Source organism: Bos taurus, chromosome 9 (genome assembly GCF_002263795.3).
Source record: "Bos taurus isolate L1 Dominette 01449 registration number 42190680 breed Hereford chromosome 9, ARS-UCD2.0, whole genome shotgun sequence".
Classification (NCBI taxonomy): domain Eukaryota; kingdom Metazoa; phylum Chordata; class Mammalia; order Artiodactyla; family Bovidae; genus Bos; species Bos taurus.
In genome coordinates this window covers 3,800-75,888 of record NC_037336.1, presented here as the reverse complement: position 1 = coordinate 75,888, position 72,089 = coordinate 3,800, and the positions used below count along the sequence as shown (strand labels likewise).

At 46.7% G+C, this 72,089-nt stretch overlaps 2 protein-coding genes and 1 non-coding gene across 3 annotated transcripts; 1 reads left to right on the top strand and 2 right to left on the bottom strand.

Annotated features, from left to right (window-relative positions):
* The first annotated feature begins 27,298 nt into the window (after positions 1-27,298).
* On the top strand, positions 27,299-27,415 carry LOC112448158 (5S ribosomal RNA). The gene has a single exon (XR_003036550.1). It is a non-coding gene; the product is annotated as a 5S ribosomal RNA (ribosomal RNA).
* A 6,545-nt stretch (positions 27,416-33,960) lies between these two features.
* On the bottom strand, positions 33,961-53,469 carry LOC100336757 (liprin-alpha-2-like). Its single transcript, XM_059890024.1, is given in 10 exon segments — positions 33,961-35,400; positions 36,870-37,042; positions 37,888-38,039; positions 38,672-38,752; positions 43,618-43,840; positions 45,629-45,701; positions 45,704-45,851; positions 50,961-51,040; positions 51,548-51,639; positions 53,096-53,469. Coding segments are annotated over 10 exon segments (1,560 nt in total). The 3' UTR covers positions 33,961-35,236.
* A 6,024-nt stretch (positions 53,470-59,493) lies between these two features.
* LOC132342128 (liprin-alpha-1-like) lies at positions 59,494-62,079 on the bottom strand. The gene is made up of 2 exons (XM_059890034.1): positions 61,434-62,079; positions 59,494-59,715 (listed from the first exon to the last, which is right to left on the bottom strand). Exons 1-2 carry the CDS (start codon positions 61,548-61,550, stop codon positions 59,494-59,496), a joined length of 339 nt encoding a protein of 112 aa, XP_059746017.1. The 5' UTR covers positions 61,551-62,079.
* Between the last annotated feature and the right edge of the window lie 10,010 nt (positions 62,080-72,089).

Below are 72,089 nucleotides of genomic sequence, written 5' to 3'. Positions count from 1 at the left end.
ACATAATATGACTTTCTACATTTCACTAACAGAGTTCTGTGATTTTTCTTTCCTTTCACTCATTTTTAAAAGGGATAAAATATTTTGTTTTCCTTCTTTGAAGAACATAATGAAATATTTTCAATGTGAGATTCACTCTGGACTTCTTTCATCACTGTTCCTCTGCTCAAGAAACACACATATACTCAGATCTATGGGTGCATCTGAGCTCCATAAGGTAGGTCTCTGCTTTTTGATACCAGGCCCCCAGCCCTCCAACCCCTGCTCTGAGGCTCTTAGGGCTTCAGCACTGCCAGAAGATCAGTCCTGTCTGAGACACTGTTCACGGCTGCTGAACTGATGCTCAGGAGTCTGTCCTCTGGCTGAGATTCAACTCAGGATCCAGTCATTGGCCTCTGGTCACTGTGTTTGGGACTTGCCTTGGAGCCATCTACCGACCTGGATACATGGGTTGAGATCTTTAAATAGAAATCCTAGTGTTCACTGTATCCCTCCTCAGCCTGATTTGTCCCTAGAGAGATATTCATCTATTCTTCCTTGAGTATAGATGTCCTGTTCTTTTCTATCTCAAGGGTCTTATTAGTTGACTCAGAACAGTAAAAATAATAATACAAAAGAACAGAGAAATATGTGCCTGTGACTCTGGGCCAAGAGTTCCTTACATTCCTGATGTTTCCATGTTTCTTAGTGAAAGGTTGTTGCTGAATGAAAACCTGGCTGGGGTTCTTGGCCTCAGGAGGAGAAGAATTCAATCCGGGGCCAGAGATGAGGCTTGATCGCTCAGAGCTTTGTGTAATAAAGTTTTATTAAAGTATAAAGGAGATAGAGAAAGCTTCTGACATAGGCATCAGAAGGGGGCAGAAAGAGTGCCCCCTGCTAGTCTTCAGCTGGATGTTATATAGTCACCAGCAGTCTGTTAATGAAAGAAAGGAATGTCTTAAAACTCAGAATGGCACCAGGCCCCTCACCCATAAGATGCATTTTGGGATAATCTTGGCACCAAATGGTTCATCCTGGGCCATAAAATGATTAACTTGAATCTTGTAGAAAGACAGATTACCATACAAATAGTTTCATTTACATAGATTAGGGGAACAATATCTGAGTATAAAATGCTGGTTTGTCAAGTAGGTTCTGAGCCAAGAGGTGGAACTGACCTGAAGACAAAGTTTAGGGTAAATGTACAGTACATTAGCATAGCTTAAGACAAACATTTCCATAAGGGAAATGCATTGGTTATCTCAAGGTTTGAGAATAGCTAACTTCAGGTGAAACCAAATGTCATTATGGCAACACAGTGTTTTAAGAGAAACCTCCTTTTAAATTTGTATAGAGAAGGAAAAATTTATCGCTAGTTTGTTTCCTCTTGCTGCTTAAGAGAGATAAAAATGTCTGACACTTGCAGGCTATTTCTTCCGTTTGGAGACTCCTGGCCTTCCTACTTGTTACCCTCTCATTAGGAGGTGGAAAGGATGACTTATTCTTGAGGTAGAGAATGATCAGGAAAAAGAGCCCCAGTCCACACAGAAAGGTGATTCGGGTAATGACTACCCAGGCAGTGAAACTGGAGTTCAGCCAAATATAAAAAGTGCTTTTCAGAGAAAAGAGCAGATTCTCCATCATCTGAATCATACTGCTGCCCTCAGGCAACTGAGCACAGGATGTGGACTTGGGGACTAAAGTATTCGGCCCACCTCATAGAGCTGTGGTCTGGTCACAAAGGGCTCTTGGGGGTAAGAGGGAGTAGCAGAGGAGGAGGCTGGACTATAGCCCCTCCTTAACCATCCAACTCCTCAGCTTCATGCATCTCCCTTCCTCTGAGCCTTCCCATCTGACCTTCAGTTCAGTTCAGTTGAGTTCAGTTGCTCAGTCATGTCCGACTCTTTGCGACCCCATGAATTGCAGCACGGCAGACCTCCCTGTCCGTCACCAACCCCTGGAGTTTACTCAAACTCACGTCCATCGAATCAGTGATTCCACCAGCCATCTCATCCTCTGTCGTCCCCTTCTCCTCCTGCCCCCAATCCCTCCCAGCATCAGAGTCTTTTCCAATGAGTCAACTCTTCGTATGACATGGCCAAAATACTGGAGTTTCAGCTTTAGAACCATTCCTTCCAAAGAAATGCCAGGGCTGATCTCCTTCAGAATGGACTGGTTGCATCTCCTTGCAGTCCAAGGGACTCTCAAGAGTCTTCTCCAACACCACATTTCAAAAGCATCAATTCTTCAGCACTCAGCTTTCTTCACACTCCAACTCTCACATCCATACATGACTACTGGAAAAACCATAGCCTTGACTAGACAGACTTTTGTTGGCAAAGTAATGTCTCTGTTTTTGAATATGCTATCTAGGTTGGTCATAACTTTCCTTCCAAGGAGTAAGTGTCTTTTAATATCATGGCTGCAATCACCATCTGCAGTGATTTTGGAGCCCCCCAAAATAAAGTCTGACATTGTTTCCATGGTTTCCCTATCTATTTACCATGAAGTGATGAGACCAGATGCCATGGTCTTAGGTTTCTGAATGTTGAGCTTTAAGCCAACTTTTTCACTCTCCTCTTTCAATCATTCTACCTTATCATCTGTTATATAGAGACATTAGTCAAGTGTCGATTCATTCCACCTAGAACTCAAGAGAATTCCTGATTACTTTAATATAACTGCTTGAGCTTCATCAATACTTTTAAAAATCTGGAGTTCTAACTTTGGTTAATCGTATGTATTTTTACTCTTATGATACTAAATTTAAAAAAATCAGTTAATCTTTACTATATTCAAATACAGGGAATTAAAAATTAGATTAAAAATGATTTGAAATTTACAAGGCCACAAAATATAAAGCAAATTGAAATAGTTAAGCCTTCAGGGTAAATTTTTCATAAGTTGCCAGCATCTTTCATAAGTTGCAGCAAAGTGTTAAGTCAATGAGCTTGAGGTCCCTCAAGCCCTTCACATTCCAGAGTGACCATTGACCTTTCGATCCTTGAAGATAACTTTTGAGTCCTGGGAATAGCCTGCTTGATAAGATCATATTTGTATAAATGAGACCTTGGTCTTGCCAAATAGTTTATGGAAATGATGTGACTTACAGGGTACACTTGTTTTAAGTTGACATGGAGGCCTGGCAAGGCTGTATCAGTCTGATCTCAGGGAGGAGTACTAATGACTAAGTAACTAAGGTCAAGTATATGGGCTCTTCATCCCTATGTGACCTCAGTTTAGTTCAGTTCAGTCACTTAGTCATGTCCGACTCTTTGTGACCCCAAGAATCGCAGCACGCCAGGCCTCCCTGTCCATCACCAACTCCTGGAGTTCACTCAAACTAACATCCATCGAGTTGGTGATGCCATCCAGCCATCTCATCCTCTGCTGTCCCCTTCTCCTCCTGCCTCCAATCCCTCCCAGCATCAGGGTCTTTTCCAGTGAGTCAACTCTTCGCATGAGATGGCCAAAGTATTGGAGTTTCAGCGTTAGCATCAGTCCTTCCAATGAACACCCAGGGCTGATCTCCTTCAGAATGGACTGGTTGGATCTTCTTGAAGTCCAAGGGACTCTCAAGAGTCTTCTCCAACACCACAGTTCAAAAGCATCAATTCTTTGGCGCTCAGCTTTCTTCACAGTCCAACTTTCACATCCATACATGTGGAAAAACCACTGGAAAAACCATAGCCTTGACTAGATGGACCTTTGTTGACAAAGTAATGTCTCTGCTTTTGAATATGCTGTCTAGGTTGGTCATAACTTTCCTTCCAAGGTGTAAGCATCTTTTAATTTCATGGCTGCAATCACGATCTGCAGTGATTTTGGAGCCCCAAAAAATAAGTCAGCCACTGTTTCCACCCCCCAATAAAAACCCTGGACATTCAAGGCTTGATGATGGTTGACACTACTCTGCACATGCTGTCACACTGTTTGCTGAGAGAACTAAGCACTGTCTGTAGAGCCCCACTAGGCCAGACAACTGGAAGATTGCATATGGCTCCCTGTATCTTTTTTTTTTTTTTTGGCTAGCTCTGATCTATATTCTTTTGCTGGTTTTAATCTGTATCCTGCTGATATAAACCATAGTAAGTGCAAGAATTGTGAGTTCCAGGTGGAATGAACTGAAACTTGACTAATGTCTCTGCCTAACAGGATGAGTGCAGAAGGCGATGGCACCCCACTCCAGTACTCTTGCCTGGAAAATCCTATGGACAGAGGAGCCTGATAGGCTGAAGAGTTGGACATGACTGAGCGACTTCACTTTCACTTTTCACTTTCATGCATTGGAGAAGGAAATGGCAACCCACTCCAGTGTTCTTGCCTGGAGAATCCCAGGGATGGGGGAGCCTGGTGGGCTGCCACCTATGGGGTCGCACAGAGTTGGACATGACTAAAGTGACTTAGAAGCAGTAGCAGCAGCAGCAACAGGATGAGAGGGCAGGATGGGAGGTCAGAGAAGGGAGATGAATGGAACTGCAGGGCTGAATGGCTGAGGAGGGGCCATGTTTCAGCCTCCTCTTCTACTACTCCCTCCTCACCCTCAGGAGTCAAATGTGACCAGACCACAGCTCTAAGATGTTGGTCTAGTACTTTAGTTCCCAAGTACATATGCTGTTTGCAGTTGCCTAAGGGCAGCAGTCTGATGCAGGCAATGGAGAATCCTCTCTTTTATCTGAGAAGCACTTTTGATATTTGGCTGAACTCCAGTTCCATTTCCTGGGCGATTGATACCATTCTCGCCTTTCTGTGTGGACTAGAGTTCATTTTCCTGGTTCTTCCCTACCTCGAGAATAACCCATCCTTTCCTCCTCCTAGGAAATGTGGAAGCATCAGGAAGGGAAGGAAACCTTGGCAGAGATCCACAAGTATGAGATCCTCATTTCTTTTCTATTATTATTTCTACTTTTCTGAATCATCTAGAGAGATCCCTGAGAAGGGAAAGAATAGGACATCTATTCTCATGAAAGAATAAAATGTCACCCTCAGGGGACAACCAGGCTGGGCAGAGTGACCATTTCTCTCCAAAGATCTCAGGTATCAGTTGTCCACGTCTGTTTGAGGGCTCCAGGGTATGTCCCAAACACAGTGACCAGGGCCCGAGGACTGGATACTGAGTTCAATCTCAAATACAGCACAGGCGTGCGAGCACTGCTTCACCAGCCATGAAAAGGTATCTTGGACGAGGACTGATCTGAGGACAGTGCTGAGGTCTTGAGCGTCTTGGAGTGGGGCCCTGGACTTGGGAAACAGAGACCCACCTGACAGAAGGCACTGTTCTGCCGCTGTTCTGACAATGTGTGCATTTTTGAGCAGAGGAACAATGGCAAAATATCCAGGTGAATCTCACTTCAGAATCCTTATGTTCTTCAAAAAATGAAAACAGAAAATCTTTTTATCCACCTTAAAAATGCGTGAAAAGAAAGAAAAACCACAGAGCTCTGTTAGTGAAATGCAGACAATCATATTATGTATGGACACTGAGTGTCTGATGCTAGTTCTTGAGAGGGGAGCCTGAAACTTGGGTCTCAAGCCCTCATATGTTTGGGTGGGTCTCAGCATCAAGTGGAGCCAAAGGGGGAGGCGGGAGTAGGGATGGAAATGGAGCTTTGAAAGGCACGTTTTGAAAGGCCATTCAGCAACGTGTGTCCCTGGTGTTAGCCCCATCTCTCCAGCCCTGAGGGCCCAGGACCACCGGCTCAGAAGAGGCAGTGGCAGGGCCCGTCCCTTGGGAAACAGAAACCTCAGGGAAGCTCCTGGAAGAAGAGCAGAACCCAGATACTACCCAGATTCCAAAGGTGTGGCCCAGCAGGTGCCTGTGGGCTGCACTGAGCCAATAGCACCTGGATTGGGAGGTGGGACTCCAGGTCCAACTGTGGACACATTTTTTGTTTTAATTAATTTATTTTAACAGGAGGATAATTAGTTTTGCACATCATTTAACTTCTCTCATATTCGTCTATGTGGTGACTGCTGTCTATTCTTCCCCACAGAGGGGTTGGTGAGGGCATCAAGGGGTAATGGATATGAAAGCACTTTGTTAATGTAAACCCTATCATAAGCTTCACCATCACTGAAGGGATCATGTGGCCTTGGACCCTGATACTTGGATTCCAATCTCCCAGTTGTGTCCCCTTAAAGGGACACAGCAATCAGCCTCCTATAGTACCCCTATGCCCTGGCTTCTTCACCATGACCTAGTCTGCTGATTTCCAGCTTGCAGAGGTTGCCTGGAAGCACTGGAAGAGGTCTGGGACCTATCACTTCTGCAAAGGCAGAGACTCTTCCTCTTCTCTCCTTGGTGGTTCTTCTTCCCAGAGCCTATGGTGTGACCCTAGGGCTGTAGGTAGGCTGGGGTTGAGCTGGGAAAGGGAGTCCTGGGGGTGGGTTATGGCTAAAATCCTGGGGTGAGGAACAGCAGGAGCATTGTAAAGTCAGTATGGGGGGGGGGGCGGGGCGTGCAGGGCTGTGGGCTGTAGATGCCCACCCTGGCCAACCTGCCTATCTCTCCTGGCCCAGTAGCTCCTGGCTGCAGCTTGCTCCTCAAGTCTCCTGCAGACACCTGGGAAGGTTCCCTGACAAGGGTGACTTTCATCAGGTCTTCTCTCAAGATACTCCTGGGAGGCATGCAAAGCAACACCTACTGGAGCCCAACAGCAGGCTCCAGGGAAGAGCCTGCTCCCACCATGTCTCCTTGGCCCAAACAACCTCTGCCTTGAGCCTCCACCTTTTCTCCAGGCTCAGTTCCCTCCTTCATTTCCACTCACTCAAATTCATCCTTGAGTGCCTCTCAACATCAGAGCCTTTCCTTCCCCTGGACAGTCTTTCACCAAGGCCACTTGCTGTTTCCCCTTCCCCACCATGTCATCTTGATGAAGGGACCTGCCCTCCACCTCTGACACCATCCTCCACCTCACCACCATCAGGATCCATGCTGAGTCTCACTTAGGCTAACTCCATGGCACTCCCACTAGGCACCATCCCACAAAGGTCATCTCCATGCTCCCCTTGGAGCTTGTCCATTCAAGCTTGTCTCAGGGCTTGTCCATTCAAGCTGTCCTCTTTAAAACTTGTCTTGTTGGTAGGGGACTGCCAGAGCATGGAGCTTCTACACATTGACACATTTGGAGTCCCAGCAAGAACACCTTCACTGCCACCCACCAGAAACAGACACCCCAGAAACAGACAGGTAGAGGCTGGTAGCTTCTCTTGTCAACCTGTATGTCCAGAAGCTGCTAGAGATATGAATTACCAAGAGAGTGGAACTGAAGATTTGGAAGGAGAAATAAAAAGAGGAGGAGGCAGGCTACCATCTGACTTCACTGGGGATGAGAATTAAGTCACTGAGTTACAAGCAGGACACCTTGGGTCACCAAAACTTCTGGAACATAAAAGACAAACCAGAACAGCTGCTTGGTCCCCAAAAGACCTGATATCCTGACACTTTGGGGAACCATCTACAGAAGACATGCAGGCACCTCTTCTGGGGTCTCCCCTTTCTGCAAATGAGTCTCTGGTGGCTACTGACACAGTACCTGGGTCCCCTCTAGAGTAACACCCTATCTTATTCAATAAATGCTCTAAGGCTGAACAATTCCAAATTCAAGCTAAATTAACTTCACAGCTGTCATTGGTCCAGCCGTTACCCACGCTGTAGCCCAGGCTCAGCCTCAGTCCTTGACTCCAACTATGTCCCAGTTGCAACTATCACCTCTGGGTCACATGGAGACCCAGGCCAGACCCCTACCCTTAACTCTAACCATGCCCCAGATTCAATCACCACATTTGGGCTGACATGAAGACTCAGGCTAGACGACAACTCTTGACTCCAACCATGCCTCAGTGTCAACCACCACCTCAGGTTCAAGTGGAGACTCAGATCCAATCAAAACACTTGACTCCAACCATGACTCACTTTCAACAACCACCTCCAGCTTATGTGGACACATATGCTCAACCACAACCCTTGACACCAACCACAGCTCACTTTCACTGACCACTACCTCAGGCTCACGTGGGGACCCAGACTGACCCAGTCGCTGACTCCAATAAAACCTTAGTCTCAACCACAACCTCGAGCTCACATGGGAACCCAGGTCCAACCCCAACCCTTGACTCCAACCATATCTCACTCACGGCCACAAACTCGGGCTGACATAAAGACTCAGGCCAACTCCTATCCTTGACTCCACTCAAGCCTCACTCACAACAACAACTTCAGGCTCACATAGAGAACCCAGCCCAACTGCAACTTTTGACTCTAACCAAGCCTCACTCTCAACCACAATTTGGGGCTCATATGACAATCCAGGCCTGACTCCAACTCTTGACTCTAACCATGCCCCAAGATCAAGGACCACTTTGGGCTCAGTTAGAGACCACTGCCCATCTCACACTGTATTTCCCAATCCAACCATCTCCCTATCAACTGTAGACTAGGTACTATGAAGTCTTGCCCTATAATCCAAAATAAGCCACAATCTTTGATCCCCAATGCAATTCAAATCCTGGAATATCATTTTTTAAAAAAAGCAACTAAAAAGTGGGAGAACTTTATCCTCTTTGGTTAAAAAATCTCAGCAAGTCTTTAGCCAGGTCACCCCCAATCTTCCCCAGGGGGAACAGGTCTTCTCAGGCCCAAACCTCTGTTTCCATCACTCCTAGGTATTTGATCAGCCCTGAGGTTTGGGAGAAACTGGAGTATCATCTTTCTGAAAGGTTCATGCAACAAGAGAGAGCCCTGCCCTGCAAAATCCAAGAGTCTCAGAAAGTGATGCAGATTCAGGGCGATTCCCTAAGGCCTTGTCAGGCACGGGAAAAGAAGGGGCCCTCAAGTCCCTCTGGAGGTCTAAGCAAAAGCAATCCAGATGCACAAAAGATGAGGTCCTGGTACCCAGCAAGGATCCCACAAGGGAAGCACCTGTGCCAGGATGTAAAGCAGAGCATGGGGAGGATCCTAAAAGATCTGTACATGATCTCAGCCAACCCTCCAGTGAAGGTTTCAAGTGCAAAACCTAAGTTAGAAAGAGTTGAGCCCAGGCAGGAAGCATCCAGAAGTCCTGGTGGTCCTTATAAGCAGGAAGGGACAGCAGATGTATGAGTGACGGATACCTGTCAGTGTCTGTTATTCAAGGCTTACTGCCAACCACTTCTTAGACCTTCCTGGAGAGTCAAATGCTCCTTCGGGTACAGAAAATGCAGGTTCCTCTCAGGATAGGAAAGCCTCCATGATACTTCCCATGAAGTCTCTTGTCCTCAGTCCTTATATTCAATAGGAGCTGGAAGTGCATATGACAAGGTTTTGCATCAGGCACAGATGGGTCCTACTACCCAAGGTCCTCAAGATCACATTTAGCTTGAATTTGAAAAGTACTCACTGTATATTCCTTCCAAGGTCCACCTTGAAGGCCACTCTGGGGACCACCCAAAAGCCCAGTTACCAGAGGGCTTGTGAAAACATTCTCATCCTCATCCAGGAGAGAAATTGATAACAATGTAGGCAGTGCCCACCCTGGACAGTCCCCTCCCTGCCCCCTAATGTGTGACTGAGGAAACCCCGGGGGGCTCTGGAAGGAACCTCAACTGGCAAGCATCCGGAGGCCCTCAGAGGCCCCTCTGACTGGACAGGAAGACAAGCCACCTTCTTAGGCCCCCACATAGAACAGAATTTGGCACAATGAGTCTGTTGTGGAGGCTGACAAAGGCAGCCTGGAGCCCAGTCCAAATCCAGCATTGTTCATGAATGAGCCACAGGAGGAATCTGGAGGACAGGCCTCCCCAGAAACTTGCTCTAGTGAGAGAGTCATGGACCTCGATGAATATTCCCAATCTTCTGGAGAACAAGAGGCAATGGGCAGAGACACTACTTGGAAAGGTACTTTTGAACCTGGTCTCTTAATCAAACACCAAATAATTAATGTAGATATGAGGAAATCATGGTATCCAAGGCCCCATAAAAATCCCTCCTCAAACACAAAATCTGTTGCCACAAATCCAGAAGATGTATCCTTTGATGAACAGTTTCAAAAGCTTAAGTTCCAAGGGTTCACAGACTGGCAGAAACAGGCTCAGGGCAGGCCACTTGCCTGCTCCTTCAAGACTATGCCACTGAGAGGCTTCTCAAAGACTGCCATTTGGATATAATCATTGCCATAAACACCTTGGCTTCTCAGGGGTCTCTGTGCTGTTTTGAGACCTTGTCCAGTGGAGACACGTCTGATTCCCTCACATGTGATGTTACATCGAGTGGGGGGAGCAGCCAGGGACAGCAGGAGGCCCTGATAAGGCAGCCTCAACATCAGAGTCAGCACAGGAAGTTCATTTCCACTGATGTGAGAGAGACTAATAGGAATCCGAAACTGCGACAGCATAGAAAGTGATTGGCAGTACGGAAGTCCTACCAGGCCTGCAGGATGAGCCACCCTGGCCAGAAAAAGGAATCAGCAGAGTCCCTACAAAGCAAGTCTCACAAGATAATCCTGAAGAAGGGACACATTTCTTCAGAAAACCACTTCAGAGAAAGGATTAAGCACTTTCTGCAGTGGATTTTCTCCAATAAATCAAAAGACCAGAATAGCCCCTGCAAAAAGTCAAGCCTGCACCAGACACTGCCCAGAGCCAGGGAACAGTCCAAAGAAGTCTGATTATGGACATTAAGACTGTTGAGGATCAGGCTGTCATGACAGCTGTTGGACAGATCTTAGAGGAGAAGATGGAGCTTCACCATGGACCTCAGCTTCAGAGTTTCATTGATACAAAGGAGAACTCCAGGACCCATAGGTCCATACTTACTGCTACCATAAGTTTCTCTCCAACAAAGAGCAAAAGAGAGTGATGGAAAAACAGGGGGGACAAATTGGGGACAAACAGTGTGCTACCCCCATGGGCCACAGCTGCCCTACAAAGAGTAAGTGGACTAGTCCCAGGGACTGTATGTGGACCTTCCCTCCCAGGGAGTCAGGTCCCCTTCCAGGCAGAGCCTGTCAGCATGGATCAAGAGTGACAAGTGTCCCAGGCCATCCCCTCCACTGTCCAAGACACTGTCTTCTTCAGAAATACACCTCTTGTGGTCAATCAAAACATGCTTGTCACAGCTTTCCTGAAAGGAAAACTCTTCTCCAAAAAAAATGCATACCATGCATATGAAAACATTGTTCTCTCATGTTAGAACATCCTCTGTGTTCTAAAAGCTTCTTCCTACCACACAGTTAGTTTCCTGAAATATTTTTTTTTTCTGCCCTGCTGGCTGGAAGAAAATGGATCAGGGTCCACTCTTCCCAGGTACCTGCTTTGACTTCCATATGGGACAAGGTCATGGAAGGAAAGTGAACCCCAGCATGGATACTCATCCATACCCTAATTCCCTCCCTGCACCTCAGTGTCCGCAATACCAGCATTACAGAAACAAGCAACAGCATTCAGGATATGTCACATGAACTAAACCTAAAGATCTCCTTCTTCTCAGGATTTAGCTCTGTCATCTCCACTTCTCTCTCTACCTTGAAATTTGTGAGGCTGTAGGGGAGGAGTTTGCAGAAGCTGAAATTCCGCTCAGGCTCAGAAAGTGTCAGAGACAATTCACATGTCAGAACAAGGAGGGGACTTTGGGGCAGTGCTGGCCCGGAGTCCAGGGTGAGAGAACGTCCCCGTGTAATGGTGGGATTAGATGGCTCTGTCCTGGAATGGCTCTGTCCTCTTCTGGATGGAGCTGTAGTGAGATGGACCAGGCCTGTCACCCTTCCTCTGTGTTTCTCATGTGCTGGAGCAGTGGCGAGGATGAGGACCACACACTCTCAGCTCTAAGGGTGTGTGGTGTGGAGCATGGAGGCCTCCAAAGGCCAGTCCACCTCCACCCTGGAGAAGAGGACAGCCTGCTCATAGTACCCGCCTCTGCCAGGGTACGGACACGGACACGGACCCTGGGCACGGACATGTCTTTGTGTGCAGTCCCCTCACTGTCTGGGAGTGGGACACTGTGCCCCTAATTTTGGATGCAGGGAAAGGTGGCAGGGGGCAGAGTCACTTCATCCCATCAGTGAAACATGAAACTGAGTTGAGCTTCCGACTGCTAGAAGAATCCTAAGTCTTCACAAAAGAGCAGAGAGCACGTCTAAAGGCTTTGGGAACATCAGAGCCATATCTCCTCATAGTGGGACTCCTCAGTCTCTCCAGTTCTCTGACCTTAACTCCCTCTCAGGGACACAACTTCCCCACTGTTAGGGAAATTAAATAAATAGTCTTTTCCAGGCTTCAGAGACAGGGCAGAGCAGACCTCTGACCTAGCTTCTAACTTGACTGCTTCTAACTGGACACTGCTCTAACACTGAGCACCCTGATTGCCTATTGTGAGTGCAAGGCTGGTGGCACCATATGTAAGATAGGGGACGAGTCTTGAAATTGCTGAGCCCTGGGGGGAACACTTTTTGCATTTCTTTTTCTTGGGGATGGTCTTGAGGATGACAGAATGGCTTCTGTGGAGGCCTTACAAACAGCTGAGAAAAGAAGGGAAGGGAAGGCTCAGAGAGAAGGAACGACACACCCATCTGAATGCAGAGTTCCAGAGAAGAGCAAGGAGAGAGAAGAAAGCCTTCCTCAGCGATCAGTGCAAAGAGATAGAGGAAAATAATAGAATGGGAAAGACTAGAGATCTCTTCAAGAAAACTAGAGATACCAAGGGAACATTTCCTGCAAAGACAGGCACAACAAAGGACAGAAATGGTATGGACCAAACAGAAGCAGAAGATATTAAGAAGAGATGGCAAGAATACATGGAAGAACTATACAAAAAAGATCTTCATGACCCAGATAATCACAATGGTGTGATCACTCACTAGAGCCACACATCCTGGAGCGTGAAGTCAAGTAGGCCTTAGGAAGCATCACTATGAACAAAGCTAGTGGAGGTGATGAGATTTAGCTGCACTATTTCAAGTCCTAAAAGATGATGCTGGGAAAGTGCTGCACTCAATAGGCCAGCAAATTTAGAAAACAGCAGTGGCCACAGGACTGGAAAAGGTCAGTTTTCATTCCAATCGCAAATAAGGCAAGGCCAAAGAGTGTTCAAACTACTGCACAAATGCACTCATGTCACATGCTAACAAAGTAATGCTCAAAATTCTCCATGTGTGTTTTCAATAGTTTGTGAACTGTGAACTTCCATATGTACAAGCTGGATTTAGAAAAGGCAGAGGAACCAGAGATCAAATTGCCAACATCCTTTGGATCATGGAAAAAGTGATAGAGTTCCAGAGAAACACCTACTTCTGCTTCATTGACTGACTATGCTAAGGCCCTTGACTATGTGGACCACAACAAACTCTGGAAAATTTTGAAAGAGATGGGAATGCCAGACCACCTTACCTGCCTCCTGAGAAATCTGTATGCAGGTCAAGAAGCAACAGTTAGAACTGAACATGGATCAACGGACCTGTTCCAAATTGGAAAAGGAGTAGGTGAAGGCTGTATATTGTCATCGTGCTTATTTAACTTACATGCAGAGAACATCATGTGACATGCTGGGCTGGACAAAGCACAAGCTGGAATCAAGATTGCTGGGAGAAATATCAATGACCTTATATATGCAGATGACACCACCCTTATGGCAGAAAGTGAAGAGGAGCTGAAGAGCCTCTTGATGAAAGTGAAAGAGGAGAATGAAAAAGCTAGCTTAAAACTCAACATTCAAAAAATTAAGATTATGGCCTCAGAACCCATCACTTCATGGCGAATAGAAGGGGAAACAATGGCAACAATGGCTGACTTTATTTCTTAGGCTCCAAAATCTCTGCAGCTGGTGACTACAGTCATGATACTGAGATGCTTGCTCCTTGGAAGAAAAGCTATGACAAACCTAGACATCATATTAAAAAGCTGAGACATTACTTTGCCAACAAAGGGCCATCTAGTCAAAGCTATGGTTTTTCCAGTAGTCATGTATGGACGTGAGAGTTGGACCATAAAGAAAGCTGAGTGACATAGAATTGATGCTTTTGGTAGCTTGATAGGGATTGCATTGAATCTATAAATTGCTTTGGGTAGTATACTCATTTTCACTATATTGATTCTTCCAATCCATGAACATGGTATATTTCTCCATCTATTAGTGTCCTCTTTGATTTCTTTCACCAGTGTTTTATAGTTTTCTATATACAGGTCTTTAGTTTCTTTAGGTAGATATATTCCTAAATATTTTATTCTTTCCATTGCAATGGTGAATGGAATTGTTTCCTTAATTTCTCTTTCTGTTTTCTCATTATTAGTGTATAGGAATGCAAGGGATTTCTGTGTGTTGATTTTATATCCTGCAACTTTACTATAGTCATTGATTAGTTCTAGTAATTTTCTGGTGGAGTCTTTAGGGTTTTCTATGTAGAGGATCATGTCATCTGCAAATAGTGAGAGTTTTACTTCTTCTTTTCCAATTTGGATTCCTTTTATTTCTTTTTCTGCTCTGATTGCTGTGGCCAAAACTTCCAAAACTATGTTGAATAGTAATGGTGAAAGTGGGCACCCTTGTTTTGTTCCTGACTTTAGAGGAAATGCTTTCAATTTTTCACCACTGAGGATAATGTTTGCTGTGGGTTTGTCATATATAGCTTTTATTATGTTGAGGTATGTTCCTTCTATTCCTGCTTTCTGGAGAGTTTTTATCATAAATGGGTGTTGAATTTTGTCAAAGGCTTTCTCTGCATCTATTGAGATAATCATATGGTTTTTATTTTTCAATTTGTTAATGTGGTGTATTACATTGATTGATTTGCGGATATTGAAGAATCCTTTCAAGCTACCAACAGTATTCTTCACAGAGCTAGAACAAATAATTTCACAATTTGTATGGAAATACAAAAAACCTCGAATAGCCAAAGCGATCCTGAGAAAGAAGAATGGAACTGGAGGAATCAACCTACCTGACTTCAGGCTCTACTACAAAGCCACAGTTATCAAGACAGTATGGTACTGGCACAAAGAGAGAAATATAGATCAATGGAACAAAATAGAAAGCCCAGAGATAAATCCACGCACATATGGACACCTTATCTTTGACAAAGGAGGCAAGAATATACAATGGATTAAAGACAATCTCTTTAACAAGTGGTGCTGGGAAAACTGGTCAACCACTTGTAAAAGAATGAAACTAGAACACTTTCTAACACCATACACCAAAATAAACTCAAAATGGATTAAAGATCTAAACATAAGACCAGAAACTATAAAACTCCTAGAGGAGAACATAGGCAAAACACTCTCCGACATACATCACAGCAGGATCCTCTGTGACCCACCTCCCAGAATATTGGAAATAAAAGCAAAAATAAACAAATGGGACCTAATTAAACTTAAAAGCTTCTGCACATCAAAGGAAACTATTAGCAAGGTGAAAAGACAGCCTTCAGAATGGGAGAAAATAATAGCAAATGAAGCAACTGACAAACAACTAATCTCAAAAATATACAAGCAACTCCTACAGCTCAACTCCAGAAAAATAAATGACCCAATCAAAAAATGGGCCAAAGAACTAAATAGACATTTCTCCAAAGAAGACATACAGATGGCTAACAAACACATGAAAAGATGCTCAGCATCACTCATTATCAGAGAAATGCAAATCAAAACCACTATGAGGTACCATTTTCACACCAGTCAGAATGGCTGCGATCCAAAAGTCTACAAATAATAAATGCTGGAGAGGGTGTGGAGAAAAGGGAACCCTCTTACACTGTTGGTGGGAATGCAAACTAGTACAGCCACTATGGAGAACAGTGTGGAGATTCCTTAAAAAACTGGAAATAGAACTGCCTTATGATCCAGCAATCCCACTGCTGGGCATTCACACTGAGGAAACCAGAAGGGAAAGAGACATGTGTACCCCAATGTTCATCGCAGCACTGTTTATAATAGCCAGGACATGGAAGCAACCTAGATGTCCATCAGCAGATGAATGGATAAGAAAGCTGTGGTACATATACACAATGGAGTATTACTCAGCCATTAAAAAGAATACATTTGAATCAGTTCTAATGAGGTGGATGAAACTGGAGCCTATTATACAGAGTGAAGTAAGCCAGAAGGAAAAACACCAATATAGTATACTAACACATATATATGGAATTTAGAAAGAGGGTAACAATAACCCTGTGTACGAGACAGCAAAAGAGACACTGATGTATAGAACAGTCTTATGGACTCTGTGGGAGAGGGAGAGGGTGGGAAGATTTGGGAGAATGGCATTGAAACATGTAAAATATCATGTATGAAACGAGATGCCAGTCCAGGTTCGATGCACGACACTGGATGCTTGGGGCTAGTGCACTGGGACGACCGAAAGGGATGGTATGGGGAGGGAGGAGGGAGGAGGGTTCAGGATGGGGAACACATGTATACCTGTGGTGGATTCATTTTGATATTGGCAAAACTAATACAATTATGTAAAGTTTAAGAATAAAACAAAATTAAAAATTAAAAAAAAAAAAAAAAAACAGAATTGATGCTTTTGAACTGCGGTGTTGCAGAAGACTCTTGAGAGTCCCTTGGACTGCAAGAATATCCATCCAGTCCATCCTGAAGGAGATCAGTGCTGAATGTTCATTGGAACGACTGACATTGAAGCTGAAACTCCAATACTTTGGCCACCTGATGTGAGGAACTGACTCATTGGAAAAGACCCTCGTACTGGGAAAGATTAAAGGCAGGAGGAGAAGCAGGCAACAGAGGATGAGGTGGTTGGATAGCATCACCAGCTCTATGGACATGAGTTTGAGTAAGCTATGGGAGTTGGTGATGGACAGGGAACCCTGGAGTGCTGCAGTCCATGGGGTCCCAAAGAGTCAGACAAGACTGAGCAACTGAACTGAACTGGAGGGTCCCTGGCCAACAAAGTCCCAGGTTTAACAACATTCCAATTTTGCATGTCAAACAAACAGCATTAAATGAAACCAGGGCTGCAGTTTGTTCACAGATTGATGATGGTATCAGTTTGAGTTCTTGGATTATAAACTGGAATCCCAAATTGTAACATTTGAAATCTCACTCATGGAGTGCATGCATTGCCTGGAAACTTCTTCCAACTGGGACTCCAGATATGTGATGTCATGCGACTTCCCAGTACTATTTATGTCTGAGTGTTGGTCAAAACCCATCCAATTTGTTAATAAATTCTTTGAATCTGAGACAAAAGTGAAAACTTTCTGCAAAACACCCACCTTCATCCTTGTCAGTTCACTGATTCCCAGAGGTCCTATGTATCCCTGGGATGTTAGGCTTCCACACATCTAAGCTGGTTGAAGGGCTTCCCTCGTGCCTTACTCGTAAGGAATCCACCTACAATGTGGATTGATCCCTGGGTCCCTGAGTTCGATCCCTTGGTGAGGAAGATACCCAGAAGGAGGAAATGGCAACCCACTCCAGTATTCTTGCCTGGGAAAACCCATGGACAGAGGAGCCTGGCAGGCTATAGTCCATGAGGTCGTAAAGAGTCAGATACGACTGAGCGCACACACACAGGTTAGTTGAGACCTAGTAATACAGATGATACTGTATCACTGTGATACAGATGGCTACTCCATAGTGCCCATGGCATCCTGGGGCAGCTGTGTTTAGGCACACATGACTTTGTAGACTTACACCACCTGGACCCACTATGGAGTTGTCCTTGCCCATCAGCTGTCCCACAGAAGAGCCAGCACCACCTGGCGATGTCCCACCAAACTGCAGGGGCTTTTCCTGAGAGAGCACTTGGTTATTTGACCTCTTACCCAGGAAGCACCATGACTTTTGACTGCTGCCTGTTACACCAACAAGACACCTCTGAGAGTTCTCCTCTGCATGGCCATCTGTCCACCAGACCCACCCCTCTAGGGGCCCAGATGCTAGGACCCACCACACAAATGCTGAAGGAGTGCCCACCAGCCTGAGGTACAGACATCCCTCTATCCATCTGCATGATTTCTGCTGGGAATCCCCAATATTGATGGGAATCCTTTGACCCACCTGATAGGAACAATGCAATGATTCAGAATGATGAGGGTCCATTTGCCGAGGTCCAGCCCCGGCTGACCCAGGGTATTTGGAGGAGAGACGGTGTTGGCGATTTATTTAAATATTTATTAGAGATATAAAGAGTAATGGAATGAGAATAGCTCAGTAGGAAAATTCAGTGGAGAAAAGAGGCTGAGTAGCTTGGTTTAGGCGGAAAATCAGTATAACCTGTGACACCAGGTTAGCTCTGACCACGGAGGCTGCAGGCGCCCTCTCGAATAGCGGAAGGTGCCCCACCTTAGACACCTTCTCGAGTGGGTCTTAGAAGCCCAGGCAAATAAAGGTCGCAGAGGACCTCCGCGCTCCAGATGGAGACTCAGCCAGAATGTGAAAAGAACGAATGACATGGGGAAACCAAGCTTCAGTGAGCAAGGCCCATAGCTTTATTTTCAACAGGGGCTTTTATACCCTAAGTTACACATAGAGGATAATAGGGGATGTGAAATCATGCAAAGTCAGCAGTCTTTGATCCTTATCAAAAACCAGGGTTTCTTTCCTGCAAATTTATCGGATACAAATGGTTTAAGTGATTTACATCATCTTCTGGCCAGAAGGCCTATTAACATTTTATAACTCTTGACAAAGGTTTGTCAACCGTAAGACTTATTTTCTCTAAGAGTAATTATTTTAAGGTTTGGCGCCATCCTCCGAAGGTGTTAGATAAAGTTGCATTCCTATAGGGCAGAGGTGCAGTGGGTTTACAACAGGAAAGAATTTATTACCTTAAGGGTCTAAAGTTGCTAACACCAAGGCCACTACTTATTTTTTCTACATACCAACTATATTAATTAATACACATTCAAGCATACAATACAGGGGATGTGGAAACTTGGCAGCAAGCATTGGCTCATCAATGAAATCTTTTACTAGTTTTATTCTGACAGTTTCTAACTCTCTGAGAGGCTCTAAGCTATTTGAATATCTTAAGCTTCCTGTGCCTCTGGAGACTGGGAGACGGTAAACAATCATATGCATAGCTGTAGGAGTCTGGGTAAACTTGTCAGGCCAGTTAGAGAGCTATCTGAGGGGTTTGGATTTAAACACTCCTAATGCCCAGGAACTTTAATAATTGGAGCTGTAAGTTAACTCTTTGTCAGAGAGAATGAGATGGTGGGGGGGGGGGACAGCCCCCAGTAAAGTCAGAGGTAAGAGCACAAAGCAGTAAAGTAGGCAGACTCTGGTTTTTTGGGGGTAGATCCAGGGGGACTCTTGAGGCTCGATCCCGCCTTTGCGTATGCCAAGCCTCCTTCCTCATGACCTTTGCCATGAGTAGAGTGCCTCTCGCCAGCTCCCAGCATCCATTCACACATACAAGGGCCCAAAACCCCAGAAGCCCGATACACAATCACATAAGAGGGTCCTACAATGTTCCCACTGGTGCCCAAACATTCTTGCTGACACATATATACTTCTAAACACAACATCAATATGTGATGATAAATGCTTAATAAAAAGTTCTTTGAGAAAGGCAGGAGGACTGTATTTGTGATATCTACATAAATGTTCCCACCATGATCAATTTCAAGCTACCTACTTGACATCACTGAACACAGAGCTGGGAGGAGATACGTACCATTGACTATCTGATGCTAGTATGAACCAGTTCCAGAGCATTCCAAATCTTTTCATATGAGCATGTGCATACAATCTACTTACACCCAGAGTAGGACCCTCAACTCCCACCACAGATATATAAGCAGAAGGACACTATATATATATATATATATACACACACACACACACATACATATATGTGTGCATGTTTGTGTTCATATACATCTATTCTGAACACACATATACATTCCTACCCTCATCTTGAATAAATATACACACAGAGCAACTTTTACTACCTAAAATTTTACAGACAAAGCCCTATTCACCCTGAAGATGTCCACGCCACTCTTACAACTATATATATAACACACACAACATGGGCCTAAACACAAATGTGCAACTAATATACCACTGAGATGTACACACTGAATACACACACACACAGGCTCAGCAAGTACACAACTGCCTCATGTATAACTCCAAAAAGACCCACATGCAATCCCACAGCCCTAAAATACATATACTCCAGATTTCTGAACATACACGTAACCTACACAGTCTACTGAATCCTCACATCCACCAGAATACCCACCTAATAACTCCAGGAACTCCAATCACACACAGACACAAACCACCTACACTTATCAAATACAGCTGAACCTCGAACAACTTGGGGTATAGGGTGCCAACCCTCCATTCAGTGCTTCTGTATGCATGGATCATGTATTAGTACTGTCAGTCAGTTCATTCGCTCAGTTGTGTCCAAATCTTTGCAACCCCATGGACTGCAGCATGCCAGGCCTCCCTGTCCATCACCAACTCCCAGAGCTACCTCAAATACATGTCCATCGAGTTGGTGATGCCATCCAACCATCTCATCCTCTGTCATCCCCTTCTCCTCCTGCCTTCAATCTTTCCCAGCATCAGGGTCTTTTTCAATGAGTCAGTTCCTCACATCAGGTGGCCAAAGTATTGGAGTTTCAGCTTCAGCATCAGACCTTCCAATGAATACTCAAGACTGATTTCCTTTAGGATGGACTGGTCTGATCTCCTTGCAGTCCAAGGGGCTCTCAAGAGTCTTCTCCAATACCACAATTAAAAAGCATCAATTCTTTGGGCATCAGCTTTGTTTATGGTCCAACTCTCACATCCATACATGACTACTGGAAAAAAACCATAGCTATGCCTAGACGGACCTTTGTCGGCAAAGAAATGTCTTGCTTTTTAATGTGTTGTTTAGATTGGTCATAGCTTTTCTTCCAAGGAGGACGCGTCTCTTAATCTCATGACTGCAGTCACCATCTGCAGTGATTTTGGAGCCCAATAAGATAAAATCTGTCACTGTTTCCATTGTTTTCCCATCTATTTCCCATGAAGTGATGGGACCGGATGCCATGATCTTAGTTTTTTGAATGTTGAGCTTTAAGCCAGCTTTTTCACTCTCCTCTTTCACTTTCATCAAAAGACTCTTCAGTTCCTCTTCACTTTCTGCCCTAAGGGTGGTGTCCTCTTCATATCTGAGGTTATTGATATTTCTCCTGGCAATCTTGATTCCAGCTTGTGCTTCATCCAGTACTATAGTATTTACTAAAAATAGACAGAAAAAACAAAACCACTAGGAGTGGACTGTGTGGTTCAAACCCATGATGTTACAGAGCCAACTGTACTTATATGTCCAACTCACTAATACTGAGAATACATATACAAGCAACATCACTAAAATGTTTAGGCATTACATTTTGAGACATATACAAAGAGGACTCTAAGCCTTCTGATATATTCACAAATCACAAATACACACATCTACACACCACCCATGTGTATACACCCCAAATGCTCAGACACACACAAAACACAAAAACACCAACAATCTCTGCATCTTACTAATATACATACACAGTTATCACACATCTATGGACACATATGTGCAAACATTCCCAACCCCTGAATGTAGAGACTGCCCCAAACACTATACACTATGCTACCTCTCCAGAATACAACCTTCCCACTGATCCCAAAAAATGTCAACAAAAGATACTATATACATATATCTACCCTCAGACTAATATACAAACGGACCACTGCTTACTTCAAACCCATGTATAAACATCCTAGGAGTCTCCAAAGAAATGCACTTAGAATATACCTAACACTTCCATACCTTATGAACAAACTGATAACTCAGGCACATGGTGATGGACATACAAATTACAATACACAAGAAGACACAGAGAAATACCTACAGCAAATCATTTAGGAAATACCTTCCATATGCCAGATTATCCTTCGCTAATAGGAGCCAGGTCCTATGTCTGCAAAGACCAACAAATAATCATATCACATATTCCTAATACATATAAATGCAATTCTGCATCTCCTCTGTAGAAATATAGAACTGCACTTCACCATCAGATACACATATACTCACTTCTCAAAATATGTAAGCCTAAGTGGCCCCTAGTAAAAATACAAATGCATAGCAGCCACAAATATTCCTGCAAATGGCCATGCCCCTTGAATACACACACAAACTATTATACACACAACAATCCACAAGCCCCAAATACAATCACAATTACCCACTACACTACAAATATGCAAACATAGAGCAGTATATAACCTTTGTTCCAAATACACATATAATACCACACTATCAGCATATACATAACCCCACATTCCCAAATTCTCAGACAGATTAATTCTTCCATCATGAAGAATACAGAATCACACAAATAAAACACACCTACACAAGTCCCATGCAATAGCCACAGACTTGCCCCCTACACAGCAAAACACACAGAGACAGCTCTGGAAAATACACACATGCACAAACCTCAAATCCATACAACATACACAATACACAAATGATATCCTGAATACACAAATGATCATCCTACATTCCCCAAATACACAAAAGACTGTATACCCAAAATAATATACCCCAGTAGTTTTCCTAACATTGCCCTTTATGCATACAGAAATTCACCATTACACCCATACAAATTTCCAAATTCATGGGTGAAAAAAACACATGTGAAAATATTCCCCAAACACCAATTTACAATTACCTAACCATCCGCACCTTGAGTATGCCTGTATGAAATCTAAACTTCCTTCAAATACAACATTCGCCTTTACACATCCTCACAAAAACACAACCTGCCCTTAAATACAAATATCCACAAACAAAACCAACCTACACGTTGGGCTACATGTCAGATTCCACCAGTCAACTAAATAGGCACAGACCCCATCTGAACTTGCAAACCAGTCATGATTCGACATCAGACTACTAATTGATGTCTATTACTACATTCAGCAAAGTTTCTCCCATCGTGGACAAGAGCGCAGTTTGAATATATGTGTTGATGTTTTCATGTTAAAAAGGAAGACACTCATGAAGTTATGAGAATGTACAGTTAGATCTTCACTCACTTTCCACTCATTTTCCTATAACCTGTGCTGGTTCTTGGGAACCTGATGAAGGCTTTCAAATCAGAAGAACTCCCCTACAGCTTTGGTATTCCTCAGAACACGTGGACAGAATGGCACCTATTTCATGGCTCTCACCCACTATTTACCCTGAAATGTAAGCCTGCCATCACTGAACTGACTATGCAGCCTGCTCCCCTATGTCACTAAACCTGGTGTAAACAGAGCAAGGGAACTGAGCTCTATGGAGGCCTGAACCCACATTCTGGGGAGTCTCCCTACATGGACAAGGCCACAAATAACCAACAAAGTGAATAGCAGTGCAGACTGTGACACCTGAGGGGTTGAGAGTCCCTGTATCTCTTACTTTGATGTTCCTTTAATTTATTTATTTTTTTTAATTTATGTATTTTAATTGGAGGTTAATTATTTTACAATATTGTATTGGTTTTGCCATACATTGACATGAATCCGCCACGGGGGTACATGTGTTCCCCATCTTGAACCCCCCTCCCATCTCCCTCCGCATATCATCCCCCTGGGTCATCCCAGTGCACCAGCCCCGAGTATCCTGTATCATGCATCGAACCTGGACTGGTGATTCCTTTCACATATGATAATATACGTGTTTCAATGCCATTCTCCCAAATCACCCCACCCTTGTCCTCTCCCACAGAGTCCAAAAGACTGTTCTATACATCTGTGTCTCCTTTGCTGTCTCACATACAGGGTTATCATTACTATCTTTCTAAATTCCATATATATGCGTTAGTATACTGTATTGGTGTTTTTCCTTCTGGCTTACTTCACTCTGTATAATAGGCTCCAGTTTCATCCACCTCGTTAGAACTGATTCAAATGTATTCTTTTTAATGGCTGAGTAATACTCCATTGTGTATATGTACCACAGCTTTCTTATCCATTCATCTGTTGATGGACATCTAGGTTGCTTCCATGTCCTGGCTACCATAAACAGTGCTGCGAAGAACATTGGGGTACACGTGTTTCTTTCAGTTCTGGTTTCCTCGGTATGTATGCCCAGCAGTGGGATTGCTGGGTCGTACGGCAGTTCTATTTCCAGTTTTTTAAGGAATCTCCACACTGTTCTCCATAGTGGCTGTACTAGTTTGCATTCCCACCAACAGTGTAAGAAGGTTCCCTTTTCTCCACAATCTCTCCAGCATTCATTGCTTGTAGACTTTTTGATAGCAGCCATTCTGAGTAGTATGAAATGGTACCTCATTGTGGTGGTTTTGATTTGCATTTCTCTGATAATGAGTGATGTTGAGTATCTTTTCATGTGTTTGTTAGCCATCTGTATGTCTTCTTTGGAGAAATGTCCGTTTAGTTCTTTGGCCCATTTTTTGATTGGGTCGTTTATTTTTCTAGAATTGAGCTGTAGGAGTTGCTTGTATATTTTTGAGATTAGTTGTTTGTCAGTTGCTTCATTTGCTATTATTTTCTCACATTCTGAAGGCTGTCTTTTCACCTTGCTTAGAGTTTCCTTTGTTGTGCAGAAGCTTTTAATTTTAATTAGGTTCCATGTGCTTATTTTTGCTTTTATTTCCAATAGTCAGGGAGGTGGGTCATAGAGGATCCTGCTGTGATTTATGTCGGAGAGTGTTTTGCCTATGTTCTCCTTCAAATACTGGTTACTGAGATAAGCTTTAGAAACAAACTCAGAGTGTCCTTTTTAACAACTTAATTAAGCCTCTTAGCAATGTAACATAATCACAACCAACTATCTAAGGAGTGAGTCTTAGAAATACAGACCTTACTTAACAAAACTGGAGCTTAATATCCAGTGAAACATAATAGATGCCATAGGCCTGACATCAGTTAGGTGGATTTGTCTTTTAGAGCTCCCCAGTATATGTTTAGATTTCTGTATATGTCAGGACACAGTATTTTTATTTACCTGATAAGGCCATTCAGAACCCAAGTGTTTCCAGTTTCTGGAGGGATGAGGCAGAGAGAAAAAAGATATAATTTTACCCATAGGAGTGAGTCACTAGATTGTTTTAAACGATCAGTAACTCAAGGAGAAGTGCTTCTTTATATCTGAAAACACAGATTAAAGCCAATAATATGTCAGACAAAAAGTCATGAAAATTGTGGTCATATTTAGCAGTCTACTCCATCCCATGCAATTGATCCCTTTGTTCTGTTGTCCTTGTCCAATGACCAAGGACATCAGTGAAAGCAGTAGTCTCGAAGAAACTCATGAAGTTTTTGCCAGTGTCTGCACAACCTGTCCAGCAAAATGGGTGCCCCAATCACTGGAGATTGTAGAAAGCACATTTTAACCTTTTTTTTTTTTCTTTCTTTCTTTCTATTCTGAGATATTAATCCTGAAGCCAGGAAAGGCATTATCAAATAAAAATGAGGTTTGTCAGGGAGCCAGGAAAAGCCAAGCGGCCATCTTGGACGTCTCATAGCCTCAACTGTTTGGTTTATAGCCATTTTTAATCCATTTTAAATTCCCCGATAAGGGTTAATTTTTGCAGGAGCAGAATGAGCTTTATTCATGTGTGCTATAGTCTGTTATCAAAAGCCACTTTCCAAGAGAACTTTCTTCTTTCAATCAGCGAGAGAAAACCAAATTCCAGTTTGGTACTGGCTGTGAAGCAATAGTTATTCACTTAGTCATAGTAACAATAAGACTTCAAATGTAGTTTAATGTGTTAACAAACTTGCACCATGCACAAAAATCTTCTTTCACTTGCCACACACCTTTTTTACACTTTCTGTATTCATCACTTCATTTGTCCATTTAGAGGACAAATGTACTTTTAGACTTACTTTCCTTTTCCTTAATAGAATGTAATTCCATTCCTTATTACTTTTTATTCAAAACACATATCTTACTTTTCTTCAGCAACCATGAATTGTACTTTACATCATCATTCTATACACTGGTAAGGATACATCACCCAAAGTTATGTCATTTATAGAAGTATATTCACAATGTTTCTGTTAATTAGATCAATAAACAAACATCAATATCATGTATCAATTCAATAATGATTATTTCCCAGTTCACACAAGCATGAAATTCATTTACTTTAATTTTCTTGAATTTAGAATTGTTTGATTTGTAAGCACTTACTTCTCTTTAGGCCAATTAATTAGAGCTCATTGATCCACTTCAGTTCAGTTCAGTTCGGTCGCTCAGTCGTGTCTGACTCTTTGCGACCCCATGAATTGCAGTATGCCAGGCCTCCTTGTCCATCACCACTTCTCGGAGTTCACCCAAACTCATGTCCATTGAGTCGGTGATGCCATTCAGCCATCTCATCCTCTGTCGTCCCCTTCTCCTCCTGCCACTGGATTCATGGATTCTTCTGGGGCCAAAGACAGTCTCAGTCACTCAGAACTTTGTGTATATTTTATTTAAAGTGAAGGTGACCAAAAAAGCTTCTGACACAGACATCAGAAGGGGGTAGGAGTGTAACCACCTCACTAATTTAAGCAGGGCCATATATACTTCTCAACTAGCTTCTGAGAATAGACAACATCTCAAGGATGTGAGCGTTTTGCCCACACCCTTTCCTATAACATACATCCAAAGCTCAAAAAAAGGAATGTCCTTGAACCTGAGATACTGCTCCCTACAATGCCTACTTGTCTTAGGCAAAAGAAAGTTAAAAAGAAAGAAAGTTTGCCTCCTCCTTAAAGGGGCTTTAGGCTTGGACTTCTTATCAACCTGCTGGGACAGGTAAGTATACAGTTAAAATCAGAAAACTTTTTGTAATGGTAGTTTTGTATAACATACCACCAATAACTCATATAAGTATATCACTTATAAATTCAGTATGAAGGTCAAAAGATAAAATATCAAAATAATGATAACAACAAAATGAAATAATGGAACCATGTTTGAAGAATTAGATGAAAGTATGATATTAAGTCAACAAACACAGAAACTCAATGAAAAGCTACAAATTATTTTTTTTTAAAGGAAACTAATATAAATTCTGGATTTGAAAACTAGAATAATTGAAATGAAAAATTGATAGGTTCAATAGCACATTTGAGATGCTAGCAGAAATAATCCATAAACTTGAAGATGAATTCATATAAATCAATGTAAAAATAAAGAGAAAAAAATGTTGAGGGAAAATGATCTAATGCATCCATTCATTACACCATCAAGTATGGAAGGAGAGAGACTCTCAGAAAGCAGGGAGAGAAAGGGGAGGGAGTAAAATTAATTGTAGACAGAATGGCTGACCGGCAGGTCAGAGCGAAAGGGAGGCGCAGCGCAGGGCTCTTAGGGCGCCCGGCGGCAGCTGCCTCCGTCTAAGGCCATACCACCCTGAATGCCCGATCTCGTCTGATCTCGGAAGCTAAGCAGGGTCGGGCCTGGTTAGTACTTGGGTGGGAGACCGCCTGGGAATACCGGGTGCTGTAGGCGCTTTGCCTCCCCTCTCCTTTAGCCCCCGCCCCACGTCCCAACTCTTGGGCTCCTGCAGCCCCAGCCCCTCCCGGGGGGTGGGTGGCTGGGGCACCGACTCCCGCTGCAGACCTGGGTTGCCCCCGCGCACCCCGCGAGCCCCTCCGCATTCGGCTTCCAGGAAACCAGACGACCGTCCCTCGGGTCTCCGTCTGGGGCTCCCTTGGCGTGCCTCAGGCAATCCCGGGGGCTGCAACAGCTCCAGCCCCCAGCCCAGCCCAGCCCCAGCCCCACCCCACCCCCACCCCCATCCTCGCCGGCGAACGCCCGAGCTCGCGCGCACCCGCACGCACACACAGATATATGTGCACAGACGGTGCATGTATCTTGTTCAGTTATACTTTTGGTGGATATATGCCTGGGAGTGGGACTGCTGAATCATATGGTACTTCTAGTTTTAGTTTCTTGAGGAACCTCCATACTCTTTTCCATAGTGGCTCTACCAACTCACATTCCTACTAACAGTGGAGGCGAGTTCCCTTTTCTCCACATCCTCTCCAGCTTTTGTTATCTACAGACATTTCCATGAGGACCATTCTGACTAATGTGAAGTTTGGAGTTGAGTCTGTCCAATCATGAGTGATGTTGAGCAAAATGACCTTTTTAAAATGCAGATCCAATTCTATCACCTCCCTGCTCCAACTGCTCTTGTATTTTCCCATCATAGTGAAGATATGACCAAATCCCTTCATTGCTTGGTCCCCACTTTCTTCTCTGATTTCTTTTCACTGGAATGCCCTCTGCACTCTTTTGGTTCCATCCCATAGGGCATTTTTCATTTCTTGAATGTACTAAGGTTCCCTTGTCACGTAGCCTTCCAAGATGCTATTTTACCTGCCTGAAATTCTTCCTGCATCTCAACCCTGGTTTACGTTGGTTCAACCTATGGATCTCAACTCAATTATTAGTCTGAAAAGCCTTCTCTGACACCCAGTTTTTGGTGAGGGAAGAGGCCGCTATAGAAGTTCTCAAAGTATCTGCCTGTTATTTATCATTAGATTAGTCTCAGTGAAAGAAGGAACTGTGTGTCTTCCTTTCTCAGCATTCTATTTCCAGAAACATATTACATGCCTACTAGTTCATAGTAGGTGCTCAATATTTATTCAGTGTGTGAAAGACAGAAAAGTTCTCTGAAGCCTCAACTTTTCATTTGGCTCAGGACTTTTGATCTCTTTGTATCTTTGTTGATTCAGTTCTTTTCTTTCTTCTGTTGAGGTGCACACTATATTCAAGGCACGATCTAAGGCATGAAGACATATCAATAAATATAGCTTCTTCCTTTCCAGGAACTCGTACATCAGATTTCTATAATTTAGGGTTTTTTAAATGCTCTAGAACAATGTGAACTTTTAGTATTATCCATTTTCATTTCAAAAAAAGATCATTTTACTTACATAGCAAAGGTGGAGACTTTCCAACTTTCAGTTCAATACTTATACCTTTACCATTTCAGGCAACTCTTGTGGTTCCTTCTGTAGGTGTGTGGCTCTTCCAGAAATGTGAAGATCTTCCATAGTCCTCAGACTTTGGTGTGATTTGGAATCAAGAAAGTTTCCAGTTATAGGTTCCAGACCACCACCTCAAACAGTCAGTAGCGAATGGAGTGGATTCCAGGAATATGCATTGTTAATCAGCATCACTGGTGATTCTGTTGCTACAGACTCAATGCAGTGGGCAGGGCCTGGATTGTCCACTGGGTCTCATGTGGAATTGAAAGAAGTGCTTCCCCCCCACTGTTTCTAGCCTTGTGACTAGAAACGGTCCCCAAACAAAAATCAGACAAACAAGATAATCCTAGATCGTAGTCCATGAGATGAAGGAACTAAGCAGCTGGTTGAGATAGAGCCAGGGGAAAGGTTGCTCTTTTTTTCTCCACCTCTACTCCTTTCTTCCTTGATGCCTTAGTGATTCATTGTGGAGATTTGAAGTAAAGTTCAGAAGAGTCATATTTGTTGAATAAAGATTTTACATTGAACCAACTCTAAAAAATGAAGAAAGTTTCACCTGCCACATGTTTCTTTTAAAAAGTCAATTGCCTTTCAACTCTGGGGTTTCTCCATTGCCTTGTTCAAGTAGCCTTAATCGTAAAAATAAAATAAAACTAAATAAAGATTCAAATATACCAACAAAGGAAAGCTTCCGTTTCTTAAATCATCTTTCCACTTAGTAGAACACTAGCTCTTTTCTTTGTATTTTGACTAGGCAATTAGTTGTATCGTGGCTCAGATGGGAAGGCATCCGCCTGCAGGAGACTCGGGTTTGATCCCTGGGTCGGGAAGATCCCCTGGAGAAGGAAATGGCAACCCACTCCAGTATTCTTGCCTGGGAAATGCCACGGACAGAGGAGCCTGACGGGCCACAGTCCATGGGTCGCATAAAAGTTGGGCACAACTGAGCAACTAAGAACAGAAGTATTTCCAAGGACCACATTCAAGAGATTTGGAACTCTTGCTTGACTCCCTCATGTTGACCATGTTGACTAGGCAGCAGATAGCAGCTGATTCATCTGTACAATTAACAAAGAATGTGTCATTCTGTTCTATACTTTTCTGTACTGTAGGAAGAGACTGTACAGAGCAGATGTCTGGACTTGTACAGGACTTTTGGTCCTTTAGAGGATTACAGTTATTGCACCATCAATGCTTGCCAGAGGTGGCAGGAAGGCGGCCCTGAAAGTTTGAGTCCAGACATGTCCAGTGTTTTAGGATATATCAGATGAGTAAGAATGCATTTACCCTTCACTATGTCTCCATAGAAAGTTGCTTTGGGTTTGGAGGTACACACACACACACACACACACACACACCCTGCCGCCGAGACAGGTCAAGAGCTAGAAACCACAGGTAAGGGAGACGGAGAAAGAGGGAGAGAGAGACAGCAAGAGGACACGCAAGCTTCCCAACCCCCGGCCTCCACACCCTCCCCCCTCCACTCTGGGTATCCACCCGGCCCCAAGTCGACCCGACCTCACCCTCACCCACCGACACACTCACACACACTCTCACACACTCACCCTCTGGCCTGGGGGTGGGGGCTGGGTCTCGCCTTAGGTAGCCAGGCCGAAGGGGACCTTTGAGACCTCGGCTTTGAGGAAGTCTTGGGGTCCCCACGGGTGACCGCCAGCCCCAGGGTACCGCGTCCAGCCAGGCTCGGCCCAAGGCTGACGCCCCCTCCCTTGGGGAAGCTGCTTCTTCCGTGTGGCCTTCCTCTGAGGTGCGTCACGGGCTGTGCCAGTGTGTCTGTCTCAGATCCGATGCCATCCTCTCTCCCCTGTCTGTCTCCTGTTTGCTGTCTCTCTGTCGCTCGCTCTGTGTCTCCCTCTGTCTCTGCCTCCGTGTGTGTGTGTGTGTGTGTGCGCGCGCGCGCACGCATCTGTCTGTCTGTCTATCTGTATCTCCCTCTCACAGTCCTGGAGTCTATCTCTGAACTTCCATCTCTTTCTGCCTCTGTCTCTCCTGACACCCGGCGGCCCGTCCGTTCCTCTGGCCCCGGCCTCTCACAGGTGCTATGGCTCTGGCTGACGAGGTTGCGACGGCGGGCTGTCGACTGTCTGTGTGTCTGTCCATGTGCCTGCCTGTCGCTCGTCTGCTCTCGCAGGAAGGTTGTGTGCTTGTCCGGCGGCGTGGGGGAAAGGTGGGGGCCTCAGTAGGGCGAAGGGGCGGGGCTGAGGCGCTCGGGTGGACCGCGCCTCCATGGCTCCTGGTGGGTTTGGGCACCGGGCAGGTGTCGGGCAGGATGGGCGCTCAGGGCCCTGGCTGGGCTGCACCTAGGCCCACAGGAGGCTCAGAGGCCCGAGGGCCGCGGGGGTCGGGCGGCGGCGGGGCTGAAAGCCAGACACCTCAGGGCCGCGTGGCCCTGGGCAGCGAACGGGATCCGGGGAGGCCCGGCTCCCCGAGCGCGGCCGGGCCTGGAGAGGCCCGGGGTGGAGGGCGCCGACACCTCCGCGCCCCTCAGCCCACCCCCCAGGCCCCGCACGCACGCACGCCCGGCATGCCGCTGGGGGTCCCCGAAGCCCTCCGGGCTGCCGAACCTGGCCAGGCGTTTGCTGGCCGCGGGGTGGCAGTGTTCGGGGGCATGGCGGCATTGGCCGGCCCGAGTCTGGCCGTGGGTCGTTCGGCTCAAGTACAGCGTGCACCCCGGTGGTGAGGTGCAGCCGGCTGGCCTGACCCGCAGGTCAGAGAGAAAGGGAGGCACAGCGCAGGGCTCTTAGGGTGCCAGGCGGCAGCCGCCTCCTTCTACGGCCATACCACCCTGAACGCGCCTGATCTCATCTGATCTCAAGGGCTCACATTTGATGGTGGTCTTGTCATCTCCTACCTCTTTCTCGTAAAGCTGGCAGCTGAGGGAATGAAGTAAGTGTAAAATTGAATAACAATAGACTGTGTGGAATCTGTGAATGTGGAGCTCTGTGAATCCGTAGGTCTAAGGAGAGACTGGCAGCTGCCGACGTGGAGTATCTGTCCCCATGACCGCGTTTACGTCATCAAATGTGCCATTGACCGCCCTCCCCCTACCCCGGGTGGCAGGGACCCCCACGTGGCAGCCCCCAGGCTCGCTCTCTCTGGCTCATCCACCCTCTAGAAGTTTCCCCAGACCCTCAGTAGGAGTGGGCACTGCTGCGGGTGTGCGTTGTGTGTCCTCGTGCCCCATGTGACGTTGCACGACTAACCGCACTCTGTGTTTGCACCCTTCCTCCCGCGCTCATGGGACCAGGCAGCGTGGTGGGAACACAGGGGCTGGATTCTGCTACAGTCAGGACTTGCTCCTGATGTGCTTCAGGGTGAGTACAGGCCGGCTGGTCCTGCGGGGGCACGGAGCCCACGCCCCAGGGAGTGGAGGGTCAGTGGGTCTCTGGAGGTTAGCCTGGGAGAACCCTCACACCAGAGAACGTGACCTTGGCGCCCCACTGCCGCCGGAGTGGTCAGAGCATGGCCAAGGCCCCTCGCATAGGGACGCATGGGTATCCCTCCCACAGCGCCAGTGCTGCCGGCCACGCCCTGCGTGCACGTTCTCGGAGGGAACAGGGCCCAGAGCGTCAGGGTTCACGAGGCTGCCCTGCCCTGGGCCTCTCCGTGCGGAGGCCAGTGTTTCACATGGAGGTGCACCGTCATCTGGGGCTCGGCCACCGCTAAGGGGCTACGCTCCCTTGCAGGTGCTGCTCTGGGTGGTCCTCTGGTGGGTCCGGCCCTGGGGCCCAGCCCTGCTCGAGCAACTCTGAGGGCAGGAGGCTGTCTGCTCTGTCCTGTTCACATCTCAGCTAGAAAGCTGGATTGGGCTTTTGAGGTTTTTTTTACCAGCAGCTTTTAGCTATATGTCAGAATAAAGTCAGCCACAGAGTTCTCTCCTTGATCTGCTTGGCCCTCCATGTTTCTCTGAATTCTCAAAGCAGCTGAAGCCCCAAATGGGGTGGGGGGTGGGGGTGTCAGGAGGGGCAGGGGCTGGGGCACCAGCTGCCAACCCAGGACTGACTTTTCTGTGTGTGTGTTTCCAGTTTACCTGCACGAATTCTCCAGATGTTTATACAGCATCCAGTATACAACAAAGACTACATTTTGAACTCGATGGAATCTTTACTCTGTTAATACTTGTTACATGGACCCGAAGATATTACAGGGTTTTTAATTAGTGAAAAATTCATGAATACCATAGAGAAAATATTTTAGAATTTAATGTTTCTGATATTTATGTAAACTTATGACTTCATTTATATAATTCCTTCCTTTTTCTTGTATATTCAGGCTATGAATATCCTTTCAGATCAATTCATGTTCTGATACCTGATTTCAGTCTTTCAAATGAATGTACTGTAGTGCTTGTCTGTATAAATCCTATGAACAAACACAGGGCTTTTGTAAATGATGCATTTATTGTAATTATTCTTGTTTAATTTTTCAATGTTAAACCATGAGAGAAGGGGTTTTCCTGCGATTGTAAAATCATCATGACACGGTGTGCATTATCCTTCCAGAATGTAACCAAGCTCTCCAACAATCACTCTGAAATAAGCAAACTTAATTTCAACCAATTGTTGTTGGATGTTAACGACTGGCCTAAACTGTACTTTTTCTAGCAAGAAATGCTTTTTGTCCACAGCGTGAAGTGATTTAAAAGTACTGGGTGTTAAATGTGAGCTTCTAATGAAATTTGGGCTGAAAGGATGCCTAGAAGAAGACTGAAAATCTCTCCTGTAACCCAGTCTCTGTGGACCCGGATCCCTCCTCTCCGGTGAGACTCTTTGGGGACCAATCGCGATGCCCTGCACCCGCTGCAGAGCCATCGAGCTGGACAGTGAAGGTGCCACTTCCCAGACAGACAGGGTAGTGTAGCTCTGACAAAGGCCTTATTTTTATGTAAATCATCTTTTTACATGATTGTAAACATGTTTAAAGAATGGACCTAGGCGTACATTTTTAGATTGTGATGACATAGCCATTCTGGATTGTATAAGTAGCAAATGTAATTTTTACTTTTTCAGCGGCACATTAAAAAAGCCAGCAAGAGATGCGTTCAGGTCACAGTGTGATATTTATTATGCAGCTGGTATCTTGGTAGACAGAGACAGCATGTTTCTTTACATGTGGGTTCCGCCTTTAATTTACTTGTACAATTCATTGTTATCATTCTATTTTCCTATTAATCTTTTGTGAACTTCCCGAATATGTGACAAAGTATGTACAGTCTACTTTTGAACTATTTTTATCACAGTATTATTTATTGCTTTCTTTCAATAAAGTACTGAAGCAAAATTTCCCAGGGCCAATAAAGAGTGCCGAGGGTAAGCTGTACTCTCACTGAGAACAGACCAGAGCTGGTAATGGGAGCCCGTGTCATCACACGGACATTCTGTTAAGAGAAATGGACGGATGCAATGGAAAGGCCAGAAGGCGGAAGCATAGGTGTCCCTAGAGGACGACCGACAGTGTGTTCATGCCCTTGGCTCTGGAGACAAGAGGCTCCATCACTTCAGCATCTGCGGGGACAGGGCCCCTCTGCTGCTGAGGTGTGGGCAGCGGGCCAAGGGTGGGAACAAAGTTCAGGTGTCGAGGCTCGCCATCGGTCACAGCGTGGGGTGTCCGAGGAACCTTGACGGGGATCCAAATGATGCACCCTAGTCCAGCATCAGGTCCTCCCCAGCATCAGACCCTAGTCCAGCATCAGACCCCAGTCCAGCGTCACGGCCCTAGGCCAGCATCAGGCCCTCCCCGACCCTCAAACCCTCCCCCCACCTCCGACCCTTCCCCAGTATCAGGCCCCCCACCTCCAGTATGAGGTGTGGCAGCCCTACTTGTCTGATACTCCTGAGCACACTCAGGCAGCCCCAGAGCAGCAGGACAATAGCTCTGGCAGGAGGTGCATCTTTAGGAATCACCTGCGGAGCAGCAGCAGCTGGGCTTTGTTTCAGGTCAAGGAGAGACAAAGAAAAGGCACTTGTGCAGGAGGCAGTGGAGGCTGTGGGCACGTTCCCCCAGCTCTGCTTCCTCCCCGTAGGGGCTTTGCTCTCCTGCTCTCTCACAGGCCCCAGGGTGGTGTCCTTCCAGATTCACGGTCTCCTTGATATCTCAAGCCCAAGTCCTGAGTTGCGTCCCAGTCCGGTGTGGCAGAGGGCTGGGAACACCCAAGCTCAAGGGCTGAAAGGATTCCAGGGGGACAGCCGGGCCCCAGCAAGTGGCAGGGCAGGGGATGAGGGTGGCCGCCTACAGAGGGCCCCGGAGCAGCACTGGAAGGAGAGCAGTGATGCCTTAGCTCACTCGGGGACGCTGCCCGGCCTGGCACTCAGAGATGTTACTGCCAGCAGCTCTGGGGATACAGGAAGCCTGGTGAGTGACACCACGCCACCCAGGCCGTGTGGTGGGCACTGCTGACCATGGCCTCGGTTTTCATTCTGGTTCCAGCTGTCCCTCCAAGGGTGACGGGCTCCTCTTCCGAACGGCACAGATATTTTCTTTCTGTGGGTGAACGCATCCCTTGTTTCTGTTGGCGCTGTTGTCGCTCATCGTGTGTTTTCCTCTTTACAACCTGTGCTTGCTGCTCTTCCAGTTTAACTTAGGAGCAGCCCTTATTTTCTGCATTTCTAGTTGTCAGCATTCACTGGGGCTTTCCAGGTGGCGCTAGGGGTAAAGATCCTGCCTGCCAATGCAATAGATAATGAGAGATGTGGGTTCGATCCCTGGGTTGAGAAGATGCCCTGGAAGAGAGCATGGCAACCCACTCCAGTCTTCTTGCCTGGAGAATCCCATGGACAGAGGAGCTAGTGGGCTACAGTTCCTGGGGTCGCAGAGTCAGACACGACTGAAACAGGTTAGCACACACTCAGGTTTTAGTTCAGTCGCTCAGTTGTGTCCGACTCTTGTCACTCCTTGGATTGCAGCACTCCAGGCTTTCCTGTCCTTCACTATCTCCTGGAGTTTGCTCCAACTCATGTCCATTGAATCATCATGCCATAGAGCCATCTCATTCCTGTTTCATCCACGAGAGAGGTGGCTAGGGCTCGGCAAAGTGTCTGGTCCCACTGGGTGGGTGTGAACCTGCCCTAACCGCTCCCTAACCACGTGACTGTCACTGTGTCCTCCTCTGTAAATCGGGAGGGGGCAGCACCTGCTTGGTAAGGGGCACACACAGCATCTGGTACATAATCAATGCACCATCCATCTCAGCATTGTATTTACTACTAATAGGGATAGCATTTAATAATCTGCTCCTTTTTCTCTCTTGTCACTTAACTGTGCTCCAGACCACATCTGCTTTACTTACCCCTGTAAATCCCACACCCAGCACAAACGAGACTCAACACATTTGTGGCTGAAGAGGCAGGAACATACGCTGTCCTCAAGGAGAGGAAGCTGAGTGATATGGGGGCCTGATGATAACCCTGTGTGATGAGGGGACCCCAGGAGGACCTGTGTGGCTGTCGGGTGGGGTGGGGGGCATGGGTAGAACCCCTGATGAGCTCCTGGGGATGGGGAAGGTGGCAGGAAGGAGGGCGGGCTGTTCCTTGTGGGGTGTCCACAGATTGTACCTTACCCCTCACTGAGGAGCACTTAGGCCGTTTCCAAACACATGTCACTGTTAGGATGAAACAATCATCGCCCAGCTCCTACTCAATCAATTTCGTAGAATATGTTTCTAGCACTGGAGTACAATCATCTGCTTTATTCCTTCCATGCTCCGTTCATCCACCCATCCAGCCAGCCATCTGTTCATCCATCCACCACTCACTAATCAATCCATCCATCCAACCATCCACTCATTAACTCAGCCGATCATCTCAGACCCATTGAGAAGACAGACGCCTCCTCCACTCCTGCTCCCAGGAGGACCCCCAGGATGATTGACAGGAGCCTCGTGGGGACAACAGGGGAGACACAGAAGGGAGATGCCTGCAGGCCCTCCTCCCTCTGAACGGTGAAGCACCCACCTGGTCCTAACGCCTCCTTGCTGGGGTGTTCAGGCCGGCCCTTTTCCTTCTTGCGAAACAAGCGGCTGATGGAGGACTTGATGCCCTTCTTCTTTGGGGCTTTGTGCAGCGAGCCCTGGCTGCTGGTGCTGCTGCTGGGGTTATTCCCGGGGCTGTCCTGAGAGCCTGTGGAGCTTCGGGGAGAGAAAACGACCTTTAACTGGCACCCTTGTGCAAACACACACCCCTCCACAAGAGCTACTGATAGAAACGGGCACCCAGCAGCACCCGCGCCTCAACCTCGCAGCTGACAGTTGGAGTCTCCTTCACCGACCACACTCCACACGAGCAATGCAGGCTCCCAGCGTCAGACAACTGCACCGGGAAGCTGAGATTCTCTGCCTCGAGCTCTCCCGCGAGGAGGGCTTGACTCCAGGCCAGCTGGTGCAGAGGGCGCTCTGACCCTCCCTTAGGGTCGCTGCTCGGCAGGTGATGATGCTCCAGGAGAAGACGAGCTCCCCTGCTCTGGGTAGGTCCCCCGCCTCCCACAGGGTAACCGTGCCCGGCCGTGGCAGGAGAGCGACGGTCACCGTGCAGGGCTGCTGGTCAGGTGAACACACATGCCCCCCATTGAGTGCTGCCTGGCTCAGGATGGGAGCTCAGCAAGTAGTGTTCTGAACGAGGACAGTGTCAGTCACAGGAGGGGACAGAGTCTCCTGAGAGGAGACCCCTGCAGAAAAGGGAGGGACCCTCAAGAGCGAACCCGAGAGGCACGGGGCCGTCACTGTCAGGAACGTGCCCCAGGCCGGGCAGACCTCTACCAAGAGCAGGAAGAAAGCTCCCACAGGAGTCAATCTGTAGAGATGGACGTTTTCTAAAATCACTGAGGTCACTGAGCTCTTCTTCCCCAGCACCTGAAGTTCACCACTAAACACAGGCACCGAACTCAGTGGTATTCCTTTAAAATCATCCTTGCAACTCTTTCAAGACAAGAGGCGCAGGGCTCCTGAAACTGACGACGCACACACAGGTCGCTTACTTGTGGGCGTCCCTGAGGTCCTCATGGGTGGCTGTGCGCAGCGCCCCCGTGCGCAGGCGGCCCAGCCGAAGGGACCGTGGCCAGGCGAGGGTCGAGGTTTCACATTTGATGGCGGTCTTGTCATCTCCTACCTCTTCCCGTATAGCTGGCAGCTGAGGGAGTGAGGTAAGTGTCAAATTGGCTAACAATAGACTGTTCTGAAAAAGGCAATCACACAGGCTTTACATTATAACCAGAAACTTATTTGAAGATCTATTAGCTATGCTTTCCCCCAAGTACAAAAAAACCCTTGTTATAGCTTAATGCCATCTTAAAGGACTGTCTTGTTCAAAAAAAGGGGGCTATGGGGCAACGAGAGCATCTGACTGAGTGCAGAGACCCCGGACGGGAGCCTCCCTGCAGCCGGCCTCGGCCCTCCCTGGAATCCAGCGACCAGATGGCCCTGCGGGGCAGGACAGCAGAGCGATGCTGGCACCGTGAATCCTGCACGGCATGAACTGCCCTGATGAAAGGACTGTGCTCATCGCCAGATGCTGCTCAGAAGCACCACAGCTAGAGTACAAAACCTCTCAGCAAAGCCGTCCAGACCTTTCTGTTTGAAGGAGAAAAAGACACAGCTTGTGCCACCATCCAAGATCATTTGTAGTGATGATGCAGGTTACTGGAACCCATGACAACAAGAGAAACACAGAAAAGGTACCTAACCCCTCCACGCGAACACCATGTGCCTGGATCGTATTTCTCGGTAACATACAGACTGGGGACTACCCACTGAAGTACTTACACGCAGTTCGAGTGTCATTCGCTCACAGTGGTTTCCATAAGGCACCCCCAGGTCTTCACTAAGAGATGATCTTGTATCACCCTAGAGCGGTGGGAGGTTCAAAAGGGAGGAGATATATGGGTACCTATGGCTGATTCATGTTGAGGTTTGACAGAAAAGAAAATTCTGTAAAGCAATTATCTTTCAATTAAAAAATAAACTAATTAAAAAAAAAGAAGAAGAAGATGATCTCTCTTGGACTCCCAGCGTTTCCGCTGGTCCTGGGTGTGAGGAAAGGAAAGACAGTGTGGGAACAGATTAACCCTGCAGGGTCCAAACAGGTCTCACTGATACATTTCGGTGTGTGGTTAAACCAGGGGAGGTTTTAGGAAACATGCATGGCATGTATTGTTATAAACAATGAGTGCGTTGTTTTGACCAACTAACCTGTGCCTTTTTGGTGGGATTCTGTAAGGAATACTGATCCCGTGCAGCCCCACAGGAGCTTGGTGACAACAAAGTAACTTAGTGCAAAATACAGCTGAACTCATTTAAGAGCAGCTGGATAAACTGGGCTCCCTCCCCTGAGCTCTAACAAGAACCCTCAGACAACAGAAGGCTACAAAGGCTAGAAATTTTCCACATGGAACTGAACAGGGATCAATCTCAAAGTCAAGTAAAAATAAGCATTTATAAAAATCAGAAAACAACAACGAACAGAGCAGGGAAGTGACACACCTGGGTTGACTATGGACTCAGTGGAGACAAACACCTGCCTCAGAGTCAGGGCCCAGGCCAGCCCCTTCTCCTGGGCCTCCTCCTGAGGAAGGCCTCTGGGTCTGGGCCTGGCTGCCCTCCCCCAGGATGGGAGCTGCCCCACTGGTGCCACATGTGGCTAGGAAGGGCAGTGCCTTGTCCTCGCTGAACAGGAGGGCAAAGCAGGCCACAGAGCAGGCGAGCGGCACACCCAGGTGACCAAACCCAGGGGGACAGCGCTGCTCTGCTGTGCTCAGCAGAAGGGCTCCCGGGCACTGAGTTGCCTGAACTGGAGTACCGCCACCCCAGTCCTGCGGGAAGGCCCAGGAGTGCTCGGTCAGCGGGCTGGGAGCAGGAGAGGGACAAGGAAGGCCAGCCCTTGGGGCACTGGACTCCAACAACAGGGGCTCATCCAAGTGACCCGAGGGGAGAGGCAGCGAGCTCCCTCCTGATGCTCCCTCCATCAGGGATGCCGTGATGGACACGAGAGCCTCTGGAGGAAAGGTGGCTGGACAGCACCATGGTTAAGTGTCCAGGCTCTGATCAGACCAGTCCGCACCACGCTGCTGGGTGTGAGAGCCTGGGCAGGGTGCCCGGCCTCGCTAAGCCTCAGTGTCTATGTCTGCTGAATGGGGATAGCAGCAGCCTGGACCTCACCTGGGGATGAGATGACAGACTCGGAAAGCACGTGCCCGGCACACAGAGTCTCCTGCACACTGCTACCCACCATCATTAAATTGGCTTCCCGCAAATCTAACATCTATGGCTCTGATTCAGTCATTTCTTACATGAAAACACTAAGCGGAAATTCCATGGTGGTCCAAAGGTTAAGACTTGGCACTTTCACTGCCGGGACACTGGTCTGATCCCTGCTTGGGGAACTAAGATCCCATAAGCTGTGCAGCATGGCCAAAAACATAAGTACAGAAATTTTTAAAAATAATAAATAATACTATGTCTATTATAAACAAGCATGAGATGATCAGAAGGCAAACAAGTGGGAGAAAGGCAAACTGTTACAATTGTCCCAACGAATGACCTATTTCCAACAGAACCATCAGCACATTTTAAGTGGTGGGTGAGTTTCATCACTTCCATTAAAACGTCAATTATTCACCAGGACATAACCACACAGTGTTCATTCACGTTAAACGATAAGGACTCTTTAATACTTCACAGAGAAACAAAGGCCTGCTAAATTACTAAACAGTTTACCTTTCGACGCTGCTTCCTTAAATCACTAGGCTGATAGATGCATGCAAAGAAATGAAGAGAAACCAGATTCATTGCGACTTTGAAGCTAAAATTTCAAGAATCCGTAGAGGCAAATACAGTAAAGCAAAAATGATGGCAAACATGTAAGTGACATGAAGATTTAGAGAACATGTGACTGGAAACAGAACATTTTTTTTGACCACAGAAGTTAAATAAGCTATTCAAGATTTACTAGAGAAACACTATAAATTATTACTCAGGAAGATACCATTCTATTACAACATCATGATTTATTAAAGCACAGCATTCTGTACAACAAAGGGCCTTAACAGGTGTCTATTCTCAGCCAAATTTCTCTATAAGTTAGTTTCTCTTAATCAAAAACATGTTATACTTTAAATTAGTAATTTAACTGATGAGGAAGTTACCATAATATCTATTTTAACATTGAACAAATCTAACCACCTATTGGACATTAATGTAAAATCCTGACATAGAATTTGATTTAAAACTTCTCACAATAAATTCATTAAAGCAAGTTCCCTGTGAAAATATGTAAGAATGAAAGCTAGCATAATAGCAGGTGCAGTCTTTACATTTTATTAACCATAGAAGATACTTTTTTAACGAGTCTAATAGAGACATTAACTGTGCAAAAGCTGATGAGATTTACAGTCTTAAATACAAGCACCAACACAGAAAGGATATTGTGTCAGTTCAGTTCAGTTGCTCAGTCGTGTCCGACTCTTTGTGACCCCATGAATCGCAGCATGCCAGGACCCCCTGTCCATCACCAACTCTTGGAGTTCACCCAAACTCATGTCCATTGAGTTGGTGATGCCATCCAGCCATCTCATCCTCTGTCGTCCCCTTCTCCTCCTGCCCCCAATTCCTCCCAGCATCAGAGTCTTTTCCAATGTGTCAACTCTTCACTTGAGGTGGCCAAAGTGCTGGAGTTTCAGCTTTAGCATCAGTCCTTCCAATGAACACCCAGGACTGATCTCCTTTAGAATGGACTGGTTGCATCTCCTTGCAGTCCAAGGGACTCACTCTCAAGAGTCTTCTCCAACACCACAGCTCAAAAGCATCAATTCTTTGATGCTCAGCTTTCTTCACAGTCCAACTTTCATATCCATACATGACAACTGGAAAAACCATAGCCTTGACTAGATGGACCTTTGTTGGCAAAGTAATGTCTCTGCTTTTGAATACGCTATCTAGGTTGGTCATAACTTTCCTTCCAAGGAGTAAGCGTCTTTTAATTTCATGGCTGCAGTCACCATCTGCAGTGATTTTGGAGCCCCCAAAAATAAAGTCTGACACTGTTTCCCCATCTATTTCCCATGAAGTGATGGGACCAGATGCCATGATCTTAGTTTTCTGAATGGTGAGCTTTAAGCCAACTTTTTCACTCTCCTCTTTCACTTTCATCAAGAGGCTTTCTAGTTCCTCTTCACTTTCTGCCTTAAGGGTGGTGTCATCTGCATATCTAAAAGTCCATTAATTCTACACTTAAGAGGATCATTTCTTTATGTAAGCACAATCTCATTTATGAATTACACATGATATGTAGTTTAGGATCCATCTACATATATTATGCTTATAACTGCGTGCTGCTGCTGCTAAGTCGCTTCAGTCGTGTCCGACTCTGTGTGACCCCATGGACTGCAGCCTACCAGGTTCCTCCGTCCATGGGATTTTCCAGGCAAGAGTACTGGAGTGGGTTGCCATTGCCTTCTCCTGTAACTGCATAGTGATACACCAATTCAACTTACTGCTATGGGGGAAAAACACCATTTAATGAGACATGAAGACAAAGCACAAACCCGACTAAGGGGACACACGCTGTGGACCACAGCACGGCTATGACCAGAGCAAGTGGGGGACGGGGGAGGGGAGATGGATGGGTAAACTACAGCCTCGGGGGCTGGGGGGGATCTGGATTCATGACGACTAAGCAGACAACAGGATGAGAGAGGGAATCAAAACCAATGATGAAAGCAGACACACTGTCAGAGAACTCCAACAGCAAGGAAAACATACAGAACTGTTCTTTTCCAAATATTTGGAAAGAAATCAAGCATGAAACCACAGAGAAATCATCAAAGAATTTTAAATATCAACTAATTAGCCAATGATGCAAATTATAAAAACAGTGTCAAAAGACCACAAAATGGACTAGTTACCACTTCACAGGCCGCTAAAATGATTCACGGTTAATTTAATTATAAGCTGACTAACAATGCAGCTAACATGAAATGGGTGGTAACAGAAAAAAGAGATAATACAAGTCCAGTTACAAAGCAGAATGTTGTACACGTGATTTCATGGGGTAAACAGCAATGCACTCACAACACCTAAGCTAAACACACAAGAAAGCTGGAACATGTGCTTTAGAGCCGCACACTCTGTCACCAAAAGCCCTAGGTCGTCATCCCAGTTTTAGACTCGGAAAAGTGAGGCAGCCCGACGTCTTCCCTGGGGCCCTGGGGCCCTGGGCTTTTAACCTGGTTTCACACGCAGAGCTGGACTGAGCGCGTGGCCAGGTCCATCAGCAAGCAGACCAGTGTAGATTCTTGGTTTTGTTCCCACCGCATGCCCTGCACCCTGCAGCCAGGCATCCCCAATGGAAAATGTGCTGTACGGCTTTCCCATGCCATGAGAGCTGCCTATGGTTACTTTCACGAAGCTGTCTGCTCCCTGAGAACAGAAACTTCCCTGCAGCTGCTGTGCCCAGCACAGGCCAGGCCCAACGTTACAGAGGCAGGCTCTGGCTGAGTTCATGATGACGTGCTAAGTAGTGGTCCAAATATCAAGACTAATTTGTCACTGTGCCATTGTGGAATGATTAAAGACTAGGCAGTTTAAAAACTTTTAGACCTCTGAGCGTAGCAAATGTACCTGATTTTCTTCTGGGTATAAAGAGAAAAAACAAAAAACAAACAAAAAACAGCGTGCTGGGGGAGGGATGCGGCAGGGAGGAGGCAGACACATACCAGAGTCATGATGCCCAGCTGGTCTCCCTCCTGCGCCAGGCTGTGCCGCCTCCTTCTGGGCTTGGGCAGGGGCGGGCAGGAGCCAGCATGCGAGGAGGTGGGAAGCAGGTTGAGGGAGCTCACTGATTTAAAACGACGGAGGCTGCCTAAGCTCCCCCTGCCCTCCCTGCTCTCAGTCTCCTCGGCCCGCTGCTCCGTGTTCTCCTTCTCTTCTTCGATCAACCTAAAATAGAATAAAATGCATCACCTGCCTTTGTCAGCAGAGGAACCTGTCTGGACAATAAATTTGGGCTGGCATTCTGTGTCATGATTAGCAAATTCCAGAAACAGTTGCTCAATGAACATCTCAGCCAAAAGGTTCTACGTTTCCTCTTTTGAATATTCTCAAACTTAGAATAACTTAGCGTTGAGTCTTACAAACTGGCCCTGATCATTCACGCTTGATTTCACTTATTTACTCTAACATTCTGAAGGGGCCCTGGTGGCAACTCTCTTTCCTGTGAGGAGATACCTCAAGTTGACAACCCTTACCTCCCCTGCTCTCAGGGCAGAGATGCACGTCAGTGCCTCAAGTCTTTTCCACTGGGAATCAGGAACTCTGTATAATCAAAACAGCAATTCACAAACAAGCTGCAGTTTCTAAACACAAGTCTCCAGACCAGATGAAGTGCTGAGTTGATCTTTTTTTTTTTTTTTTTTAAGGTTGTATATATACAAACGCATCACTTGATGAAGTTCTCCACCAGCTTTGTGTGAGTTTCTGGATTCATGTCAATGTGCTGCATTAACCTAGAATTCACAGTTTCTGCTCTTCTCCCCTAATGTGTGGTGGATGTTTTTATATAGCAGTTTAAATACACGATTATGCAAATAAAATGATTTTCAAATTAAAATACAAGATTCTTACAGAAGTAAACTCTCCAGCTTCACTTCTACTCATACATCTTGAAAGTTTTTCACTGTTGATAACAAGTTGATGGACAGAATTTACCATTTACATCAAGTCAACTTGTCGCATAAGGAAAAATCACTTTTACCTGACAACTTGCTGTAAAAATAAAAATATTAATATATAACCGTTCCATACTTCCTGCAGGGATGCAGAAAGACCATCTTTCTGAGCTCATCTGTGCTCAAACACGGCCCACAAAGCTGTCTGTCTTGGCGTCAAATGGGCAGGCGACACCACCTGCGTTTGCTGGTTGTCCCGTTCACCCCCTGCCTTTCCCCCGGAGCCCCGCACTCGGCCGACAGGAACGGGCACCTCGGCCTGGGCTGACGTGGCGAGAACAGTCTGAGCAGCAGCTCTGCCTGGTCCTGTGCAGGGTCACCAGCCTGCGGCCACTCTGAACGTGGACTCGGGACACGGGCATAGCTGTGCGGGTGTGGCACCAGGCAGGCCTCGGGGCCCCCAGCCACCTGGCTGCACCCAGACCCAAGGCCCCCTGCTCACCACGAGGCAGGCCTTTGGATTCTATCCCGTTTTGAAAATTGTTATAACTGCCAAGACGGTGTCTAAAGAAAACATCTTAAATATACTGATGAGATGAGAAAAACTCAAACACATGTCCTTGGACCACTGTCTTACAACAAGCCAATCTTCACACTGCATTAAGTTAAAAAGGAAAATGCAGATCTGAGTGGGAATTTGCCAACCCCAAAACCCCAGCTTTCACCAGGTGGCTTTTCACCAGAACGTGGGGGGCTCTGAGGGACACAGGAGGGTGCACGGGCCGCAGGGGACACCGCCTCGGCACCTCACCCACCTTGGGGCTCAGAGCTGAGGGGGGACACCCCACAACGCCCCCCCCCCCACAGAGTGCTGACACCACACCGTGGACAGAATGCCCCAGCTGACCGAGCTCTATAATCAAGGGCAATCTCAAAACTGAAAATTCTTGAAGCAGACCTGAGGTCAGGTTTCTTACTATGGAACACTCAGACGTCCCTAGGAGAAGACAGCTCCTCAGAGAAACCGAGTTTCTGGGGAGCTGAGTTCGGCATCACCCACCGGATCTCTTCATTGATGGTGTCCAGCTGCTCCTGCAGCATCACAGTCAGAGTCTTGGCATCAGCCTGCCCCTGGGTGACAGCTGAGTGGCTGAGCTGAAGAGGGTGACCCTGTCGCCCTCACCGTCAGACACGCCCTCGTCACTCTCAAATGCCTGGGCCACGTCGGCCAGCATGCTGGCTTGCTGCACGCGCTCCCAGTCCTGCTCCTTCAGGGTCTGCACCTGGGCATGAGAGGACCACGTCTCATCAGCAACATTCAGGGCAGCTCAAGTCTATCGGGAACTGAACCTAATTTTACATGGAAGCCCTGACTGTGGATAAATGGACCATGCTCATGAGACACTGCCATCTCTTAAGCGAGCAGGGCTGAAGAAACAGGCAGGGGGAGAATCCAGTTCCTAGATGGCCTGGTGACATTCAGGTCTCAGCGTGGAAGGCAGGCAATCCTATGAGGTTATTCACAAAGGTGGGCTAATGGAATAAGAGACAGAAACCGAAAATTACAAAAATACATCCATGCCTCCATCAGCCAAGCTGGAGGAAAATAAGAAAAAAGAACCCTTCAGCTCGGCAGCCACTGGATCCCTATCAGCGGTCATCACTGGTACCAGTTCACTGGAGAGTGCTGTCCTCACAGGCTCCCAGCCCTCCGTTTCCCAGGCTGGTCTGAACACCCACAGACAGGAGCAAGCAGGGGCAGCCAGGAGACGGGAGGGCCAGCCCTCCGTGGCTCTCCTCAGGGCACAGGCCCTTGGGCTGTTCTGGGGGACGGCCCCTTGCACCGCAAGGGCGGCCCTGTCATCTGAGACACACTGGAGAGTGCCCGCGGGGCCCCGTGCTGCCCTCCCGCTCTCACACCTCACACCCTTCTCTCTGCAAACCTCCCCCCTGCCACACTGTCACCCAGGTCCTGCCTTCTTTCCCAGACATGACCTCAAAGGAACTGAGGGGCAGCCTCGAGGTGCTGGCTTGCTGGGTCCCTGTTCCCTGTGGCCAGTGCCCTCGCCTCCTGTCTTTGTCACGACCCCGCCCCAGGGCTGGGCTACCCCTTCACTGGCTCCAGGACCACCTGCCATCATTCCTGCTCCGCTCCGACGAACCAGCTGCCTATGGGTTCACCCCCATCAGCCCGGTCAGCACGTCCTCTCCCTTCTCTCGCCTTCCAATAGCACAAGGGGAACCAGCAGATTCCTCCTCTAGGGCTCCCTGTAGCACCCACTGCGGGTCTCTGAAAGCCCCCTGGGAGTGGCCCTTACGGTCCCCCTCCCCGCTCGGTCTCCAGCTCTCTGTCAGCAGGCTGTGTGCCCCGCCCTGCAGGGCAGCTCCCCGGGGGCTCCAGGAACACATGTTACCAAGCCCCCTCCCCTCCTTGCCCTCCCCCACGCCCCCCCCCCCACCAGCATGTCTCTCCCTGGGCTCCAGGCCCTGCCCTCCCTGCGGTTATTCCTCAGTCCCTTGCACCCCTTCTCAACTTTGGAATGCGGGGTGCCCCACAGCTCTACCCTTGCACCCTATCTCTCTCCTCCAGCACCCGCCTGGTGACTTTACCATGCTCGTGCCTTTAAATGCCATCTGTATGTCCACGGCCCCAAGTCCACCCTGAGCTGAATGAGTCCTCTCCCGGATGCAGGCCAGAACACTCAGCTGCTCTCCTGACACGTCCCTGACACGAGCCCCATGGGCTCATCCACCTCAACAGGGCTAAGGCCCGGCTCTTAGCTCCCCGCCCCGGCAGCCCTCCCCACTTCAGGAAACAGGCTCTGGCCTCGATCTGCCCAGGCCTGAGCCCAGGCTCTTCCCTGTTGCAGCCCACTCTCTCCCTTGTCCCCGCTGGTTGACACGACCCTTTTTCTATCTCCAAGTGGCTACTTCTCTTCCTGCCTCCGGGTCTCTGGTTCAAGGTCACCCTCCTGGTGTCACCTCGCTGGCCATCCTGTTCACACACGATCGTCCCCTCCTCCTCGGACAACTCAGGCTCTCTGGTTTCCTTTCCCTGCTCATTACTGTTCGACAGGCTGTGCGGGTTTAAAAAGGGGTCCACAAATTCTTCCATCCTCCTCCCTTCAAGAGGCAGAAGGGGCAACTCCTGCTCAGCCCCTGAGCGAGGCAGGACTTCGCAGCTCACTTTCGCAAACAGAAGTGAAGGTGTGCAGCCTCGAGACTGGGGCGCGAAAGGCCCCGGGCTAAACCCCACGCTCTCGCTCTCAGAGGGTGTTCCGAGGAGAGCCAGGCCATATGGGAAAGCCACACGGCAGGGACCTGGGCCTGTCCCCAGCAGCCAGGTGAGTCTGAAAGCCTGCCATCCAGCCCTGGGGGGCCTTCCCATGTCTGTGCTCTCAGGAGGCCCTGAACCAGGCCCACCTGCTACAATGCACAGGCACTGTGGACTGTGAGCTGCTCACTGGGAAGTCACTAAGCTTTGCAATAATTCGTTACATAGCAGTGGATAAAGAACACACACGGTTTTTAATTCACTGCTGGAGTCCTACTTCTGACCATGTCTGGCCCAAACTAACTGCTCACTTAATATGGAAGCTCAAAACACAGACATGTATGAAAAAATACATGCCACGAATGAGGTGAAAATATAAAGGCACTTAAACTTCCAATGAGAATTCTTCTCACTATAAGCTGATGGATATGTTGTATCCATTTACTTGTAGGACAATTTCAAAACTGTGCTAATTAGTACCATGCTGGGCCGGTCAGCCACAGGAAACCTCAGGTCTGGGGCGCTGCCCAAGTGGGGTGGGCTGAAACACACAGGAAAGAAGAGTGCTGTTAGAAGAAAAGAGAGCTCAGTCTGTCTGTTAAGCCAGAGCCTGTCCATTTGGAAGATCGGCAATTTCACAGCAAAAGGGCCCCTGGGAGGGCACTGCCCTCCTGCTCCAATAGCAACAGGCCGCCTGCTGCTCTGCAGACACTCAGGGCTCATCTCCAGCAACTGGAAAACTCCCGTACATGGGGAAGGCAGTGCTGACGTGAGGGTGTGAAGCTGACTAGGACAGGATTGGCTGTCTGGGGTTGGGGTGTCCAGGGTCCCCCTGGAGCCCACTCTCAGGTCCCAGGGTGGGGCCTGCACCTGCTCTGCTTTCCCCTTGACACCCCACCTCCCGCTTCAGCCCACGCCTGCTCTGACCTCCCTTCTCCCAAGTGAAGTCCGTGGATCACAATCAACAGTCTGCCTGGAACACTGTCTGTACCACTCTCAGTGTTTTTAAAGGCGCCTCAGACAACCCGCAGCAGAAAGGCCTCGGACCCACAGCTCGGAGCTGAGCACCATTGGTGTCTCCCATTAAAGCAGAGGTGAGTGTGTCACAGATGCTCAGGCCTTGAGCACTAAGGCCTGGGCCTGCAGGTGCCAGGAGCTCACTCAGCAGGGGCCTGCTGAGAGGCAGGGCAGCCCCGTCTTGACTGTGAGCTGCCTGCACTGCAGGACCGCCCGGGCTCTGCTCAGTCTTGTCTCTGGGAAGAAGGTGGTGTCTTCACATGCAGGAGTCCCTAAACCCGGGAGACAGGGCCCTTCTCCGAGGACAGGACACCCCATACGTCTGCAAAGTGACCAGGGCCAACCACCAGCTCAGCCTGCTCAGGGTCACACCCTGCTCTGCTTGACGGTTTTGCGAGGAACGCTGTGCTGCACAGGAAATGGAAGTCTGGAATCTCCCGGAGCCACACCTGTCTTCCCTCCCGTCTCTCCTCCCTCCTGACAGAACTGCTCCCTTCTCTGCTCCACTTCCACCCAAGGGCTTGGGGCCAGAGCACACTTGGGAACTGGGTGGGGGGTATGACACAGTCCCGCTGTGGACTGCGGACTCTCGAGGGTCCTCTGAGGGCCACAGAGGCCTCCGGGTTGGGTCAGCCCCCAACCATCACCTCCCAGTCCTCTCACGGGGTGCAGCCTCCATCTTTCTCCCCCTCCTTACCTGAAGCTCTTTCCTCCGGGAGAAGGTCTCAGAGACAAGGTGACCAATTCCCCTGGGAGGTCCCACCAAATATGCCATGCCTGCCCTGCCTGTGAGCCAGGTTCTCAGTCCCCACTCCCTCCCTCCTGAGCCAGCATAGTGCCCCCCACCCAGCCCACACTGCCCGCAAGCCCCACTCCGAGGCCCCACCTGTGCTGCTAAGTCACTGCCGTGACCCCTTGAGAGCTGCCTCCTGGAGACACCCCTCCCTCGCACCAGTCGCTGTGGCCCACTGTCTTCAGAGTACAGTGGCCCCTCCTGCCCCACGGCTACTTCCTCTTCTCGTCTCTCACTCTCACTGACACACAGGGGACTGGTGACCAGGCCCCAGGCTTCTTCATCTGAACCCGAAGGTCCTGGCACCAGGGCCCTCCTTGTTACCCAAAAACCCCCAAGAGCAAGAGGCCATGTCCACCTCCTCTTCCTCCACTGTCTACGCAGTCTTCCTCACACTCACCTCATCCACCCCGGGAGCAGGGGTTCCCCACCTCTGACAGCACCAGCCCCTCACCCTGGAGGAGCTCTGCCACCAAGTCCGGCCATGTCCCCTCCCGTTCTGCAGGGCACGTGCTCTCCTTGAACTCTATCCGCTGTGGTTTCGGACACAGGACCAGTTTCTGGCTCTGCCTGTGTCTCAAATGACATCTCCTTTTCTCTAGAAGAAGGCTGGGTGGGGGCCCTGGACTGCAAGGATCCCCTAAGCACACAAACACAGAAATATGCGTATGGGCTCCAAATTGTCTCCTAAGTCAGGATTCAAGCAGTAGTCGATTTCGTACAGATGAATGAATGTCACCAGTTAAGCACTTAATAACCTTTGCTAAAGTTTATCTCTCACTTGTGACCATTTTCCGTGATGAAGCCAAAGAAACATTTAAATACTTAATAAGAATTACTGCCCCTATAACAACGAGTTAAGAAAAAATCAGGATGCTCAGTACTCTACTCTCCTCATTCACAAGCCAGGTGATTCCTCCCACCGCAGTCAATGCCAAGTCATGTCTCAGGCTCCATTCACGTAAAAAAAAAGACTACAGGTCATTAACCTTCTGCGATTCTTCAGAAACATCAGTGTCACAGTCTGTCAGGCCCCTCAAATGAATACACCCAAATATCAACTGGTCGGCCCCCCACTTCCAAACCTCTGCCTGTGGTTTTGAGTGTTGTCAATCCTGTGACTAACACTCCGTGGTACCAAGTTTGACCCTAAGGAACAATGCTTGTCTCTTCCCTCTTGCTGGCCACGAAGCTACAGGCTCCTTGAGGTGCAACCATAAGCAACACCCAGTCATACTGTCCACACACCAGACAGGCCCTTGTGACACTCGAAAGCGCTGAGGGGAGCTGTCCGGGAGAGCAGCCTACCCGTGGTGGAAGGGAGCCCCTTGCAGTCTCGTCTGGTCCAGTTCGGCTCTCAGGGTTTCCAGGTTTAGAATCAGCTGGTCCTATGAAACAGCAAATGACACAGCCTGCACCACTTGCTTTCCAGATGTAAAATGACTTGCACCAAAATGTGCAGAACAGGTTACGTTAGTAGGTATCAACTCCCAACATTTTAATTCTGAGAAAAAGTTCTCTAAGAGTCCCTAGCAAATATAAACACTCAGAACAATATTAACCTTTATAAACCATAATGAAGAGGAAGTTCCCTCTCAGGTGTAGAAAAGGTTTCTCTGGAGGAAACATGGCAAGCCATTAACAACGATGAAGTCGGTAGAGAGAAGCTGGACTTGGGGCGGGGGTTTGGGTCAGGGGGATACGACTCACTGTATTGCCCTCGCTCCTCTCATTGCTTTAAACTGTCTCCATGGAGCTCACCTACATTCCTCACATTCATTCCTCTACAGCCCACTTCACTTCCTCATGGGGTAAAACAAGTCAAACAGGCCAAGTTTCTGAGTCACTCAACTCAACCCAGCAGCTCTGTGCTGTCGGCCATGGCAGTCACTCACCTCGTGCAGCCCCTGAGCACGTGAGACAGGCTGGTGCAAAGCTCGATGTGGAAATCACACAGAGGATTTCAAGACTTGCAGTGAAAGAAGGACGTCAAGTAGCCCGTTGGTTTTTAGGAAATTTTAGATTGTGTATGTGGCTCGTATTATCTTTCTGACGCACAGCACAGTCCACGTGAAAGGCTCACGCTTTGTCTCAGCTTTCGGGTGAACCCAGAAAGGACTACTCAGAATTCTGAACCACACATAATGGCCACACACTCTAAACCCATCTATAATGCAAACACATTCAGTGTTCAAAACCAGAAATGCTATACATGTTGCAGCAGTGGATTAGCCATAAGGAAAATGTAATTCGACTTCTGCTAAGCATCTGCTCAAACTCATGTCCATTGAGTTGGTGATGCCGTCCAATCATCTCATCCTCTGTCATCCACTCTCTTCCTGCCTTCAATCTTTCCCAGCATCAGGGTCTTTTCCAATATGAAAATTCATATTAAAAAACTGGAAATAATTACCTCAAGCAATTTTTAAATGTAATAACAAAGTTGGCAAGTCTGTGTTTTATAAAATGAGCATCAATTTCAAGGTTTAAAAAGCTTTTAGGACCTACTGTATTAAAAAAAAATGGAGAGAAGACAAAAGAATGATCTATTTGAGATTGGCTCTGTGTTAGAAATTGCTGAGACTAATTGACAGGACGGGTCATGGGTATTTATTATACTACTCCATCCACTTTTGTGCATGTTTGAAGTTTTCCATCATAATACATTTAAAAACAGTTTATTTTCTGTTAAAACAGAGTCTTCTCCAGCAACACAATTCGAAAGCATCAGTTCTTCAGTGCTCAGCCTTCTTTATGGTCCAACTCTCACACCCATACGTGACTACCGGAAAAACCACAGCTTTGACTATATGGACCTTTGTCGGCAAAGTGATGTCTCTACTTTTCAATATGCTGTCTATGTTTGTCATAGCTTTCCAAGGATCAAGCCTTTTTTAATCTCATGGCTGCAGTCACCGTCTGCAGTGATTTTTGAGCCCAAGGAAACAAAACCTGTCACAGCTTCCACAATAAGGCATTGGCATTCAAAGATTTTTAAAGCAAAACAAAAGTTGACTTTGAATTGGCTTAGTCATAAACAGCATCCCGATTTCAACAGCCTCTGAGCAGCAGTTCTGAAAGTAAGGAAGTGCACCCCTGATCGGGAGACACTGAGCTCTCTGCCTAAGCGGTGAGGGCGCCTCACCACGGGTCTCACGATGGGAGTCAGAACTACTGCCCCCTGGGAGCCCGCCTGTGAAGCTCTGCAGTCCAGGGCCAAGAACACAGGCATGGTGGGGACAGTACTGACACGTGAGGCTGGACCCGGGATCCCCACTCTATTTCCTGGATGGTCTGTATCGCTGTGTGGCCAACCTTTTCGGGAAACCTCTCTCAGGACTTGGTGATGCGAGCCTCCATCATCACCCTTTCCTGACACGCCTTCTGTCACAGTACAACTACTGTTCTCCTCCTGCCTAGGAACAGCCATCCTACACACACACCATGTCTCGACCAGCAGTTTGGCATGTGGGACTCCAGCGCCACGTCCGAGCAAGCAGGTTCCACACCTGGGCGCCATGCCTTCAGTTTCACACATGCACACACTCGGCGGCAGAGACGGGAGCGGCAGAGAAAGGCAGCACTGGCCCCTGCCCAAGCCGCGTCTCCCGCCCAGGGGCCGCCTCCCCGTCAGCATAGGCACCCGCTGCAGCTCCTTGTTCTCCTCCTCCAGTTGGGCCTCCATCTGGCGCAGCCTATCCTTGATGCTGCTGTGTCTCTCTGCCGCCTGTCGGCCAAAAACAGCATCAGCTCCATTCGCAACAACCCTGTCCTGACGGCACACGGGCTGTGACTGCAGGGGCGGCAAGTGGGCCATGCTCTGTGCGGACCACGGGCCCGGGTTCGTGGGGGTCACACCCGCACGCCTGCTCACGCAGCCTGGGCGGCTTCGTGTGTGACATGTGGCTCACGGAGGGTGCTGGTGACCAGCTCGTGAGAGGAGACGTGCTCCCCCTGCCCCGGGCTCGCACCCGCGGCCGCTGCGCTCCCTCCTCGGACTGCCTGTGGTTAGCCAGCGTGGGCAGCAGGCAGCGGCAAGCGCGAGGCACACGTTCTACCTTCCTAAGCTGGGAAGGAAGTTCGAACTGTTTAGCCTCCTGAGTGGGTACAGCTTCCGGAAGACAAAAGGTCGGACTAGAAGGCCGACCGGGGACGGACAGCAGAGATGCCAGGGGAGAGGAGAAACCAAGCCTGGAGAGGAAGGTCACAGGCAGAAGGGCGCCCCCTGGCGGCTGTTAGTGACCCTGCTCGGGGAGGGTCTGAGAGCACCCTACACCGCCGGCCGCCAGCGACTTGACCGCCCCTCAGGCGCTCACTGAGCTCCGGGCAACGCTTCCGAAAGCCGCGTCAGCACAGACCCGGCCCAACTCTCCATGCCCAGCCAGTGCCCACCGGCAGCACGGGCAACACCTTTCCCACCAGAAGGACGGGGTGGCTGGCTGGCTGGCAGTGGGGACGATGCCCCCAGCAGCGCCACATCCCTGGGACGCGGCCTCTCACCCGTGGGCTCCCGGGGATGGCAAGCGGGAAGTGGGGCCCCGGGTCTACACGTGCCCTGCTGGGACTTCTTCAACAAGTGTATGGATAATGACTTAAAACTGTGTTCATTACAGAGCTATTTTTGGCCATTTCTTAAACGAGAATGGGATTTTTCTAGGTCTCTATCCTGCTAGGATTTGAGTGGCTGACTGAACTCCGAGCAGCTGTGACTCGGAGCTGAAGCATCCTGGGGACACACAGAACATGGGACAAAACGAGGGAAATTTACGTAGGGATGACGCAGAAGCAGGGGCTGCCTGACACTCAGGGAGCGCTCCCATCTCAGACGGGCAGCACGACCCCCGCTTCTGCGATGCTGTGTGGACTGAGCAGCACGGGCAGGGGCGCGGTGGGACAGCACCGGAACAGGCCCTCCCCGCGCCTGCCCCCCAGGGACCCAGAGCAGTACCTTGGAGAGCGCGGCCACCCTCTGTGCCTGCTCCGCCTCTACCTCAGGCAGCGTCTCCGCCCTCCACAGTGTCTGCTGCAGCTTCTCTACCAGCTCCAGGCGCTCCTGCAACTGGCGGTTCTTATCCTCCGTCTACAAAGGGAGAGCAGAGGATCAAAATAGGCCGAGAGGTGTAGCCACTGTTGCTTTAAGTAAGCTGAGACAAAACCTAAATGCACATGTCTACTGGATTCATTCTGTTTCGGAAGCTGCGTCAGGGTAAATTTTCTCAGTGTTCCTGGGCTTGGTCTCAGTGAGCAGAACACCTCCTGCCAGAGATTTGCTTTTCCTAAACGTTCCCCAAGGACGTCTTAAAAAAAAAAAAAAAGTTCTTATATATTAAAGAAGATCAGTTTTCTGTAGAATCTTATTCATTCTTATTGACAAGTTAAGGGAAGAAGGGTTCAGTATGGACCCTTCTTAAAACATCACCAGAATCATCATTTAGAGGGAACCCTACTGACTGCAGATGGCCACGGGCATGTAAGCCAAAATATGGCTTTCATCTCCTCTGAAATACAGACCTGATAAGAGCGTGCCTGGTGAAATGCCAGTCAACTAGTATTTGTAAATGCACGATTATTCTTTTAACAGATCTTCTTACTCTGAAAAACTTTCAATGTAGAACATTTAGACAGTTTCTTTTTTAAAAAAAAGAAAAAAAATTGAAGTATCTATAAGCTCAGGTTCCTGAGAGGTTAGCATTTGTTTCTAAGCAGCTTTCTTACTTTTTCTGTGTGCATATTACTCTATGTACGTACACAAACAATATGATATGCTTTAAAACCCTCAGAAAACAATAGCATATGGTACATAGTATTTTCTGATCTGCCTTTTACAGCCATTATTTTGTATATCGTAATGCTCTTAATTAGTATTCCCCATCATACGTTTCAATGGCTTTCTAGTATTTTATTTTTGTGGTGGGGACAATGATACACTTTGGCACACATCAGACTGACTTACTTTGTTTTGGAGAAGCCAGATTTGGTTTTCCTGGTTAAATCCCGATTATCTGAGACCACTCAGGAACAGGAGCGAGTAAGGATCACCAAACCACAGGAAGTACAAACCCTAATCAGACCGGAGCTCTAATCCTGCTTTTTGTCACAGTGACCCCAGTTCCCAACAGGCAGCCAGCTGCTGTGAAGTTCCCTGCTGCTCTCTGCTCTTTCAGTAAAAACTCTAACAAGCCAACAGAGTCACGTTCAAGTAAAACAAAAGAGTCAGGAGTGGAATTTCACAAAATGGTTAAACCAAGTCCCAAATAATTCAAACCTGTAAGTTGCAGTCACCCCCAATTTTTTAAAAATGTATTTCCTTCCAGTACAGCTGATTTACCATGATGTATATCCACACTTTTGAACGCAATATTTTAGGGTCATAAGAACTTTATACTGGGACTTGATTTCCAACATGGGAGTCACATGAAAAGATCTTTACTTTCCTTCCTCAGTAATTCACTACTATAAAAGTCAGACACAGTTCATAAAGGCCATTACCTGTCGATGCCTAGAATCCTTATTTGCAATTTCATTTTTAAGTTTATCATTGACGTCGTCCTAAGTTTCAAATCAAACATAAAGTTAACGTCCTCAAAATAAAAGTCCTAGACATGGCAGTTTTCTCAGACGTGAGCAAAAATGTGCCTACCCTAAAGACCACATTTGCCACGATTGGCACCCATCTGTCTTAACGTTCTGTCCAGCCACTCAGTTTACCAAGCTTCTTTTCTACATAATAAACCCAAACAGCAAACAAAAAGTATACTAAACTACCCTGTTATTGCAAGAATTCCAGGAGGGAAGGTATCTGGCATGAAGTCAGGACCTCTGTCTGCTATACTATACAGGCGGGCTTGACCCAGAACAGGGAGGGACCTTCAACAGATCCAACAGGGAGCTCTGTGGCTTGTTTCCTCAAGTAAAAGTTGGAAAAGTCTCATGCAATTTCCTCAGAATTAAAGTAAGAATATTAATGAGTGGAAACAGAAGTCAAATTGTACACAGCTGGGAGCAGCCTTCTCAAGCCTAATTCTTCTAAAGCAGAGTTACACCATATGTATGAAACGCTCAAACCAGGACCAGAACTTGCTGCTGGTGCAACTCCTGTCTGCCAGTTCAAAATCCATTTCAGGTCCCTCCCTTGTCACTAAGTAACCAATGTGGGCAAAGTCCTAACATTAAAAGTGAAAGGTCTTAAAAACGCTTTTTCTAGAATTCTATACATATTAAACTCTGACACCTAATCTCCTCCTGTTGCCAAAGAATAGTGTGAGTAGGTTATACAAACCTGTGCGAATATTTCTGTTTTGAGTTCTCAAACAGAATTACTCACACCAAGCTACTAAACAAGTACACCTGCTGTACCACATGTTGGAGGGGTTCTCTCTGAGACGGTCTCACGGGGAGGGGTGGGCTGGGTGGGTGCCGTCTGTCTGTGCACAGAGGAGAGGTGAGGCTCACAGAAGGAGGCCTGAATCCCCAACACTCTTCTGTTTTCACAGTGACCGCTAGGGAGTTTCTCATAAATCACGACACCCGCAGACACGACCGCCAGAAACATCACGATTCCACATGGTTACACAGCTCGGGCCTGAGGATCTGAGGGTGAGCAAACGCCACTCGACTTGTCTGACCACCAGTATCACTGTCACACATCCCTTCAAGGAGCAAAACCTCAGAAAACTCGAGAAGATGGCCAGGCAAGCTGCCTCAGCAGAGCCCACACAGCATGCTCCCATCTCTCTGAGAGAACGAGCTCCACAGGTGTCGCCAGACTCGCATGAGTGAATCAGAAGGAAATTTCAGCATCATCAGGAACACATTTGACAGGCAGTTGCGGGGGGGGGGGGGGAGGGTGCGGGGGGATGAACCGGGAGACTCGGGTTGACATATATACAGCACTGATATTACACATAAAGTCAACGAGTAAGGACCTAGTGTACAGCACAGGGAAGTCTACTCAGTGCTCTGTGGTGAAGTAAATGGGCAGGAAATCTAAGAGAGGCAGCAGTGGACACCCTGCTGCAGTTTTGTGTTCATGTCCTCGGACTTGAGGAGGTCCTTCCTGGCTGTGTCCAAGTCCTCCTCCAGCTCTGTCACGTGGGCAGAGAGGGCTGCCAGGCGCTCCTTCATCTGGCTCTGCTCCCGTGATTGCCTCTATATGATTTCCTGGAGCTTGATCACCTTAGCCAGGTCTTCCTCATGGGTTAGAGAGCCATCGGAGGGTCTCTAAGTGGGAAAGGAAGCCTTACACAGCCTGCTTTTGGGAGGGAGGGAACACAGTACTTCTGGGCAATTGGTGAGGTCAAAACTGCCTTCTGCACTATGGGAGCTCACAGGACCCTCACGGCCGCTCAGACCTACATAGTGCATCGGTGAGAGGTCCCAACAGCCCCGCACAGACTGGATGGTAAAACAGAACCAGACAGAGAGCGAGACCAAGGACTTGTCTTTCCATTGGCGCTTGGCATGTTTTCTTGCTCGTGATGTATATCAAGCACCCTGTCCATTAGTATCTTTTCCTGGTTATTCTCCTCTGTAAGAATCATCTGCTAAAATCAAAAAAATTGAATCAGAGTAAAGAAATAAGTAAAGACAGCAAAACTCCACCTGGAAAAACTCAACTCTATGGCACCCCACTCCAGTACTCTTGCCTGGAAAATCCCATGGACGGAGGAGCCTGGTAGGCTCCAGTCCATGGGGTCGCTAAGAGTCGGGCACGACTGAGAGACTTCACTTTCACTTTTCACTTTCATGCATTGGAGAAGGAAATAGCAACCCACTCCAGTATTCTTGCCTGGAGAATCCTAGGGACAGAAGAGCTTATTGGGCTGCCGTCTATGGGGTCGCACAGAGTCGGACATGACTGAAGCGACTTAGCAGCAGCAGCAAACTGAAAACACAACATAAAAAGAAAATACATGGTGATGCTATCCATCCCGAATACCACCAGGTGATTAGAGTCAGAATTTGTCTTCTACTGGACAAAGGGGTACTTAAGAGATCCTGCAGCTCTGAGCCACAAGTCTAGTTTACTAGTCATTCAAATAACCCAGGTGGGCGGGTCTTCAATCAGAAAGATAAATAACATCTGATGCCCACCACTACAGCCTTCATTCCTTTTTAAAATGATTCAAGTGACAAACCTTTCACTGAAATTACACAATGACTGACCAAACTTACCTCTTTATAGGTGGCACCTAATTCTTCTAACGAACTACACCTTTCGAGTGCTACTCGTAATCACGCTCTCAACTCAAATAAAAGGGGCCGAGTCACTGTGTGTTGATGTGTGTATATACGTTAGTACACTTCTTAGTGTATACTCACCCTAGTACATGGATACTGTAACAGAATACCTTTAATGTCTCTCATTGATCTTAACGTCAAGAAAATCTGCTTGTTAACAGCTTTAAATTCTAACTTTGAGAGAACAAAATGTTATCCTAAATTAATTCTATTACCCAGTTTTTAACTGCAAGTTGATATACAGAATATAATAAATCTTGAGACATTCATGTCCACTAATACTTTTTAACTGGGGGCTTCCCAGGTGGCTCAGTGGTAAAGAATTCGCCTGCCAATGCAAGAGGGCAGGTTCGATCCCTGGGTCGGGTAGATTGCCTGGAGTAGAAGATGGACACCCAATCCAGTATTCATGCCTGGGAAGCCCCATGAAGAGAGGAGCATGGTGGGCTACAGTCCACAGGGTTGCAAAGATTCAGACGTAACTGAGCATGTACACAGGCAACACTTTTTAACCATATAAAACTCTGACTTCTTACAGAAAAAAATGTATATACAAGAATTCAAGAAGCTCAAAAGTCAACTAGTTACATAAATACATGCATCATCCACCTAACAAGGCAGAAAGTGTACAAATCCAGGACAGCTGGGTGGCTGGTACCTTTTCGTCCAGGGCCTTGTGGTGCTCAAAGAGCAATTTCAGTGCCCTGAGCACCTCCACCTCACTGGTCATGCTGGCTGGGGACTTCGTCTGCTGCTTGCCCGCCGTCATTCGGAGGGATGGCATGTACCAGGAAACCAGGCACTCCAGGTGCTCCAGCAGCAGCTGCAGGGCAGGGCCAAAGGAACACCTTCAACCTCATGCTCGAATTCAGGGCTGATAACTCCTCTCAGCCTCACGCTATAGCCAGAAACATGCTGAGGCACATCAAAATCCCGCCAGTTCTGTCTAAAGTTAGAGTGGACTTCCCCAGGGGCCCAGTAGTTAAGACTCCACACTTCTCCACGGGTCATGGGTTTTAACCCCTGGTTAGGGAACTAAGATCCCACACAAAGTGTAGCGTGGACAAAAATGTAAGTTAAGAGAACTCCCCCCTCAAATGTACTAAAATTACATTAGCTCTCATCATAAATTTGAAGCAAGGTATGAGAACCCCGAACTGATCCACCCTGGTCTGCTCAGTGGGAAGATGTGAAAAATGACTTGAAAATCAGACAAAGTTTAAAGACAGCAACACGGAGGCCAGTGGTGACCCCCGTGGGGCAAATGTCAACACGTGAAAATCCCCCTACTGATCCTGGTGTTGTTTCTTTCTACTTTCAGCTCAGCGATTTCCTCTTCTAAGAAGCTGCTCCCTGAATATTTTTAGTTCTTCAGGAGTTGGAAACTCCTAGAAAACAGTTAAATGAGAAACTAAATGCAAACATAAATTAAAAAGAGAGCGAGACTGTGAAGACTGACTATGTCAAGTCTCTCCAGGCTCCACACAAAGGATCTCCATGCCCCTCCAGAGAAGATGGGGTCCACTGACCCCAAGACCACACAGACCACCACAACTCAGACCGGCCTTCAGCCTCCACCTTGGTCTGGCAGGCACGTGGCAGGGGAGAACCCGGAGTCCAAGCCTGCCTTCTCAAGACCCAGTGACGTCTGAGAAACTTTTCAAAACATAAACCTAACAACAGAGTGGATAAAGAGATCCTTAAACGACACACAGACCAGTGACCTAGAGCCACTGGGGAGAGTGAAGAAAAAAGGGAAGGTCTACAAGCCACGAGGCTTTGGAGTGTTCCTCTGGGAAAAAGGTGGATGGCACCTCAGGGCCATCTGTTAGCCTGACTCCACTGAAGCCACCCAGTCATTCAACCAACTGGTTAAAATGTTAAATTTATGTTATATGTACTTTACCACAATTTGCATGCATGCGGGGCCATCCACGTGGTGAACTTGCTTAAACTGAACCACACGGAGTCTTTCATTCTTCTATTTTTCTTTGCAGAAATTAAAAAATCCTGGGCTACGTATCCCCTACTACATACCGAGTGTTCAGCACCCAGAACAGTGTCTAGCACTTGTAAGAGGCATGTAGTAGACATGTGTAGCTATGAGGGTGTATGTCATACGCGTAAGCAGTAGGTACCCATCATTAAAATACTGGACACACTGGTCTGTGCTTTGTAAGATGGGAGACATTAACGGGCTTAGCCTTTCTACTTCAAGGACTGACTCTCTAGCTCAATCCTCATGCCCCAGACATTCCTCCAGCCCGTGTATCCTTTCTTTGGAAGAAGGGAGACATTAAGAGGCTTAGCCTTTCTGCTTCAAGGACTGACTCTATAGCTCAGTCCACGTGCCCCAGTGACTCCTCCAGCCAGTGTTTCCCTTCTTGTGGGGCCCCCGCCCATCCTCCATGCAGCAACTGCACAACCTCTTACAAGATAAGAGGCCCAGGGCCCACAATCATGTTAACAAAATGAAACACAACCCCAACGCTTCACCGGGTGAGGGCCAATCCAACGGGCCCAGCCCCTGGCTGCTCTCACCTCAGGCCACTCTGCTTCCAGGACGTGGGCTGAAGCCAAGTCCTTCCTAGTCTTGGCCTTTGCCTTGGGGTTGCAGTGCTGGAATAACGCCCACAGGTGGGCCCTTCTGCAACCCATCCTCGTGGATAGGGGCAGCCCCCAACTCGGGGGCAACCACTGTTTCACGGTAGGATACCTTGGCCACCGAGCTATCACCAACAATCTCACACTACGACCACCACTATTCACACTACGACCAGTGCTCTCACACACCACTCTCACACACTCTGCTCTCACACTATAACCACTGCTCTCACACTATGACCACCAAATGGCATGAAGGCTCTAGCTCCAGCACGTCTCCCAGGAGCCCGGAACTGGAACCCACTCAGTCACAAGGGGCTCCGTGGTAACAGGGGGGCTGGGCTCAGGCCCACGGTCAAGGGTGCAGAGAGAGGGGAGGGGCTGTCAAAAAGACGACAGGTGAGTGTGGGGTGCAGGAGAAGGAAGGCTGTGCCCACAGCTCAGGCCCCCTGTCAAACACGACCCTGCAAGGTACTGGGTCACAGTCGAACCAACCAGTATAAACTCCTTCAGAAACCACCACCCCTGGGAATGAGCACGTCTTCTAAGTGGGCTTCTGCCCCCTCTACCCCCCAAACAAGCCTCCAGTGAGGCTACTGAAAGGGCAGCCCTGAACTCAAGGGTGTCCCCAGAACCCACTCAGCTGAGAAGGACTCACCACGCTAGCTGCCCCTCACTCTCACCCTGAGCTCGGTCCTCCCTGTCAGACTCCCTCACTCGAGCTCAGCAAGGGCTTGACCAACCTCACTCCAGGCACTTAAAATGAACCCACAGTGGGTACAGGGGTTCATTCAACCTGCTGTGAACTCGCCCTCTTTACTTCGACCCTCGGCTGCCAGAAGACTCTGCCCCGTGGGGACTGCATGGTGGAGGTTCAGGGGTGTCCCTGCCTCGAGCCGCGACAGCCAGCGCCTCCCAGACCCCGCCTGAGTCTCCCACCCCTCTCCTGGCTCCACTCCCACCCTCGCGGTTCTCCACTCGCCAGGGCACAGGCCACTTGCTCCTGGCTCAGCCCGGACCTCTGCTGTCATTTGAGGACCTCGGTCCCCAGGGTGCTTGGGTCCTATATCCACCCATCTCAGCAATTACACACTCTGGGAGAGACAGGGTACAGTTTGGGGTCCTGCCCGCAGTTCACCCTGAACACGTTCTCTTTTTTTAGCTTTATCTACTGGAGTTCTCTGAGATGTGTTCTTAAAACATCAACTGTTGCTTTCAAAAAGACTGTAAGGTCACTGTGCTCAACTTTACGAATAAAATCTTCATTTTCCACCTTAAAGTGAAACTGGAGGGAAGACTAAAAGCAGTCATTTTTTCAAACTGAAAAAGAAAACCCACATGTGACCATGTCACAGAATACAGGTCACGTAACCCCTCCCTCCTCAGCCTTGGCCTCCACCACCAGCAGCCCGTCATCGCAAGGCCTGCCCTGGGCCGGCAGGGGCAAGGGAAGAGGGGAGACCGGCTCCTCTGTCTCCAGGCTGCGTGGGCTGCTTGCTCCACCTCCTTCCCAAGTTCACGTGGCACTGAAACAGCCTGGGCAAGCTGGGGATTCTGACCAGAAACACAACCGTGGGTACTAAGCAAGGACCCCTGGTTCTTGTTTTCCCCAGTATCAAAGTTGATCAATACAAGTACTGTGACTGTTACATGTGGCTTCAGATGACAGAAGACCCCCAGGGTGTCTCCACTTCCAGTGACAGATGCAAGCAGCTTGTAGGTCAGCCTACCAAGAGCTGCTGCTGCTGCTAAGTCACTTCAGTCGTGCCCGACTCTGTGCGACCCCATAGACAGCAGCCCACCAGGCTTCCCCATCCCTGGGATTCTCCAGGCAAGAACACTGGAGTGGGTTGCCATTTCCTTCTCCAATGCATGAAACTGAAAAGTGAAAGTGAAGTCGTTCAGTCGTGTCGGATTCCGTGCGACTCCATGGACTGCAGCCTACCAGGCTCCTCGCTAAATATGGTTTAAAAGAGGTCCTTAGGCAGCCACAATCCAAGATTTCAAACAAAAGGGAAGCCCAGTGAGGGAGCTGGAGACTGACAGGGCTGCTCCTTCCCTCCAGGCATCTGAGCAAAGCCGACTCTGTGAAGAAAAGGCAGGGAAAAAATCAAGCAGAGGGGACTGGCTAACACAGCTCTGGAGGGTTCCTTGGGCTGTGGAGACAAAAAATCAAGCGCAGGCCTGACAAGTCAGTCCAGATGTCAGAAAATGTACCCAACACTCTGCCCAAACCAGCTGAGTGCTGAGTATCAGTCACCTCGTGGTGCTCAGGAGACAGACGGTGGGCTTCAGGACCTGCTGAGAAGAGGGCGGCCCTGGGAGGCAGCCCAGGCTTCCAGATGGAGACGCTGGAAAGCTCCTCCCTGGGGTTCGGGGCGGGGGGTGGGGGGGTGGGGCGGGTGGGTGAAGGCTGCTGAGACTGAGCTTAAAAGGACCCCCAAGCCTCAAGTCCCTCAGGCCCTGAGTGAACAGACAGCTCTGTCCCCACTGGAGGTCTGCGTCAGAGGAAACTCTGGAGAAGGCAGCATCACTCAGAACCTCTAGGGTTTTCCAAACATAATGTCCAACATGCAACCAAACAAGCAAAAGAGGGTGTAACAACAAACAGGACCAAGAGAAAAAGAACTGAACCAGATCCAGAGGTATGAGATATATATCAGCGTATCAGAGGTATGCTAGAGGTATCAGATGCAAATGTCACCTGTTCAAAAATATACTTGACAAAAGGAAAAATTTCTGAGAATCAAAACCAATCTAGAACTTTACAATAACAGTGACTGAATTTAAGAACTCAGTCTCTGGGCTTAACATCAGATTGGACGTAGCTGAAGAGACGATCAGTGAACTGAAGGACGGATCGGTTACAATATATATATATAAGAGGGAAAAGGGATAGAATGTATTGAAGGAATCTGTTGTTAAACTATGTTGTTAAAAACTATAAATGGGGACCCTCATGGTGGAGAAAAGACAGAAAGGGGAATAAGAAATGCCTCCAGGGGTTGAAACTAAAGAGCCTCTTAGTGAAAGTGAAAGGGGAGAGTGAAAAAGCTGGCATAAAACTCAACATTCAAAAAATGAAGATCATAGCATCCAGCCCCATCACTTCATGGCAAATAAATGGGGAAACAGTGGAAACAGTGACACACTTTATTTTCTTGGGCTCCGAAATTACTGCAGATGGTGAAATTAAAAGATGCTTGCTCCTCGGAAGGAAACCTATGACAAATCTAGACAGCATATTAAAAAGCAGAGACATTACTCTGCCAACAAAGGTTCATTTAGTCAAAGCTATGGTTTTTCCAGTAGTCATGTATGGATGTGAGAGTTGGCCCATGAAGAAGGCTGAATGCCAAAGAATCAATGCTTCTGAACTGGGGAGTTGGAGAAGACTCTTGAGAGCCCCATGGACTACTAGGAGATCCAATCAGTCAATCCTAATGCAAATCAGTCCTGAATATTCATTGGAAAGACTGATGCTGAAGCTCCAATACTTTGGCCACCTGATGCAAAGAGCTGACTCATTGGAAAAGAACCTGATGATGGGGAAGACTGAAGGCAGGAGGAGAAGGGGACGACAGAGGATGAGCTGGTTGGATGGCATCACCGACTCGATGGACATGAGCTTGAGCAAGCTCCAGGAGTTGGTGATGGACAGGGAAGCCTGGCGTGCTGCAGCCCATGGGGTTGCAACGGGTCAGACATGGAGCAACTGAACTGACAGGGACAGTGACAAGAGTTAGTTCAAGAATCAGACCATTGAGTCAAAAATGAAAACCACACATTGATTTCAGCAGCTCTGAGGGTGCCTAAGGCAAGAAGCAAAATGTTCAAGCGCTCAGAGGAAAAAGGGTGTGGCTTTTAATGGCACAACAACACTGAGAGCTGACTTTCCAAGAACAAGGAAGTCAGAAGATAATGGACTGGCATCTGTAAAATGCTGAAAAACAAATAACCACCAACCTGGAATTCTACATCCAACAAAAACTCTCTTCGAAAGTGAAAGCAAAATAGAGACTTTGAGGGCAAATGGAAATGAGACAACTCATCACCCACACACATGAACTAAAAAAAAATATTAAGGCAGTGCTTTGGGAAAAAGAAAAGTAGTCTCTGATGGAAATATAAAAAACAAGTAAAGACCAACAATGAGGTAACTGTGAGGGTAAATACTAACTCTACAAAACAATGATGTTAATGCCAAAAATATATCTAACCGTTTAAAGTGTGACAGTGACAAGGAGGAAACAGTCGTGTCAGGGAGGCAGTAAGAGTACTAAGTTAGACTTGAATGTAAAACACACGCTGTGTCTGCAAATGTACACCCAACAACCTGACAGAGGAGCACAGAACTAGAGAAACACTTCATACTTCTAAAAGAAGGCAAGAGCAAAGAACACAGACTAGGTGGGACAAACAGAAATCACACAGCAACATGGTGTCTACACACTGAAATATCAACATTATAAACAGAGCCAATACTCAAACTGATTCCAGTGAAAACTATACACTATTCAGAGGTACATGTTAAGATGGAAGGTCTTTTAGACAGGTGAAAGTAAAAGATACCCAAGCTAACACGGACAGAAAACTGACGTGGCAACATCACTGTCAAATAGTGTCTAAAGAAAGAAGCATTACTAGCAATAAAAAAGAACATCTCATACTGATACAAGTTCAGTCTAGCAAGAAGATGAGGATTCTAAACTTGAATGTACCTAATAACATAACCTCAAAATATCAATACATAAAAACTGACAGAAATAGAAAAGGAGTAACAGCCGAGTTCATAATCCCAGTGGGAGACGTTAAAGACACATCTCTCCTGGAACTGGGCTCCCTGGTACGTAGTCACCTGCAACCATGAAGTACCTGAAATGTGGCTGGCTCTACAATGAGATGCGCTGCAAGCCTGAAACACATGCTGGATTTTAAAGACTTAGCATGAAAAAAAGAACGTGAACTATTGCATTAGGTTTTATCATGTTGATTACACACTGAAATGACAATATTTGGGGTGTGTTAAAATAAAATATATTACAGGTAATTTCACCTACTTCTGCTTTTACTCAACGTGGCTACTGGAATCTGAATTACATGAGTGACAAACCTGATGTAACTGATACACACGGAACACTGCATTCCCACTGATACATATTATTTTCAAGAGCCCAACGAACATATAACAAAAAGAACATGTACTGGGCTATTAGGAAAGCTCGAATTATTTCAAAAGACTGAAATAATGCAGAGTATACTTAGGGACTGCAATGGGCTGACAGTTTATGGGCCCTCAAACTTCACCCCGCACGTGGTGATGATCCTAGGAGGCAGGCACTCTGGGAGGGGTCAGGCCAGGAAGGAATGGGCTCCCGTGCTGCGAGGACAGGGAGAAGCAGCAGGCAGTCTAGGAACCAGGAAACAGGCCTCACCAGACGTGGCACCTGCTGGTGATCTTGGGACTCCCCAGCCTCCAGGCCTACAAGAAACAACTTTCTGTTGTTTATCAACTAGTCTATGGGATTTATAACAATAGCCCAAAAAGACAAAGACGGGTCTCTTTGATAGTGAAGGACAGGGAAGCCTGGCGTGCTGCAGTTTACGGGTCACAAAGAGTCGGACACGACTTAACGAATCACCACCACCACCACCACCACCAGTTGATCTAAGACTAAAATGGAACTCATGGCTTAGGCTATTTAGTCTGTTTAGCACAGATGAAAATGACTCGTATATTTTAAGGTATTTATCCAAAAGTGCCCCTTGATAGCATTTTACAGACTGTACATAATAGGATGAATATTTTTAAAATAAATTTAATAGTCTATACTTCTAAAATATAATATTTCAAAATACTTTCCTATAAGAGACTTCGAATATTTTTTCAGTAACTCTCCCTCTTTCCTTCTATTACAGGCACTGAACAATTCTGAGGAAAAATCAGTTTGGTGCTAGGAAGTCACAGGCAGGATACTTACCACTTTAAAGATTAGTAGCAGGAAAAAAAAAAAAAAAAGATTAGTAGTATATACTATATATTTATAGACAATTATTTGCTGTCATTAATGTTGGAAAAGCAAAACATACCCATTTCCTTATGGTCCTTTCATAAACAATGCTGATTCCTTTTGGTATTGTCTGGTGAAGGGGAAACACTGTTATCAGAAAATGAAGCTAAAATCGTAAGTTAGATATGATGTTATTATTCTATTTTTGTATGTTTCTGAATCAAGATTAGATAAACAACAGATGGGCTGCCTTCTGTGGCTGAAAAATAGAAATAATGGTTTTTTTGTTTGTTTTCTACACAAATAACTTTTTAAAAAATTCTACAAATGGCTCTAATGTGAACTTGACAGTCTTGGCTAAGCTGCTTCTATTACGGTAACACATTTCTATTATTGAAACACAGGTTCTAGTATCAAAATTCCTTGGGATATAGATAATTGGATTAGATGGATGAAAGAGAAAAAAATGAAGGGGGAAACTTTAGGAAAGGAAACATGTTCTTTTGAAAATCAGTGTTTAAAAGACAAAATGATGATTCTAATACAGAATATAAGAACAATTCTTTTTTAAACCTCAGGAATTATGTACTTGCCACAACAGAATAATGAAATTTTTCTTTGTGTATGGCATTCTAGTAAGAGGCTTAACTTTCTCATTGAATCTTCACAGCCACCTATGAGGTAGATATTACTGTATTTAACATATTATTCCCTATATTTCCATGAGGAAACTGAGACTCAAAGTGTTACAGATGGGACTGTAAACCCCATGTTCTTAATAAATATGTTACATGTGAATGGCTTTCTAGAAATATCAACAAATTTTGAAATGTGTAACTCTTTCATAAAATGCTTTGAGCCTCTTGCTGCTGCTAAGTCGCTTCAGCGGTGTCCGACTCTGTGCGACCCCAGAGACGGCAGCCCACCAGGCTTCCCGGTCCCTGGGATTCTCCAGGCAAGAACATTGGAGTGGGTTGCCATTTCCTTCTCCAATGCATGAAAGTGAAAAGTGAAAGTAAAGTCGCTCAGTCGTTCCCGACTCTTAGCGACTCCATAGACTGCAGCCTACCAGGCTCCTCTGTCCATGGATTTTCCAGGCAAGAGTACTGGAGTGGGGTGCCATTGAGCCTCTTAGAAGCCCTTAAATAAATAGGAGGAAATACTTTACAGGGAAAAAAAAAAACTACCTGGAAAATTACTGTTACTTAAATAATACATAAGATGAAACATATTCTAGGAATAAACTTTATTGATTTTAAACTGTAAAATATACATTATTCTGAAAACTCAAGCTATATTTCACGACCAACTCTTTTCAGGCATTAAATATTACTTTCTCAAGAATTATTTAACACACATTTTTAAAAAAGTGTTCTTGCAAAAAACAGTTGGTGTAAAGCATTTAAAAATCCAAGCAGTGAATTCCTGTTTTCAGCAAGGACATTCATTTTAAATATTTTAAAATACTTTACACAAGCCCACTTTTCTTCAAATCAGGGACCTAAATACATGCAATTTACTTTAAACCCAACTGGGTATTTTGAAACAATGTGATCAACTACCTCAAACAATTTTCAAATGTTTGAAAGTTTCATTAATAGGAGAAATGATACTGATAGAAACTGCACTGATATTCACATGAACATATATTCAAATATTACGTTCTCCAAGACACCTGAGGCAGCTACCTCAAGGATAACATCATTGCTTACTACATTTTAAAAACCTCTCATTAGGAATTACCATCGAAATTTGACAAGCATTCTTTTAGGCATGCTCAGTAACAGTAAATCGTATTCAATTATGTATGGATATTACTTCAAATAGGAATTCAATAGCTCTAGTGGTCAGTTTACAAGTCTGTATAAAATTCCTCTGAAGTAAAATCCTGAATGAAAACTAATATTATAATTATAGTGTTTGAGTTTCATTAATATGAGGTACCCAGAGCAGTCAAATTCATAGAGAAATAAAGTAGAACAATGGTTGCCAAAGGCCAGGAGATAGGGAGGAATGGAAAATCGTAGAATTTCAGTTTGGAAAGATGAAATTTCTCTCTCTTTACTTCAAAGATACCATGACAGAGGATTTTTACAGGATGAAATACCGACTCTTCCAAAGAGCAGACAGTCTCTATTCATTGTAAAAACAGTTTCAAAGAACAGGAGGAAAAGACCTCACTTTATGAAGCTATTACATCCTTGACACCAAAAAGGAAAAACATGTGGCAAGAAAAGAAGAACTATTAATATTGCAGTCTATATATCTCATGAGTATAGACACAAAAATCTTAAATAAAACATAAGAACTGGAATGTGAGATATGAACTTGGCCTTGCTTGCAGCAACAGGATTTCTACAAAGAATATGTAAGAGAATTTACACACAATTAGAGCTAGCAGAAGAGTTCAGCAGGGATGCTCAATATAAGGTCAATATATAAAAATCAGTGGCATTCTTGTAGACCAGCAATAACCAACTGAAAAATGTAACAGAGAAAAGATCTCATTCACAATTGAAACAAACACTGTAAGGTACCTAGGAACAAATTAATGAATACATAAATAAACAAACAAAAAGATACTAAAACTTAGTATCACAAAGACAGAAATTTCCCCTGGATTCATTTAAAACCTAAAACAATTTCAACAAAATACAAACTGTTTCTCATGAAGAAATTATTCTAAAATTCAAACAGAAGAGTGCCAAGAACAGTTAAAATAATTTTGAAGCATAAGGTAGAGGAAATGTGGGACTGAAACAAGATTGTTCAAACAGAGCAGTAAATAAGACAGCCTAAAAATGGAACTTGTATGTTACAGTAATGCATTGTTATTCACATGGGCTATTTGATAAATGGTGCAAAAAGGACCATTCATATGAAAAACTAAAATTGTTACTCATAACATAGACAAAAATGAATTTCAAGAGATTAGAGTCATGAATTAAAAGATCAAATTTAAAAAAACTGCTGGAAAAAAATGGCAGACCATTTTTATGATTTTTAGAGGTAGGCAGGGATTTGTTAAAACACAAAAGGCAAAGAAAACACAAAGTGAAAAGACAAGCAGGATAAGATATCTGCAATGCAAGTAACTGAAGAAGAATTAAAACAAGAATAACAATAAAAGGCAAATAACCTGACAGAGCAGAGGACAAAGGCAACAAACAGGCAAATCACAGAAGAGAAACCCTGGAACAGCCAGTAAACATATGAAAACACCGAGACATAAGGGAAATAAAAATAAACATCAAGACAGGCTTGAGATATTGTTTCTAAGGCTGACAAAAACTTAAAAGCCCGAGAACACCAAGATGGGGCGAAATGGGGAATTCCAACTCTATACTGACAGTGTAAATAAAAATAACCACTTGACTTGAAGATGCTATATGTTAAAATGCCACGACTACACTTTTAGGTATACACCCCATGAACTTTCCTGGTCATGTACAAGGAAGGTAGGTATTACAACAGTAAAACACTTGGAACTCTATGTCCCTCAGCAAAATAATGAGTAAATGAATTAAAGTATATTTGTCCATTAAATCTCTCTACTGCAGTTAAAATGAACAAGTTAGTGATACACAAACTGTCATGTATATTCTCAATAACTTTAGCATTTGCTAAAGTTTGGTACTGAATGGTTTAAAAAACAGTTTATGTACGTGTGTGTGTGTAAAACAGTAACAGCAGCAACAATAAATGAAAAAATGAGTAACAGAACTAACATTCGAGCACTTATTATACGGAAGGCACTCTTCTAACTGCATGTAGATGCCCTAAAAACAGTCCTAGGAGACAGATTCTACTATTATTTATATCTAACACAATTACTCTTTTGTTACTATGAGATTCCATTACTCATTCTACAGATGAGGAATTGAAGTGGAAAGAGGTGAAGTTGATCTAAAACTATAAAACTAGTAAATAATAAGAGTGAGATATGAAGCCAGGAATTCCTGACCCAGACTTTATACCTTAATAACTACATTAGTTATTATACCATTTTCTATTCTTTTTAGGATGTTGGAAATCCAACATTATTTCTGTAAGTTGGAAATAAAAAACACTTATAGAACCTATGACTGTAAAGAAATGAATACACACACAGGTTTTTATATAGCTCAAACTGGTTCTAAAGATGCTAAAATGTTGGGGGCCAGAGTAAGGTACTCCGCCCGTGACAAAGGTCATGAGGAAGGAGGCTCGACATACGCAAAGGCGGGATCGAGCCTCAGGAGTCCCCCTGGAACTCCTCGAGCATCTACCCCCATAACCAGAGCCTGCCTACTTTACTACTTTGTGCTCTTACCTACACCTCTGACTTTACGGGGGGCTGTCCCCCACCACCTCTTTCGGAGAAGGAGTTAACCTAGAGCTCCAGTCAATAAAAACTCTTGGGTGTGACAAGAGTGTTTTAACCCTCAAACTCCTCTGAAGGTTCTCTAGCCTGCCTGACAGGCTTGTCCGGCCACATGTGATTGCTCACAGCCTCCCAACCGTGAGAGGCACGAGATGCTTTAAACCTTCTAAAAACAGGTTCCTTAGAAAAGTTAGAAAACTATTAGTATAAGTATAATGG

Excerpts from the sequence above, each read along its gene's own strand:
- LOC132342128 (XM_059890034.1), bottom strand. The coding sequence starts at position 61,550 with ATGGGTTGCAGAAGGGCCCACCTGTGGGCGTTATTCCAGCACTGCAAC. Across the intron at positions 59,716-61,433 it reads TGGAAGCAGAGTGGCCTGAG|CTGCTGCTGGAGCACCTGGA; the intron begins GTGAGAGCAGCC and ends CCTGCCCTGCAG.